The sequence below is a fragment of the Ictidomys tridecemlineatus genome, chromosome 6 (assembly GCF_052094955.1).
Source record: "Ictidomys tridecemlineatus isolate mIctTri1 chromosome 6, mIctTri1.hap1, whole genome shotgun sequence".
NCBI lineage: Eukaryota > Metazoa > Chordata > Mammalia > Rodentia > Sciuridae > Ictidomys > Ictidomys tridecemlineatus.
The window spans coordinates 50,942,207-51,014,295 of record NC_135482.1 but is presented as its reverse complement, the minus strand read 5'-3'; the positions used below and the strand labels follow the sequence as shown (position 1 = coordinate 51,014,295).

Genomic DNA, 72,089 nt, shown 5'->3' with positions numbered 1-72,089 from the left:
ACTGTGTTCCTTCCCAAAAGAGAAAAGAGTTCCTGCAATTTAATAATGATTCTCCAGAGATACTACTATGGAGGCCAAATTTGTAAAACAAAGAATCTTCAGTCGAGCAAAGAATTTAAAACCATATTCTAATTGATTTGTTTTATGAATTTTAGTTTGTAGACATTAGGTTTTCCTCCAAAGGAAGTAGTGTTCTATCTTATAGTTAAATAGATTTCTAAATTAATCCAAATCATCTGGACTATCTAATGGCAGTCCAAGTTTCTCCTGTCTCTGTTCTACATATCTGGGGTGGATATTGCTTAGATATCCATGAATTAAGAAAGGCAAAGTCTATGGCTGACCCTGTGTGCTACCTAGTTAAATGAACTATGGTTCCTGAAGGTAACTCACTCCAAGGTTGAACCTACAATAAATGGTTGTTTTTCACAACTATTCAATGAGTATAAAACACCAAATGGTATTTTATAAAACATGCTATCTAATACACACGCACACACACACACACACACACACACAGAGGCTTGCTTTTAATTAAAAATGATAATGAAGAAAACTCCTTTTCCCGAAATGGAATATAAAAGATCTTCAAAATTGAGAATTTTATTAAAATAATATTTGTAATTTCACACATTGTTATAGAGAAAAGTTTTTCTAACTTACCTTGATGGTACTTCCTGCACCCCTGTGAATATTTCTTTTTTCCTTATCCAGATGATCCAAATGGTTTAACTTAGAATTTTTTGCTTTATCGGGTTGCAAAAGCCATGCACATTCAGTAGAAACTATACTTTAAATTTTGTATTTGGATCTTCTCCCTGATATACAAACAGAGATACCGAGAAAAATACATAATGTGCAAGCCAATCCCTGCCTCCCTTTAGGACTGCATCTCTTAATGCTCTCCTCATTGCTTATGATACTCAAGTCATACTGATCTTTTTTTGTTCCTCAAACAGGTCATATCGGTTCAAAGAACAAAAGTCTAAGACTTTTGTACTTATTCCCTCTTTCTGGAACTCTCCACCTTCACATCTCCTTATGGTTGATTATTTTGATTATGATCATCAAAATAGGCAAATTTTATCCTTAGCGGGTCTTCTTACTTAAGTCAATTAACATAACACTATCATCCCCCACATCTTATAATGTCACCTTATTTTATTTGTTTTACGACTCATCCCTCTTTGAAATTCATCTTTGATTTATTTACCCTATGCCTCCCCCTGGCAATGTAAGGTCTATAAGAACAGGAGTACATCTGCCTCATTCATCACTGGACTTGATATTTAGTAGGTACTCAATATATTTTCACTGAGTAAAAGAAACAAAGGCATGAGTGCATTATTTTTGTTGCTGTTGCTATGACCACCTCTTGTGGTACATGTTATTAAATCTCACTCTGTTAGTGTCATTAGGTATGCTCAGGGATAAATTCCTCAAGTATTCTCAGGTACAAGTTCAGATTTGTCCAGTCTACTTCTTCAGGGAGAAGAAGCCACTTAATTACTCAAGGCCATGGTCATTTGGTATTAGTAATTATGTTGAAATTCAAAGTCCCTTGAACTGCATCCTGATCCCTCATGGTAAGTGTTCAGGTCCTATGAAAATTTAAGAAGAATGGAATCAGTAATAAGAAAGTTTTATTTCTATGAACATAAATTTATCAGACATTCTGTGACCTTAAAAGAGGTCTTGCAAACACTCTGACACTAGGCATGGTGGCGTAAGCCTGTAATCCCAGAGGCTCAGGAGGCTGAAGCAGGAGGATCACAAGTTCAAAGCCAGCCTTAGCAACCTAGCATGACCCTAAGCAACTCAACAAGACCCTGTCTCTAAATAAAATATAAAAAAGGGCTGAGGATATTGCTCAGAGTTAGTTAAGTGCCCTGGGTTCAATCCCTAGTACCAATTAATAAATAAATAACAAAGAGATTTCTTTACTTGGAACATTAAATTTCTAAAAAGTACTTGGCAAGAGCTCTTCATGAATGTTTATTTGGGATAATAAAACTGTTACTGTGGCATTTATTATGATCCTAGAAAAATAATACAGATTATATAAATTTAAGACTCAATTCAAGAATCTATTTTTAAAAGAGATTGATGAATTTACATTGGTCTTGACAAGATATGAAAGAATATTTTTATACAGAGAAAATTAGCATCAATGTGGCCCATGGGCTGTGACTCAAGAGCGAGTCTGATTGCAAACTGAGAAAAGCATTTGTGAAAATGGAAGGGAATTTGTCATGTTGTGATGCATAGCTAACATTGAGAAATGAGTAGGACTAATACTCAGATTGCAAAACTAAATGCCTCCAAACTTATCAACAATTGTTGAATCTGTTTTCCAGTATGAGGCATTAGAAGATGGGAGAGAGTACAGAATAAGGGATTCAGTGAGGAGACCTCAGCAAGGAGATAGAAACAAGTGGGGAGAGCCTCATAGTGCTGCTCAGGAAATCCATCACCCGAAGATCTGGGGGGCAGAGTGGACCAGAGACTGACATCTGACTCATACACTAGAGAATGAGAAAGGCTGGTGACCTGGTTTGGCAGAGCTGAGATGGTGCTGTTGAGCTGAGACAGGCCAATACTGCCAGCTTCCTTAGGGTAAAGGATGCAAACATGCTTCCAAAGGATGAAAAGAAAGCTGAGTAGGAGACACTGAGAATAGACTGTCTCAGATGTGCTGAGTAAAACCTCATGGAGAAGAAGACGGACTCAACAGCAAGACGCTGGAGGAGATTGCTTACAGAATTCAGAGAGGATTCTGTAATGACTCAGAATATGATGTCCTAAATGAGGTTCCTTGACATGCTGAGTATTTTTGAGCTTAAGGAAATAAGGACTTAATAATCACTCTGACCTTCACCCAGCTTCCTGTATCCCACTGGTTTCTCCCTGGAAGTGGGCCATAGAAGCTAGAATTTTTTCCCCCTGAAGCAAGCCATAAAAATCTAGAAAGATCGCTCATACCTATACTCATGGGATAGGTATTCTTCTTACACGTGAGAACAAACAAATGTCTTAGAGAGTCACGAAAAAGAACCTGGGTGGATCTTGCTGAAGTTCCCCCAGTTTATTACAATTAGATCATACCCCTTTTCCTCTAATCATGTTTCTCCACGATTATGCATTTCTTTCATCAGACTTAGCATAAGAATACACAGTTTTCCAAGGGCCTTTGAGTCTTTATTTTTGAAGGCTCCCATGTCATACAAAACTTGAGCAACATAATAAATTTGTTAAGCTTTTCTTTTGTTAATTTTTTTTTTTTAAATTTGGGATGTTAGCCATGACCTTTGTGTGAGTAAGGAATGGTACTCTGTCTTCCCTTCTACTGTTTGAAGTGACCCCTACAACAGAGATGCTTGCTTCTAGGGAAAGGGACCTGCAGACAAAGAGGGCTACAACAATTATCTACAGGAGAAAAACATCATCTTTAAACATCATCAAGTTTAAAAAAAAAACTTCAAATGCAGAACAAAAAAGCACTTAGTGTGCTATCAGTTCAATGGAGTCTGAAGTTTCCTGCTGCATTCTCTTCCTGTCCCCACAGGCCAGCTCTGGGGGAGGCACAGGGAGAAACAGAGAAGACAACCATGCCACTCACCTCTTCCCAAGGCAAATTTCCTGCCAGAACAAGAGGGAAGCAGAACTAAATTTAAATCAAGGTCACGTTCTTATATCTCTCTCAAACAGAACAGTGTATATTCACACTGAGTCTGTGTTTACCACATTATCAGTGTGGGGCTATTACCCAGAGGGATAGAAACATCATCAGCTTGCAAAGTTTTTGTCTAGGGTTGGGGAAGATGTCTTCCATTATTAAAATTTAAAGGAACAGTGAAAAATAAAAGCAATAAAAGTGCCATTGCATTTTCATTACACCACAAATCATACTCATCAGCATACTGATTACAGCTATCTGCAGTCTCACCTGATGCCAGTTAAAACTCCAGGTCCATGTACCAGGGAGAACAGTTTGTGTGGCAGTGATGCACCTGTCTGTAGAGCAGATGGCCATGGTTTGTGCCTGCTGCCACCACCAACCAGCTACATTACCTCAGGAAATTTGCTTTTCTTCCTCTTCCACAAAATGGGGGGTGCTAGTAATAGAGCCCTCTTTATATTGTGAGAAGTCACAAGGTACCATCATCACCAGACAGGAGAAGCCCTACTTTCACCCTCAGGGGTAAGTTTCCGTTACCCCCTCCCAATATTCTGACTTTTGCCTATTCCCAAAGCCAAGGGTCCCCCATCAGGATTATTTTGTTCTTTTTTTAATGACTATTTTGTTCTGAGTATAATTAATGGAATGTGAATTTCACTCAGATGTCCTTGCTTATGGTAAAATACATAAATGAGCTGTGGTATTTGAATATCTCTTGCATAATCCAAATTTCAAAACCCATTTTCCTTTTTTAGATTGTTTTACTAAATAAAAATAACATATACTCACAATGATCTTATTGTAATCTTGTTTCAATAAAAATATTATAGTTTAGAGTCTGCATACCCCCATTCCCAATGCCATCTGTGTCCCTGCAGCCACCGCCACGGAAGGACCAGCTGGATGATTAGGTGGCAGTCTTCAGTGAGTAAACATATTCTTCTGTTCTGTGATGTTCTTGGTCACACATGGGGTTTCTGAAGGCAGTGGCATAGCAGTGGAGATTACTGCATGGCACAGCATGACCTCTATGCAGACAAATTAACTATGGAAATTCATCACTATTCCACCAAGAAGCCTCCATAAGAGTGTTTAAACTGCACGTAGAAGTGAAATCCACAGAACATTTTACAAGTGTTCTGACCTGGGTGGGGTAAACCTCTTGTACTCTTTTCCAGTTGCTTCTGTGTTGCTGGATTGAAGAATTGCTGTTTCTTGTTAGGATATTCATTTCATCTCCCATCACCCCCAAGTTCATACTCAAAGCACTGAGAAATATCAAGTGCAGCGTACAGAAGTTGCTTCAGTTTGTATCATTTCTGTGTCCATTTGTAAAAATTCTTTCATATCCCCATGGAGTGTTTTTTAACTAAATTAACATGGCTTAAATGAACCCTGCTTCTGTGGAAGTCACACACAAGAACATGAGATTCCTTATTATACTCAATCTACCCAATGTGACCTTAAACAAATTTATAGAGAAACTTAAGAAGTGGGGTATTACAATAGTAAGAGAGCATGAAGCAAGTTATAACACTCCTCTTGTGAAGAAAGAAGGCATCCATGTTCTCAATTGGCCTTCTGATGATGGTACACCACTGTCCAACCAGATTGTTGATGACTGGTCCACTCTTGTAAAAATTGTTTCCTGAAGAGCCTGGTGGTTGTATTGCTGTTCAATGTGCTGCAGTTTGGGGAGCGCTCCAGGGATGCTGTGCTGGCTTTAGTTGAAGGCGGGATAAAATATAAAGATGTAGAACAATTCATAAGATAAAAGCAGCATGGAGCTTTCAACAGCAGACAACTTTTGTATTTGAAGAGTGTCCTGAAATGTGGCTGTGAAAAGGGGAAATATGGCGGAGAAGAGAAAGGAAGCAGGCCCAGCGGTGCCTCAGCACTAGATAGAAAGGCTTTCCGCTGAGAGGTAACAAAGGAACCTCATTGAAACAGAATGCCAAACCCTATAAAATATAAAAAAAAAAAATTCATAGAGCTACGTAAAGTCAGTGACAATATTTTAAGAGATGCATCAGCAGTTCCCACTGTTAGCCGAGCAGAGCAGGAAGTAAGGACAAAAAGAGATGCGAGGCTGGCAGATAAAGAAATTTTAAAAATAAAGAAAAACAAAGTTAGAGAAATCTATGGTTTACAGAGGAAGGCTGATTTTAATGGGCAAAGAATTGATAGGCTAAATGTCTCAGTGAAAACAAATCCAAAGCCTTTCACTGAGGAGAAAACTTTCTGTGGGGGTGGGGATCTCTCCCTAGGCATGCCCAAGAGTCCCCTGCTCCCAAAGCAGCCCTCGGCCACCACAGAACATGCTGGTAGGTAAGGAAAATGTTCCCAGGAGCCAAAAGATGAACACGGATGGGAGGTGTTATAGATGTGAGGTGGCTCCCGAAAAGTTCTCATGTGGCATTATGTGAGAGGGTTCAGAGGGGAATGATTAGGTTATGAGAGCCTTAAACTAATCAGTGAATCGATCCCTGATGGAATTAACTGAGTAGTAACTGGAGGCAAGTGGAGTGAGACTGGAGGAGCTGTGGCTTTGGGGTATATATTTGTATCTGGACAGTGGAGCCTCTCTCTCTCTCTCTCTCTCTCTCTCTCTCTCTCTCTCTCTCTCTCTCTCTGCTTTCTGATGGTCATGTGAGCTGCTTCCCTCTGCCACACACTCTTCCTCCATGATGTTCTTCCTCACCTCCAGGATTGGAGCCCCAAGGAATGGAGCCAGCCTTCTATAGACTAAGACCTCTGAAACCATGAACTTTCAAATAAACTTTTCTTCCCTAAAATTGGTCTGGTCTCATCTTTTAGTCACAGAAGCAAAACAACTGACTAACACAGGAGGATTAGGAACTTGAAATAAAAAGTTATCAAGATCTAATGAAAAATTCCCAGAGGGTACATGCACCAAAGACACCAAGGTGGACAGAAGGAAGAATTTACCTGGACCAATCAGCCTCTGGATTCCAAGAGAGAAAAATTCCACAATAGCTGGCACCCTGTAAGAATTGTTGCAAAGATGCTCACTGTGGCCACTCAAGCTCCTCACACTCCAGGACAGATTCCTGGATTCCACAGTTCATTATCGGTCCCTCCCGTCTGTCCCAATACTGGGAAAATGGAAGCTGAGAATTACTTCACCAGGCTGGTAGATAGGTGGGGAACACAAGGACAGTGGCCAAAAATATAGAGCGAAAAATACATAAAAAGACTGAAAATCCTAACCTGAAAATAGATTTGACCATTACAGTGGAAATAGGGCCTCTATCTCTCATTAAGATTTTTAAAATTTTTCTCTCTTTTTTCTCCACATTCCTATTTTTTTTTTACTTTTTAAATTTTAATGTTTTTAAACATAATTTTATTTTGTTGTATTATTCTATTCTTCACTTTTTTCATTATGCATGATTTTCTGTGTATGTGAATGTGCATGTATGGTTGTGTATGCTCTCACTGTGCAGATAGGTTTGAATATATGTGTGTGTGTAATATATATTAATATGACTTAACTTTATCTACACATTAATACCTCTCTGCTTATGTTCACTATTTAACCAATATTAGAATTAAGTGGAGTACAATTATACGAGGATTCAAGGTATTTCAATCTTACATTTGCTGTTCATTTATACCTAGGTTATCTCGGCCCTCCTATAATCCCTTCTTTACTCTCTTCCTTCACCAGTAACAGCAAAAATTTCCTATAACCTTCTCCCTACTCTCTCAAACCAGAAAACCATTGGGATAGAAGAGAACATGCATATACAAACTAAAGGCATATAGAACATATAGATAGTTCTAGAAAACTTCTCTCATATCAGAAATGAGATAGATATCCACACAGAGAAGGCTTACAAAACCCCAAATAGTTGTAGTCAGATAAGAAGCTAACCAACACATACCATAATCAAAATGCCTAACATAGAAATAAGGAAAGAATATTAAAAACTACAAGAGAAACATTAGGTCACATTTGGAGCCAAACAAATAAGATTTACTTCTGATTTCTCAATTTCTGAATTGAGAAATAAAGGAGGGCCTGGGATGAGATATTCCAAGCCCTACAAGAAAACAACTGTCAGCCAATGTTACTATACACACAAAAGCTCAGTTTCAAATTTAAGGGAGAAATTTAAAAAAAAAAACTTTCCATGGCAAGAATAACTAAAAGAATTCATGACCACCAAGTCAGTACTACAAAGAATATTCAAAGATAAATTGTACATAGAAGATATATATATATATATATATTCCCATGTATCCTATCAGATCATATTAGAATGAAACTAGAAATCAACATCAAGAAAAATAATAGAAACCATAAACAGATGGAGAATGTACAATACTCTCTTTAATAAAGAATGGATCAAAGAAGAAATGAGAGTAGAAATCAAGAAATTGTCAGAAACAAATGAGAACAGAGATAAAACATATCAAAATTTCTAGGACTGTATGAAATTGATTCTAAGAGGAAAATTTATAGTACTGAGTGCCTAAATTTAAAAAACAGTAATAAAAGCAATCCCAAATAAATAATCTTATGTTCCACCTCAAGGCCTTAGAAAAAGAAGGACAAACTAATTCCATAATCAGCATAAGACAAGAAATAATTAAGATCAGAGCTGAAATTAATAAAATTGATAATAAAAAATGCATAGGATCAATGCAATGGAAAGTTGGTTCTTTCAAAAGATAAATAAGATTGATAAGCACTTAGCCAAAGAAACACTTAACCAAGGAAAAGAAAAAAGAAAGAGATCAAAAGCAATAAAATTCAAGATGAAAAATGAAATATCATCAAAGACTCTTTTGAAACCCAGAGGATCATCAGAACCTATTTTGAAAATTTATTCTCAATAAACTGAAAAATCTAGAAGACGTTGACAAATATCTAGACATATGGCCTGCCCAGATTGAACCAGGAAGATATATAAAACATAAACAGACCAATATCAAGTATTAAAATTGAAACAGCAATTAAAAGCCTTCTGAACAAAGAAAAGCCCAGGACCAGAAGGATTCTCAGCTGAGTTCTTCCAGACCATTACACCAGTTTTTCCCCCCAAAAATTTATTTTATGAAATTGGAAGGAAGGGAACAATCCTAAATATATTCTATGAAGCCAGTATAACCCTGATTCCAAAACCAGACAAGGAACACATAAAATAAAGAAAACTACATAACGACATCCTGATGAACATAGATACAAAAGGCCTTCAATATAATCCAGTATTCATTCATGTTAAAAACACTCTAGAAGCTATGGATGAAAAAAATTTATATCAACAACATAAAGGCTATTTATGACAAACCAAAAACCAACATCATACTAAATGGAGCAAAAGTATTTTACCTTTACATTTTAACCATGGATATCCTGAAACCTTTCTCTGTAATTTTTTCTGCTATAGCTGTCAATGCTTCTAATGATGTGTTGTCTTGATTAGTTTGTGGTACTTTCTTCCCTTGTCTTTTCATGTGTCTTCCTTTCCAGATATGTGGATCTGGTGTGTTATTGTTTTTACCCTATAGATTTGTAGGGTTCCAAGATCCCTCCTTTGTGGGGAAGGACAATGTTAACAGATCCCAATATCAACAATACATCACCTATGAAGAATTTGTGGCTATTAAGACATTTACAGTTTAGTCTCAATGTCCAGAAATGTTGTATTCAATTATTATTTAAAATATAATCACAATGGAGTATTACTCTGCATTAAAAAATGACAAAATCATAGAATTTGGAGGGAAATGGATGGCATCAGAGCAGATTATGCTAAGTGAAGCTAGCCAATCTTTAAAAAACAAATGCCAAATGACTCCTTTGATATAAGGGGAGTAACCAAGGACAGGGTAGGGACGAAGAGCTTGAGAAGAAGATTAACATTAAACAGGGATGAGAGGTGGGAGGGAAAGGGAGTGAGAAGGGAAATCGCATGGAAATGGAAGGTGATCCTCAGGGTTATACAAAATTACATATAAGAGGAAAGGAGGGGTAAGACAAGATAATACAAGTGGAAGAAATGATTTACAGTAGAGGGGGTAGAGAGAGAAAAGGGGAGGGGAGGGGAGGGGAGAGGAGGGGGGATAGTAGAGAATAGGATAGACAGCAGAATACATCAGTCACTAGAACGGCAATATGTAAATCAATGGAAGGGTAACTGATGTGATACAGCAATCTGTATACGGGGTAAAATTGGGAGTTCATAACCACTTGAATCAAACTGTGAAATATGATATATTAAGAACTATGTAATGTTTTGAACGACCAACAATAAAAAAAATTAAAAAATAAAATAAATAAAATAAAATATAATCAGTAGTTTCATAAAAAGGTTTACAGTCTCTGGTGATGGATAATGAACTGGGGGTCAGGCATAGGATGAAATGTTGATGGGAGAAGATGTGAGGGTATAGAGTTAATATATCTTAGGAAATCTAGTGAAGAAAGTTAGTAGCAGGAGAATAGACAGGAGATAATTTGGGGTAGACAATTACGTGGGAAAACAGTAGAGTACATAAAACAAACACACATATGGTTTTAGAAAAATACAGGATGTTAAAATAGTATAATTTGGAGGGTGAAGGAAGAAGAAAGAGGAAAAAGGGGGAAAAGAAGAAAAAGAAAGAAAAAAAGGGCTTATGCAATTCCTCTATATTATATTATTCAGGTGACTCAGTCCTCAAAGTCCTATTTCATGCAAGTTTTTGGTTTTACACATGTTGGGGATGTGAGGGCCAGATGATAGAAGGGTAGAAGAGAAAGAAGAGAAAAAAAAAATACTCTTAGAGATCCGTTTCTTTCTCTTCTCATCCAGTAGGTGGAGTTGTCTCATCCAGTAGGTGTCTCTGCCCTCAGGATGGTGTAGGTAACCAGGGTGTGAAGCCTGGACCTGGTGTGGAGCATTTAGAAGCGGACAGTGCTGCCGTAGTCCAGCTGGGCTGCCTAAGTCCGGGTGGGCAAAATAACCGAAAGATGACAAGCAACTTGAAGCTTGAAGCAGGAACTACTTTATTGCGAGTGAACTCAGCAGGAACTGAGAACTCAAAGTAGAGAGCACCCAAGATAGCAGGAGCCGCTTCTCTGCCGGATGGCAGAGGTACATACCCAACTAATTACACACAGCTTAACTTAATTTACATCATCTAGACATAGCAGTCAGTCATTAAGGAATCCTCATCATCTTAATGGCTCACTGGCGTTGGCTCACAAACCACTCCTCTTGGCATAGTGCCAGGCGCCATCTTAACTTGGTTATGGCCCTCAACACAGTGCCACCCATCAGTCAGTCCCAGCAGGGAAATAGCGCCTCACAGGCCTTTGTTTGTGACCATTCGTCTGACTTGAGTCCCCCGAATAGTCTCCCTCTCTTGCCTAGAGATTTCCCAAATTCTGATCTCTCTGTTATGCTCCAGACTTTAGTCCCCTCTCTTATCTATCAGGTCCCAACTGCAGGACCTCTCACCCCCAGGCTCACACTAGCTGGGTGGTGCCCTGTTCACACTGCACTCCTGTCCAACTGAGTGCTGATCTTGTGTTCGGTGGCCACTGTGCTGACTTAACGCCATTGGGCAGAGGGGAGGAATTGGAAATCAGGTACCTGCTCAAATGGTGATCTGATCTGATCTGATAGCCACACCCACCACAAAATGGGAGGAAGATGTTCCAAGATGGAGTCCATCTGCTTTCAGTACCTGGGTGTCTGGTGTTATGGGGGGGGACTGGGCGATGGCTTTGTGCTGTGGATAGATAGCAGCTGAGTGACCTTCATGGGAGCAGCACATAGTCTGGAGTTCTGCAGAGGTGCCTATAGGTGTTTCTGCTAAGCCGCTTGTGAGCTGTGCGTGAACTATAACTGCGGGCTTTGGGTCCAGAGTTGGGAGACCTACCCGAGCCCAAGGCTCTGATTTCTGCACAGGTGGTCGTAGCGCTGGTGATTTCTGTGAAAATCCACTGGCCCCGGAGATCCGATCTGGGAACTGCCCCCACCTAATATGGCAAGAATGTTGAGCCAAGATGGCGGCTGCCTGCTTTCAGCAAGGGGTGTTTGGTGAGGTTGGGGGAGCCAGGCGATGGCATTGTGCTGTGGGTAGGTAGCAGCTGAGTGACCTGCATAGGAGCGGAGCGAAGTCTTAGCGGTCTGCAGATGTGTTGATAGGTGATTCTGCTAAGGCGCTCTCCAAGTCTTGCATGAACTGGAACTTCGGGCTTCGGGGCCTGCTTGAACACCGGGGTCCTACTGGAACACTGAGGCCTGGAGCCCTGCGCAGGGTTATGGCACTGCTGATTTCTCCAGAGAGCAGCTGTATAGGGGCCCTCTAACACTCTCAGAGATACAATATTCTGACTAGGTGAGATCTGGACCACAGAGCAACACAGAATGCTGCCTCCCTCTGGTCCTCCATCTTGAAGATCTCTAAATGGAGCAAAAGTAAAAGCATTTCCTCCAAAATAAGAAACAAGACAAAGCTGTCCACTCTCACCACTCCTCTTCAATGTAGTCCTCAAAACATTAGCCAGAGTGATCAGGCAAGATAAGGAAATCAAGAGATACAGACAGAAAAAGAAGCCAAAATATCTGTTTGACATGATCCAATATATAGAAGACCCAAAAAACTTCACCAGAAGATTTATAAAGCTTATAAAGTATCAAGATACATGACCAATGCCCCCAAAACCAACAGCATTCCTATACTCCAACAGTGATTCATCTGAGAAGAAAATAAGTAATCCTATTCACAATAAGCTCAAAAAAAGAAAAATACTTGCAAATTAATCTAACCAAGGAGGTAAAAGAGCTCTACAATGAAAATTATAGAACACTGAAGAAAGAAATTGAAGAAGACCTTAGAAGATGGAAAGATTTTCCATATTCCTGGATAGACAGAATTAATATTGTCTAAATGGCCATTCTACACAAAAGCAATTTGCAGATTCAGCACATTCCCCATCAAAATTCCAATGGCATTCTTCACAGAATTAGAAAAAAACAATCATTAAATTTATTCAAAAGAATAAGAGACCCAGAGGAGCCAAAGCAATACTAACCAAGAAAAGCAAAACAGGAAAAATCACAGTACATTATTGAAATTATACTATAGAGCTGTGAAAACACAAACAGCATGGTATTAGCATCAACATAGATTTGAAGACCAATGGAACAGAATAGAAGACAATGAGACAAAAACCACATACTTACAGTCATCTCATACTTGACAAAGTTGCCAAAATATGTTTTGGAGAAAGGTGATCTTTTTAACAAACAGTGCTGGGAAAATTAGATAGCTATAGGTAGAAAACTCAGGCTAGATTCCTATCTCTCACTCTGCCAAAAAAATCAAATTAAAATGGATCAAAGACTTAGGAATTAAACCAGAAAACTTGCAACTACTAGAAGAAAACATAGGAAATGATGAAGAGTATGAAGAGAGAGCAACAGAATGGGAGAAAATCTTGGCCAGCTACTCCTCAGTAGGGGATTAATATCCAAACATGTGAAGAACTCAAAAAACTTAAAAAAAAAAAAAAACAATCAACAAATGGGCAAAAGAACCTAACAGAATCTTCACAAAAGGAGAAACACAAATGGCCAACAATCATATGAAAAAAAGTTCAACATCTCTAGCAATCAGGGAAATGAAAATTGAAACTGCACTAAGATTTCATCTTACTCCAGTCAGAATGTCAGTGATCAAGAATACAAACAATAATAAATTCCAGAGAGGATGTAGGGGGAAAAGGAACACTTATACATTGCTTTATTGGGACTGAATACTAGCAGAACCGATCTGGAAAACAGTATGTAGAGTCCTCAAGAAACTAGGGATGGAACCATAAATATGATCCAGCTATCCACCCCTTGGTACCTATCCATAAGAACTAATTCAGCAATACAGCCATCTCTTTGTTTATAGCAACACAAGTCAAAATAACTAAATTATGGAATCAACCCAGGTGCCTGTCAAGATATGAATGGATTAAGAAAGTGTACCACAAATACACACAAAATGGAGTTCTATTCAGCCATGAAGAAGAAGGAAATTATGGAGTTTGCTGGTAACTGGATAGAAATGGAGAATATTATACTAAGTGAAATATGCCAGACTCAGAAACACTGAGGTCTTATATTCAGAAAGTAGAGTAAAATAAAGGAAAGGATGATTGAAAGATAGGCTATCATACAACAATTACTAATTGGGCATTATGTAAAATTGTGGATGTGTAACCGACGTGATTCTGCAATCTGCATTTGGGGTAAAATTGGGAGTTCATAACCCACTTCAATCTAATGTATGAAATATGATATGTCAAGAGCTTAGTAATGTTGTGAACAACCAATAAAAAAAATAAAATTTTTAAAAAAAAGGATATAAGGAAGAGCAGTGGTGTAGAGGAAGGAGACTGAGAGGCAGAATAGAAGGATGGAAAAGGGGAGGAAATGCAGAATGTCCCCAGACCCCCCCAAAAAAAAGGGGGTCTTGCATTTAATTCAATGTTTTCACTCTGAGGTGCAACTTAACAGGGAACGCTTGAACAAAGAATTACAGGGGGTTATTAAATATTTTTAGTAAAATGTTGCCTTTGTCTCGTGCAGACATAGAATATGCTCTTCAATTCAGTAAAGATCTTCTTTTTTAATACTTATTTTTTTAGTTGTAGTTAGGCACAATACCTTTATTTTATTTATTTATTTTTTATGTGGTGCTGAGGTTCAAACCCAAAGCCTCACGCATGCTAGGCAAGTACTCTACCACTGAGCCACAACCCCAGTACTAATTTAGTAAAGGATTTTTTTAAGGTAGAGATGCTTTGTTACTATAGCTAAAACAAAGCTTTATCATAAAATTTCTGAAATTCTTGTAATTTTTTTTCATAATTATCAGAAGTTGTTCAACTACTTATTTTTGTTCAATGATTTTTTTCCCTTTTCTTCCCAACCTCTTGCAAAAAATTTTAAAAAGTGGATTTCTGCCAATAAATTGAGCATACACATAAAATTTTAACAAGCTTTTTGAGCTGTGTAACAATATTTGGATACTTGATAATTCTGTTTTATTTTATAGTTGATTGGTGATGTATATTAATGTTAGTCTGACAATATATTTTTATTGTCTGGTAATGTGTTGTTATAGTTCTATGGAAAAAATAATTTAAGCAGTGTTCATCAACTTATAAAAAGTTTTAGTGAATGAGCTTATTCATCTAAATGAGTAATAAATATATTTATCATCACTGAAATGGTTTTGCTTAAAGCTAACTAATTTTGTGGAAGACAAAATGAATTGTACTTCACTCAACGCCATTTGATCTGAGTGTGTCCTATTTCTTTATAAATGAAGAAGTAAATGAATTCAGTATTTTAGTAAGCTTGCAGATCATCATTTCTGCATCATGAGCCCTGTTAATACTAAATGCATTTCATTACAAACTTTTCTTCTTAAGTGTCTTGATAACTTTGAACCAAATTATTATTGTGTACTGAGGAGGAAAAGTCTATGGTAGAAGCAGGTCTTGATTTTAAAAGCTCAGTTCTACTAAATATTGGTAGTTTTTTGCAGCTTAACTTCCATGCTTTGATTTTTCTCACCTGCAAATAACAATTACATATTTATAGATTTTGAAATTAACTCAAACCTAAATGTTTGGCACATGAGGGCTTAATAAGTGTTAAGTTTCTTTCAATGATCTGAAATACTTCCTTGACATAGTTCAGTCTAAAGGGACAGATGTCCTTGTGAGAGTCTGTAACAAGTCAGGATGGCGCCTGGCAAAATGCCAGAGGGAGTGGTTTGTGAAGTAAGGCTAGCGAGCCATTAAGTGTGGAGATTTCTTATTGGTTGACTGATGTATCTAGTTTATGCTAATTAAAATAAGGTGTGTGGAATGTATATATACCACTCCTGTCCTACAATAAACGGCTCCAATTCCTGCTATATCAATCTACACAAGTTGTTCGTCACCCCCCCTCCCCCTGTTATTTTGCTGCAGCCGGACTTTGGCATGTCCTTATCTTTTTTTTTTTTTTTTTGAGTATCAGTAATAAATGAAAATACTCAAAATTTGAGTTAAAAAGTAACATTTCACCTTATGTTTTAAAGAACTAACTTCCATCTCTTTATGTCAGTCTAGCACTTAATATATTCCATTCTTAAAATTTAGACAGGGCAAATGTTCTTTAAATCTTTGATCATTTGTGATTGAGGTGAATTATTTAATCAGAGCTCTTTTTATGCTGCCTTTAAAAATATACAGCCTATTCTTGATGAGAAAATGATTTTGTATAATTGATTACTAAATGACATGCCATTACCACACAGCTCCACAGAACAGAATAGCATTTGTATTTGTTGGGAGACAAGAATTGTCATCACGATTAATAAAAATCTTTTTAAGTTTGAAAAGTTGAATTAACTTTTCAAGGTAGGTACATAATTTTTTTGGGAAAGAAGATACTTAGGAATGTGTGTAGACTAAGGGGGAAAATTTAGTAAGTAAAGATAATAAAAAACTGGGGAAAAGAAAACAAATAGATGGTGGGAAGTAAGAAGAGATCCAGAGTTCACCGTACGTGTGCACAAAGACACAATTACCACTGTGTATTTGTGTTTCCTAGTTGAGCAGGAGTCCAGCTTTACTCACGTAGCTGAATAAAGAAAAGTACTGAAGAGTAGAACAGCAGAGGTCTTCTCAGCTCTGTGCAATAGATGACATCATTTCCTGCATAGCCAATTTTTCATTATCTGGATACCTAGCAAATAACCGAATTACTGGTTCATTCATGTAGGTTCATTCATAAAGTCTTTTACTAAGACTTTTCTTCTATCCCTGTTGTTCCTTCTATGCAAGATTTTGCATCTAATGAAAGGTTTAAGGTTGTCAATAAAAATTCAAGTGTCATATTTATTGGGACATTATAGCTATATACATTCTGGGCCTATGAAATGTAGGAAGCTGAATGCTGAGACCCAGGCCTTTCAAGTTGATATACCAAACTAAAGTGCTGTCACTTCATGTACAGATGATACTTGTTTTTTGTTTGGTTGTTTTTTCTTTTTTTTTCTTTTCTTTTCTTTTCTTTCTTTTTTTTTTTTTGGTGATTTTTCTCTAAGTGAAATACAACAGAATTCAATTTTTAAAAAACTTTATCATATCCAACATAGGCTTTATAATTTTCCAAATTTAGAATTAACGGAGGTAAAGTCTCAAGTCTATTTTGCTCAAATATATTACCAAATACTTTGAAAAATAAATTGTTAGGTAATTTACATGGGATATTTATTGTGAAATATACTTTCTAGATAAATGCTCTCTCACATGTTTGTTTTTGTGTTTCTCTAGTGTTTCAACGCAGAAACCATGAAGCTTAAATAAACAAACAAGGTTCAGAACCACAAACTGACAAGAAGTCAATTGAAAACAGAGCTACAATTCACGGTATATAAAAATCATCACATTTTATTAACAGAACACTCACCATCCGCCTTCATTCTTTTTCTGTATACTTTTTCTTTCTACTTACTTAAACTCTCTGGCCCACATGGGATTTATTAACAGAACTCCAGAGGACATGGGTTACAAGTGGTTTTCTAACTAAAGGCTGAGAGAGAGAAGCATGCCCTGATTTCCCAAGGATCCCATTCCTGCCAAAAGTTCTGAAAGCTATATGAAGCAGGAGTGTCAACCATTACTTTGGGATGTAGTAGGCAGCTTCAGGGACAAACCAGTGTTTGGACATGGAATTTACTCTCAAAGTACTCCAAGACTTGTTTTAGAAGTTATCTGCTTTTAAATGGGCTATAATCACTGTGGTAATTATATATTAAGTAAACGAACAGGGACCTCATTTGGAATTGCTAGCTGACAGCACATCTGGAGAAAGCCATGCTTTTTGCTCTGCATTTTGAATCATTAAGCTGACAACACGACTGACTGGCTGTGCGTGATCAGGACATGCAAATACAGCCACGAGAAAAGTCTGCTGAAGACGATCCAGAGATTTCTCTTATTAATGCAGAAATTGAAGCACAATAATTTTAGCTCCAAATATTCAACATACCACGCTAAATAAGAGTCATAATGTGAGAGGTATTGGAGGAATTCTACTCTGTGTTCTATCTCACAACTCAAAATATGATTATTATATTTCTGTGTCCCTAGATACAGGAAAAACATTAAACTGTCCTGCTGCATAATTTTATTAAATAAACATAATAAGGTGGTTTGTTTATGTAGAAAGCTCTTTACCCCCTAAAGTTAAAAGACTTAAATAATTTTACTGTTCTTATCTATGTCTTTGAGTCAAGAGTTAGTTAAAACATTAAAATTGTTTGAAAATAATTCAGCAGAATATCCTGTCTGTTGTGAATAACTTCTCCAAATCAAGAAGATTTCCTATATAAATATTACATTAAAACCACAGTCAAATAAAAATTTCATTGCCCCATCTTCGACATCAAGCTGAAATGACAGACCAGTAAAGGACAAATGCTTTATCTAAATTTAGTCCACAGCAAATATCATTGCCCTCAGGGAAAAAAAAAAAGCTGTCACTATATTTGAATTATTTCAAAACAGAATTTCAAAGGCTTATTGACCTTTATAAGCAAAGTATACATATACTCAGAAAACTGAACATACAGGGATCCCATAAGGAGAAGTCTATACGTTTATTACATTTATTAATCACAGCTTGGGAAAATATAACTACCATTTTCCAAAGCAAGTAGAGGTCAGAGCTGTAAATCAAGTTAATTTATACATCTTTGAATAAATAGAGGCTTAAGGCGATAGAAAACCTAGCATGTCCCCTTGTTTGTGTTTCCAACCCTGTCCTCACTCATGTCAAACTGAGCAATCACTTATGCTCTGCAATTTTCCCATCTGCAAAATGAGGGGAAAGACTCTGCTGTCCCAGGGGGATAGCATGCTGCTTCCTCTCCCATTCCTAAAACCAGGACTGAAATCAATGCTGTTCCCTCCTTGCTGTGATTTGTGATCCAAGAGGTTTTTGCAAGGGCACTACACCCTAAAATGTCTCTCCATTATCGTGGGTATCATTCCGAGGGGCTCCAAGCAAAGAAGTTGTCTGGAAGTTTCTCTCACAGCATCGCCTTCGCTGCTCTAATTTTATTGAGAAATAATCCAGGGGTGGAAAAAATGCCACAGCAGAAGTTCATAATCTCAACCAGAACATGGTAAAGTTTCCCAGCACGCAGGGAGTACACAGTGGAAGGAAAAGGAGACGGATTCTGGAAGCACATTGTTTTAATTTAACAATTTTGCCCCTGGTTCTTCCTGCTTGAAATTTAAGCCTAGAACTCCAGAATCCTGTATTCCCTTAGACTAAACTGTGCAAATGAAATAAACATTTATGAAGCCTCCCCTGTGTGCCACACCACTCGCCATGCCAGGCCCTGAGGATTTAAAAAAGAAAAGAAAAACTTACAACACAAAGTGAGTAAGATACTGTGTTTATCCATGAAGAGCTCAATATGATAAAACAGTGTGACCTTGTAACATTTAAGAAAGACAATTCTGGAACAGAACAGTAATGCCAAGAGTGGGCGGTGGGACTGGAAGGGAACATAATGGGCAAAACACATACAATCTTTCAGTTATGATTCCTAAAAAGAATTAATTTCTGGAACCCTGAGTACAGAATGGTGATAGTTAATAATAATCAACTAAGAATATATATAGGTATACAGTGCTGGGAATTCAAACCAGAGGTGCTCCACAAATGAGCTGTACCCCAAGTCCCTTTTATTTTTTAAGACAGGGTTTTGTTAAATTGCCCAGACCAGCCTTGAACACAGGGTCCTCCTTTCTCAGCCTCCAGAGTAGTTTAGATAATAGGCATGAGCCATCACACTCAGCAATAATAAGGTAGTGATTATATGCTTGAAATATGTTAAAAGAAATCTCAAGCATTCTCGCCCTAAACACACACGCACACACAGAGAGAGAGAATAAGAGGTGATAGATATATTAATTTGCTTGATTGTGATAATCATTTCACAATGTAAAGATGCCTCTAAATATCACATTGTACCTTAAACGTCTACCCTTTTTCAGCTATGACTTGATAAAACTTGGATATGAAGATATGAAGATGCATTCCCCACCTCAACTAAGATTTGGAAGACTGTTTGTTTGTTTGTTTGTTTAGAAAATTTGGGGAGCATTCTTTTCTTCCTATTTCTTCCCTTAGAAGTGCTATAGTTTCAAAGTGTGTAATTGTGCTACAAGATATAAAAATGTAGCTGGGTGTGGTGGTGCATGCCTATAATCCCAGCAGCTCAGGAGGCTGAGGCAGGAGGATTGAGAGTTAAAAGCCAGTCTCAGCAACAGTGAGGTACCAAGGAACTCAGTGAGACCCTTCTCTAAATAAAATACAAAATAGGGGGCTGGGGTTGTGGCTTAGAGGTAGAGTGCTTGCCTGGCATGCATGAGGCACTGGGTTCAATCCTCAGCACCACATAAAATCAAATAAAGATATTGTGTCCACCTATAACTAAAAAATAAATATTAAAAAATAGGGCTAGGGATGTGGTTTAGTGGTTGAGTGCCCCTGAGTTTTATCCCTGGTACCAAAAGAGAGAGAGAGAGAGAGAGAGAGAGAGAGAGAGAGAGAGAGATAAAAATGTGGTCTACCTCATTGCTATACAAAATTACATATAAGAGGTTGTGAGGGGAATGGGAAAATAAACAAGGAGAGAAATGAACTACAGTAGATGGGGTAGAGAGAGAACATGTGAGGGAAGGGGAGGGGGGATAGTAGAGGATAGGAAAGGTAGCAGAATACAACAATTACTAATAGGGCATTATGTAAAATTGTGGTTGTGTATCCGACGTGATTCTGCAATCTGCATTTGGGGTAAAATTGGGAGTTCATAACCCACTTCAATCTAATGCATGAAATATGATATGTCAAGAGCTTTGTAATGTTGTGAACAACCAATAAAAATTTAAAATAAAAATGTGGTCTATTCATGTTTAGTATTCAATAAATAGCACAGTATAGGAATAAGCAAAATGCACAGTATACACCTGCCACACCCCCTTTATGTAAGGACAAAGCCAGATTCCCAATCTATTGCATTAGACTTAACAGCTGTGGAAGAAGAACTCTTGCTATTTCTCTTGATATCTGGGTCTATGCTGAGGGGACACATCACACCTACCAGGTGAGTGTAGAAGTAAAGACTTAGTTGTCCATAGCCCAAACCCATTTTCTTTGCTTCTATCTCTCACCTTGCTAAGGCCAACACACTTTTAAGATATTATTGGCTATAGTATGCAATACATGTGTTGGCAGAACCTAGAAGTCTAATCTGGGTTATATAAAATCAGTGTGTAATTTTGACTTACATCTGCCAGACTTCATTTTAACAGTTTTTAATGCAGAAATAAATACCCAAGACTTGCTTTTGGAAAGAAACCAAAAGAATAGAATGAGGGGACTGCTTCTTCTAAAAAAATTTCACTTGTGAGAAATTAAGAGGAAGAAAAAGAACTAGAAAAGGTGGCAGACCCCAGCAACACCAAAACTGCTAGGAAGAAAGATTTCTTGAACAATTCACTCACAGATAAATTTGCTTTATCATCAGTACCTTTGGGTTATCAAAAAGATATTAATAATATACCTTGCAAAATGTCTTTTATATACAGATCCTTATCTGCCCAGAAACTGACTTAGGATGAGGCAGAAGTAAAGATAAAAATAATAAATAAGGCAGTCTTCTGGGATTTTCAGTTTCTCCTCATTCCTGCTTGATCAGAAACTTCACAGGGGCCCCTTTCCCAATGTTATTTCAGTGTAAGTATTTCCATGTTGAGTTCCAGCTGGAATCAGGCACTGTGGAGCCATGTGAAAACTCAAGAGCACACAAGATCAGCCTGTGGTTTCTAACCTTCAGACAGCTTGGGTCAGGGCTGAATTTGCTCAGAATTATTTACAAGTCCCTAAAGATCGAAAATGTCACTCTCTTAGCATCAAACTACTTTTCACATTTGCCCATCGTTTCATTCTGTCTTCTTTCTGCCCTGTTCATTAACCAGAACAAAATTAGTTTAGGGACTTAGACATATTTTAGGTACAAATTAAGAAAAGTAAAGATTAGATAAACTATTCTATGGAAATATCTGATGTTGGAGCCCCTTAGTACCTTGGATAATTTCAGGGAGGGAGAGAGTTAAATAGAAAGTCTAAGAATACTTTAAAATCAATTTTACAGAGAGTAAAATTGGGTTGAGGATTTACTGAAATTTTCAGAAAGTCATATTTTATTTAGGATGATTCATCACTACGAGATATATTTGTATCCCTCAACGTCTCAATAGGCTGGCTTCCAAAAGTTTGTTTTAAGTTGTTTTTCTGGATCTGAAAAGTTATTTCCCTTATAAACAATATTCTAAATTAGTAGTTCTTAAACTTTTTGTGTCACGAATCCCTTTGAGAATCTACTGAAGCCTGTGGTCACTCTCCCTAGAAAAATTCTCACATGTACGTATACTCCACTTTTTTATACAACCACTGAAGCCCTTTCTGGTTAAAAAAAACCTTCTGTTCCCAGATGTTGAAATCCACAACCATAGCATGAATCGTGTAGATCTTCTCACTCTAGTGTGGAAATGGAGCCACAATTGAGAACAGTATATTAAATACACTTGGAATTACATGTTGAGACACAGCACCATATCACCTCCACATTAATGTCCCTGGCAGCAGCCACAGTTAAGCTAGTGTGGCAGTGTGCAGTATTCCTACCTCATTAGGGTGCAAGCCATAATCTTTGGTTTCATGAGGTCGGGGAAGAGGGGTGTATATTTTGTAAGTGGTACAGATCCTTATCTCATTCCTCTTGGTTGCTCTTTGAAAAGTGATCTCTGAATCCATAAAAAGTGCTAGAGCTAAAGACATTTGTTCAGCATTTGATTAGTTATAAATCAGGGATGCCCATTGTATGGATCAAGCCATATACAATGTAGTGCATCAACTACAGAAACTTTTTTCCTTAGCTTTTTCCTTTCTTGGGAACCTGTGGGCCAGAAAAGATTTCTACTGGAAGAGCAATGATCTTCCAAGGTTTTCTGAAACTTTACAAAACATCTTCACAGATGACACAATCATTCCCCTTCCCCACTTTAGTATTTATTGTAATATTTAAAAACAAAATGAACAATCTACCATCTTCTTTTTTCTTATTCCAGAAAAGCTTTTGTTTCTATGGCTATTGTGTGGTTTTTATTTTTAATTTATTGTTTTATTATTATTATTCATTCTAATTTGTTATATATGACAGCAGAATGAATTACTATTCATATTACACATATAGAGCACAATTTTTCATATTGTGCTGGTTGTACACAAAGTGGAGTCACACCATTTGTGTCTTCATACATGTATTTAGGGTAATGACATCCATCTCATTCTACTGTCTTTCCTATCCCCATGCCCCTCCCTTCCCTTTTGCCCTATCTAGAGTTCATCTAATCCTCCCATGCTCCCCCCACAACCCCATTATGAATCAGCATCCTTATATCAGAGAAAACATTCGGCATTTGTTTTTTGGGATTGGCTAACTTCACTTGGCATTATATTCTCTAACTCCATCCATTTACCTGCAAATGCCATGATTTTATTCTCTTTTAACACTGAATACTATTCCATTGTGTATATATATTACATTTTTTTTATCCATTCATCAACTGAAGTGCATCTAGGTTGGTTTCACAGTTTAGCTATTGTGAATTGTGCTGCTATAAACATTGATGTGGCTATGTCACTCTAGTAAGCTGTTTTTAAGTCTTTGGATATAGACTGAGGAGTGGGATAGCTGGATCAAATGGTGGTTCCATTCCAAGTTTTCCAAGGAATCTCCTACTGTTTTCCATATTGGCTGCACCAATTTGCAGTCCCACCAGCAGTGTATGAGTGTGCCTTTTCCCCCACATCTTCACCTACACTTTTTATTTTTTGTATTCTTAATAGCTGCCATCTGACTGGAATGAGATGAAATCTTAGAATAGTTTTGATTTGCATTTCTTTAATTGCTAAAGATATTGAACTACCATCTTTCTAGAGTACTTTAAAAGAAGACTAATATATCATCATTACTTTATGGTGATCTTAGCCTATAGTACTTGAAGCAAAGGTAAGAAACATTTCTTAGCACCATGCCTATCAACCTTGTGTCTGTGGTCTTTGCAGGCTATCAATGGCAAGATCTGACTCTCAGGGACCAATTTTAAGGTTTCATTAGGCCACTAATGGCAGCTGTAAAAGCCTAGCACCCAAGGACAGCACAATGACATCCTCACTAACCTCTTAGAATCCCTTTTGCTCTATCTTTTGAAGAGATCAGAGAGTGATTTTTTTCAGCTCTCCAAAGAGGTCCCCCAGTATTTTGCAATGTAGACTCACAAACACACATTCTCCTAATGGAGTCCAGATTCAGAAAACTTGGTAACAACTTCAAATTCATCTCTCTCATAACTCCACATAGAATACAGAGTCAGAAAAATTAGCAAAGTGGTTCCAAAGAATAGTACCATGATAGATTAGGGTACAACTCATGCCCCTGAGTTTAGGACATGAGACAGTGCAATGCTGTACATGTGTAATGAGGAGAAGTTTTCTGCATGCCATGAGTTTTGCCACCCTCCTCTGTTCCTATCATCTGCCACGAGGAGAACACGTTCCAGGGATTGCTTGCTTTAATAGAAGGCGAATAAATGTGAAGCAAAGCCAAGCCCAGCTGACCTGCACCTGGTAAAAGGTCCACCAATATATCCACAGGCCTGTAAGCAAGAGAAAATGCTTACTACTTGAAGCCACTGAGTTTGGAGTTGTACAATAATGTTCTGACAATTGCTGACAGATTCACATATTAATTCACTTAATGCCCAAAACAGCTTATGAAGTAGGCTATGTTACTAATTTCACTTTTCAGAGCAATGCTTCCCAAAATGTGTACAATGGGTTCAGGCCAGCTTTATGGGTGTGAGAAATATGTAGACACACAAGCCACTGCACCAGAAAGATCCTGAACTCAGTTTTATTCTCTAGTATTGCTTCCTTCTCCACCTCCTCCTCCTCCTCCTCCTCCTCCTCCTTCTCCTTCTTTTCCTCTTCTTCTTTTAATAAACGAATAACTTTCTTTCATTAGTAGCAAAAAGAGTCAATAATCCTTTCAAGAAAGAGACTATTTTATTTCCTCCCAACTTGGATTCACAATAAACACAATCCACAAATATATTGGAACCTCACCAATAGTAATTCATCTGTCTTGTAGGAACAATCATCTCCATCTGGAAGACATAGTCCTGAGAAACACATTTTTCTATTAATTTCTGTAGAACTTCCTTTTGGTGTAATCTGAAACTTCCTGTTAAATCAGGTGTCCCTAGTCTCAACAAAACCTGAGTTATAAAATTGGCCCCACGACTGATTATTTTTCTTTTCAAATCCCAGCCATATACACCACCATTTCCTTTGTATTGAGTTCCAGAGACAATATCAAAATTGCCCTCTTTTTGCTTCATGGTGTGAGAGATCAGCACCCATAATAACTATATAGTTTCCTGTGGCATGTTCCATTCCATGAATATATGCAGTTCCTAGTCCCAGCTTGTTCTCCCGTGGTCTTAGAATTTTGTCTGGTCCACAGATCTTTTCCAACTGTTCAGCGACAGCCTTTGTTCCATCTGGGCTTCCATTATCTATGATTATAATTTCATAGTTGATTCCAGTCTTGGAGAAGCTTTTCACCAGCAGCCACACGATGAGCGGCAGGTTCTCACGCTCATTGTACTTACACGTGGGTAAGAGCACCGAGTACTTGTCCTGTCGTCCAGAGAGCCCCTCTGGCCTCTTGAAGTGCTTAATAACTATATCTTTAAACGTGTAAAGGTGAACTCCAAGGAAACGTGGAGTATGCACATGAGCAGAGAAGACAAAGATGAGGCAGGCATCCACCCTATTCTTACCACTTCACTGTGCATGGTGTTCATGAATACTATGAATACATGAATACAGAATTCTGGTAGATGCACAATGCACAGAAGGTGAGCAAAATGCAGAGTCAGGGCAGCAGTTCCCCACTTATCCACAGGGGATACATTCCAAGTACACTCCAGTGGATGCCTGGGACCAGGTATAGTACTAAACCCTGTATATGTTATGTTTCCTTTTTTTACATATATACCTATGATGAAGCTTTATTTATCAGGTAGACTAAGAGATTACTATAGAAATAACTAATAATAAAGAACAATTAGAGCACTATGAAGTAATTAAATTATGTACATGCTGTCTTTCTAAAACTATTTTATTGTACTTATCCTTCCCTTTGTGGTTAGGAGAGACAATACAATGCCCTTGAAATGAGATGAAGACAATGAGGATATAGCACTGGGACATAGCATTAGACTGCTATTGACCTTCTGATGACAAATCAGATGGTGCTCATCTACTTTGAGTGATGATAAATCATAGAGTCATGATGATGCAGAATGGTAGGGTATACAGCATGGATACGTTGAACAAAGGGATGATTACACCTCAGATAGGATGGATGGGACAGCATGAAATATCATCATACTACTCAGACTTGTGTACAATTTAAAACTCGAGTTTTTATTTTTATTTATGGAATTTTCTATTCAACATTTTCACATCACAACTGACTGCAGGCAACAGAAACTGTGGAAAGTGAAACCACTTGTACAAAGAGGGACTATTGCATGAGAAAATCATGGTATGTCTATAACTGAGCAAGTGAGAGCACTGGCAGCCTGAAAGACCTTGCTTTTTATTCAAACTAGAATTTGCTTTGAACACAAGAAGAATGTCCTAAGAAACACAAGGAGTTAGGAACCCTCTCGAATTGTGATTCATCTTATTTTCCTGAGTCGGCCAACTATTTATGCTGAAAATGTTGGCATGGAAAAAAAGGGGGGAGACCAGAAAACCCTTACTTCCTTGCTCTTTCACCTCTTCTGAACTCAAGGTATAAAACATTGATAGATTAAGCATGTATCCAAAGGGAAATAAAAAGTCAAATAAGTTTTGTGAGCATTTCCAGAGTTTGGAAAGAATGACACACATGTGCAGAAGCTACAAATTATGAATTGTACACTTTGGGTTATTGCATATATAAGTTAAATGCCCTAATATTTGTATTTTAAACTGACTCTGCACAAGGTAAAGATGAATGGTGAACTACAAGCTAATAATTTACCATTTTAATATTTTTTCTACTTAGAACAACATTAAGAAGCAAATAAACCTTCATGATTAATCAAAAGAGAGACCACAGATGAAAGGAAGAAGAAATCTATACTTTACACCTTTCTTAAGCACTTTTTTCTGTCTTCTGAACAAAGTAAGGCCCACGTTTTCACTTTGCCTTGGGTTTGCATGCTATGTTGCCAGTTCTTCATAGGGTAATGTTTCAACAGGATATAAAAAGAAGTGTTGTGAAGGGAAATTTTTTAAAGACTCTACAACTGCACTATCCAATACAAATCCACTAGTCACATATGACTATGCAAATTAAATAAAATTAAAAATTAAGTTCCTCAGTTATAGTCCAAGTGTTTAATAACCCCATATGACCAAAGGCTATTCTATTGGACACCACAAGTATAATTTCTACCATTACAGAACATTCCGTTGCATGCTGTACTATGGTTTAACTTAGAAAATGTAGGGATGTTAATTGGATTTCTTTAATCCAGGATTTTTGTGGAATTTAGATATGCTAATGTGAATCTCTGGAGGGGTTTACAGCCTGAAACATCTCCAAAGTTATTTAATCAAAGCATGCTTTTCTGCAAAGCACTGAACCAGAAGTCTAGCTTAAGACTTTGTACACACTGCCCCAGAAGTTCAGTGCTCTCATTAAAAAAAAAAAAGACAAATATTTGTTGAGGCTTTGAGATAGAAAAAAAAATGATACACGTTATAATGGATTAGAAAATGGTTTTAAACAGTAGGCATCTAATTTTATAGAATTGATGCTCTCTGAAACTAGCTCAGAAAATCCTCTTCTAGAGAGCAATTGAGATTACGTTGCCTATTAACTTCTTTGAGTTAATTTTTCATACTTAAAAGTATTAGTGCCATGAGCTACTGATTCACATACCAGCATGGATGAATTTTAAAAGCATTATGCTAGGTGATAGAAACCAGACACAAAATGCTACATAATGCATGCTGTCGTTTAGACAAGTCAAGAAAAGACAAAACTAGGCCATCAGACATCAGACCAGGGGTGGGGTAAGGGGGAAGGGACTGAATATAAGAGAGTATGAGGGAACTTTTGAAGTGATAGGACTATTTCATATCTGATATTTGTACTGATTACATGACTTTATATATTGATTAAAATATATCAAATTGTACCCCCCCCAAAAATGGTTACACTAATATAAATTACATATCGGTGAACCTGATCAATACATAAATAAGTTTCTGGAGTAATTGCTGCCTCCTTCTGCTGAATGCCACCTTGGAAGTGCAGAAGTTGGTGGGTCTTTCAATAATTATTTTTAAGTTTCTGAGGACAACAAAATATAATTAGGTTCCAGTGTGAAGAAAGAGTTTGGGGTGGGAAAAAATAGTGGTTGCAAATGTCAGAGGTCATAATGGAGGTGAAATCGGGGAGAAAGGGGATTTTGTTTTGTGAGTGCTCTCTTTTCTCCCTACACTGCACTGACTTGTGCCACCCTGAGCTTTCTCTTTTTAAACATGTGGACAAATCAGAACATATTGGGAGAGTTCTGGATAAAAACCACATGGTACTGGACTCTGCCTAGGATGGAGAATGGGTAACAACAGTGTACAGATAGATTGTCCAAGCTTTGCACATGTTCTCTCTCCACCTGCTAAGCTTTAAGCTAGAGGAGTTTGTAAAAGAGCAGCCAGGATCCAGAAACAGTGGAGCTTGAGACTGCATTCTCCACCCCATACCCTCACCCCTGCACACACCAATAGGAAGAACTCTTCAGCATTTCTGTTAGAAATATGCACTTCTTTTAGAAATATGAAAGTATACACAATGCTTTGTGGAAAGTTATAGTAGTTTCTTGTGAAATTAAACATACCTAACCTATAATCCAGCATGTCTACTTCTAGGTATTTATCTAAGAAAAATGAAAGCATATTCCACAAAAAAACTGTTTGTACAAGAATTTTCATAGCAGTTTTGTTCATAATCGCCTAAAACTAGGAATATTCTGAGAACGGATAAACAAAATGTAGTACATTTGTATAATGAAGTACTGATCTGCAATCAAAAGAAATGAACAATTGCTAAATGCAATAATTTGGATTACTCTCAAAGTAAAATGACATTATACTGCAAAAAAAGTACCTTTAGGGAAAAAATGTACTTACTGGTAGCTATTATACAACATTCTAGGGAAAATAAAATAAAGCTAATTTTAAAAAAAGATAAGGGGTTGTCTCTCCAGTGGTGGTGAGGAATTGACTGGCAGTGAACACAAGAGAAGCTTCTGGGTTAGACAGAAATATTCCCAGCCTCCAATAATAACAGTTCTACATTCAGGTCAACCTTTTTTAGCTCCCATATATGAGACAGAATATTAATGTGTCTGGTTTATTTCACTAATAAATACACATAATGCCTTTCTCTATCTCTTACCTTCTACAAAAATCAACTCAAAATTGAACAAAGACCTAAATGTAAGGCCTGAAACTATGAAACTACTTGAAAAAAACATATGGGAAATATTTTAACATCTCAGTATACATAATATTTTTTATAAGACCTCAAGCAACAAATGTAAAAATAGAGAAATGGAATTATTTCAAGTATTAACTTTTTTTGAAAATTATCTTTAACCATAAACTCCCTTTAAAGCCTTCCTTTAGCACTCTCTTTAAAGACTCTTACTATGCATGGTTGTTTTGTTGTAATAAGATTATTTGTACCCAAGCTTTCTCTACTACCTTGTATTTTGATAGAGATAAATACTCTTTGCATAGAATATGGTACTTTTTTATGGGTATAACTTTCCTAGTCCATTGTGTGTTGCTATAAGAAAATACTGGAGGTTGGGTACTTTATAAAGAAAAATGTTTACATGGCTCATAATTCTGGTGGCTGGAAGGTCCAAACAGTATGGCACTATCATTCTGGCTAGTCCCTGCTCTCTGAAGCAAAGAAATATAAAAAGGCCAAGCTCATTCGTTTTTTAACAACCTGCTCTTGAGAGAACTAGCAAGGTCACATGAGAGCTACTTTCTGAGAGCAGCACTCCCCCTGATTTAGTTACCTCTCACTTGGTCTCACCAACTTAGAGGTTCTACCACCTCTTCACATTGCCATGCAAGGGAACCAAGATTCCAGCATATGAAAATCTGGGGCACACAAACTCTATCCAGTCCATAGCAGTTGATGTGGTAGACATGATCATATTTTGCTTCTGAGGAGTGCAACATCCAGAAGTTCTGGTTCTGCAGAAGTGATATGGTTGGATTATGTATAAGAAGTCTGGGCTACAGACTGGAGAGTACTGAAAGTCTATCTTGGATCTCAGAAAAAAAAAAAGACCCTCAGCCAAAAAGGGAGCCCTGATTTGTATTAATTGTTTCATGATAGCTGGAGGGAACGCGGGTGAACAGGTTACCTATAGTACCTCATGAGAAAGGACATGCTAACAGTTGGCTTGCTGGCTTTCTTCCTATTGTCACTCATTAATCAATAACAATGAGGCTTTCAAACTCCTTTTCCTTGGAATATTAGCAAAATTCTTATTCAGATATTGATTTGCCTCTTTTTTTAATCACTGAATTTAAGTTACCTCTGGGATCCGAAAACTGGGATTTTAATATTTACTGCATCAATAACTACAAATAAACTGTCCCTTCTTTGACTCTTTAACAATCATGAGAACTGAGTTCTGTCACCTCTATTGGGATCAATTCTCCAAACTTTGAGTTTAAAATTATAATATTCATAATTACTATTTTTTCTTAATATTCGCTTTAATATTTGTGGTTTTGAGGTTTTGAGATTTTCTTTTAACAGTATTCAGAAAATTGCAATTTAACTAGGGACACTTGACAATAACTAAATTTGGTGAACTAAATTTGGAACCCTGAGCACGTTTTGCTGATAACATCTGGTTCACTTAATTTCTCCTCCATATGTTCTTTTTATTTAATAGTTCAGGAGTTCCTGTGCTCCCTAGAGAAGTCAGGCTAAGTATATAATGACTTTTATTAATATAGTCCCCAAAAGCCTAAAAATGTATTTTTGACCCATAATGGCTATAAATGAGAGCCTAAAATGTATTGTAGTTTCCTAAAATGTTATGTATCTTTTAGTCCAAAGGAGGGTAACTGCACTTGCGATATGAGAATTGCTTAGGGAAGTTCTTAGCAGGGTCACTGGAATTACTTCTTAGATAAAACATTTAATCTATTTTCTTCCAATTCAGCCAAGTAACTAATAAGCTTCCTTTCTGTGAAGTATAATGTCAGAAAACATAGACAATGCCAATATTTCAATTGCATATAAAACTAAATTTAGTCAATTTATTAAATATCTTTGGAATAGCAATTGTTCTGTGAATGATGCCCTGAAATGATGAATTAGAAGTTTTCATGCTACCTCAGCCTTATAAGGAAACCTCATGAAATGATTAATAAGGACATTCTTCATGTGTATTCCTACAGTTCAAGGGAAGAACACACTATACATACGCAGGACCTATGTTCAAATTCTGTTGTTAAGCTTTCTGATGTTAGGAGTTTGCTGGAATTTTCAAAGCTCTTTATTTCTTCATCTGGTAAAATATTAACAACCTCTCTTAAGGAGTTTTGTTGTTCTTTATATGTTTTGATGTTTGAGATCGGAAATATCAGAGATATTACATATAAAACCATGAAAGTCAGAAAAAAAGTTATAATTATTATAGAAATTTAATTTTCATATGATCCCATGGGATTTGAGACCTTTATGGTTTTTTCATGTTATAAGGTTTAAATCAGAGGCAATCATCTTTTTAATATCTGTGCTTCCCTTGAAGGAAAACAAGATCAATAAAACACAGATTGAGAATAAAAAGTAAATCTATGTCATAACAAATTATCATGGGAAGGATCTCAGGTTAGATCCAAGTTCTTAGTAAAAAAAAAAGTCAACCCTCTCAGAGAACTCAAGAATTCACAAAGTCCTTCCTAATCTCTACGACAGTGCTTAAACAAGCACTTGTGAGGGTTAACCCTTTTTAAAACGGCATCTGCTTGTGGGCATGAGGTGGGCAGAATAGAGAGCACATAAAATATAGGCCTTCCCTCACCCACTCTTCCAACCCTTTTTCCTGGGACAAGAAACACCTCCCTGGTTGCAGTTCTGAAAGTGGGTTGCTGTCCCTAGTAGACAGAGGACTGTATTTGGGGAATGAGCAATTAGATTTAGCCATCTGGTTGTGCTGGGCTTCTACATGATAGGTTCTTAGGAAGCACCAAAACAGCAAGGTTCAGCTTCTTTTAGAATCCTGAGACAATTAAGGATTCAAACTGCAACCGTCCCACCAGCTGGTTTGGGCACGTTGTTTCATTCATGCGTTCAGTTTGGACCATTCCTGGATCTTGATGGATGTGGAAGGAGGTAACTAGAGCCTTGGGAATTTTAGACTTCCCACTTTTTTGCTTTCTTATAGTTATTTCAGATTTTCAAAGACATTATTACATGTTCACCAGGCACAAGCACTTTAGACCCTGTTTATATTATTATCATCTAGTAAAATAAATTTTAACTTTGTCCAAAGTGGCAGCCACAAAGACTGCACTTGCTCAAGAAGGCTTCAGCCCCTGTGCACCTCTCCCTTGTTAACATTTTTTTCTCTTCCATCCAACCCCCCAGTCTCTTGGATGGTGCTTCTCACATTCAGGACAAGTCTTCCCCACTCACTTTAATGACCCACGTGCCAATCTTTTCTGAAAACACACTCACAGACACACCTAGAGTATGTTTTGCCAATTTTCTAGGCATCCCTTGATATAGTCCAAGAACTCATGTGTGAGACAATGCAAGAAGGTTTGGGGGAGAAATGTTTGGGTTGTGAGAGCCTTAACCCAGTCAGTGAGTTAATCACCTGATGGGATTGGGTGGTAATTGAAAGTGGGTAGGATGTGGCTGGAGGAGGTGGGCATTGGGGGCATGGCTTTGGGGTATATATTTGTATTTTGCAAGTGGAGATCTCTCTCTCTCTCTCTCTCTCTCTCTCTCTCTCTCTCTCTCTCTCTCTCTCTCTCTCTCTCCCCCCCCTCCCTCCCTCCCCCTCCTTCCTGATCATCATGCGAGCCTCCTCCTTCAACACACTCTTCTACCATGTTGTTCTGACTTACCTTGAGCCCTAAGGAATGGAGCCTTGCTGTCCATGGACTGAGACCACTGAAACCATGAGCCCCCAAATGAACTTTTCCTCCTAGAATTGTTCTAGTAGGATATTTTGGGTCACACTAGGAAAAAAAAACTGAAACAAAGGGTTGGAAAGAGATTGGGTAATGGGTACCAAAATGTAATCATATAGAAGAAATAAGTTGTAGTGTTCTATAACACAGTAGGGTGACTGTTGTTTTTGGTAATCTATTATGTGTTTTATGAAGAACCAAAAGAGAAAAGACCCAAAACGTGAATAAATGCTAAATATCTAAGGAGATTATTAGATATTGTATTCATGTAATATCACATTGTGCCTCATATGTATGTTCAATTATATTAACAATTAAATATCTTTCTACAGAAGCTTACACTTCTGGGCCAGGTCAGTGAGGCATCTATGGGTCTTCATCTACATTAGACAGATATTTAATAGGGCAAAGGGGGTGGTAGATATGGTGTTTACTTTGAATTGTATGCCATTGCAACTCATTGTAGGACAGTACCATAGGTCTGAAAAACTAATACATCACCCAGGATGATGTGGGAGTATGTGCTAGGCTCCCAACAGAAAACTGAAAAATTACTGTCTACCAAAAAAAGAAATAGGGTACTTGCAGAAATCAATAAAGAAGTCTGTTGGACAGTTTTTTTCCAACATGGCAATTTCAGAACAGTGGCTAAAAAGAGAGAATTATGAGATCTGGAGACCTCCAGAACCTGGATACAATCCTGGACATATAAAAAAATATGTTATGGGAGAAAGGTGCATTCTGGACCTACAGTGATAGTCTTGATTCAGCTGCAAGAGACTCCATTATGGTAAATCAGAACTCTGGAAGTCCAGCTCCAGCCTCAACTTACAGGGAAGACCTCCAGAGAAGAGTCAGGAGAGTCAGGAGCCTAACAGTGGCAGGCATTCAGAATGGTCTGGGTTTTTTTGTTAAGCCAGTGCGGTATCTGGCAGTTAAGTGTCAATTTTATTTTGCTTTCAATCAACTGAGACAACATGCCTACCAGCCTTCAGGAAGTCCTTAATTTGTGAATTCTTCATTATTCTTAGGAATAATAAGTACTGTTGCTGCAGGAAACTGGCTAACACCAGTGTTTAAAAAAATACTCTTAGCAACCAATCCCCATATGCCTTCTCCTCCTTCTTTCTCTTAGAAATAAAAATCTTTCTAATAAGTTCTGATTCAGAAGTCATCTGGCAGTGATCCCAAGTTTTTGTTTTTTAATTGCTACTTTTGCTTTGAGGTTAAGTGTTTTGTTAGAATTCAACAAATTCTTGCCACACCGAAATACGTTTTATAGAAACAAAAATCATAGTTTTAAAAATAACTAGGTAAAAATATTTTAACTATAAAAATCTTGATTGGCTTCACCTTCACCTGAGACCCTTCTAGCTAATCAAGTAACTCATGCTTTGAATATCCTAAAGCTAAGAGGATATACATATTTGTTGAAGCAGATATATGAAGGGAACTTTCCTGAGATGGGACATTCTAAGAAAACATGAATAACAGAGAAATATATCAAGTAGGGTATCATGATGCTTCATTTTACATTTAGATAGATATGTAGATATGATAGTGTGAACTACTGTATGATGCAGTATTCACTCCCCTTCCACTATGACAGAATATACTTCCAGCTGCTCTGATATGGGCTTAGCTATGAACTTTTGCCAATAGAATTCAGGCAGAAGTAACAGAGTATAAGCTCTGAGACTAAAGCTTAAGAGAGAGAAAAAAAGGCATTGTGTGTTTTCATGTATTCATTTTATATTTGGTTTGTTTTTTGTTTGTCTCATGTAGCTACTGGATGAGAGACATATAGAGCAAACCTAGACCCTTGCCATGGACTAAAACCAAGTCCCCAAAATTTTAGCCTCCATCAGCTACAGAAACTCAGGTGATGGAGGCTAAAATAAACCCATGTTATTAAAAATAAGAGAATACTGTGGGTTTATTTTGTTGTTGTTGCTGCTGTATTGTTTTGTTTGGTTCTTTGTTTTTGTTTACGATTGTTTATTTTATTGTTTTTGCTTTGTCTCATGAAGAGTTTAACAGCATTATTGTGGCAATAACTGACACACATAACATACATATTCATGTAATTGGTAAAATAAAAAATGAATTTTCATGATATAAAAAACTAATGTTCTAAATTTTTCAGTTTGGTGGACTTTACTAATAATTGGCAATTATTGTTAAAAAGTAATTGCTTATACTTAGATAACAGAAAAAATGCTCAGAATAAATTTCTGGGCTAAAAGTATAACAACAGAAAAAGATAAAATTCCAAGATCTGAAAAAATACTGCTAGGGAATTAGGAAGATAGAAAATGTTTATAGGTCTCTATAGGAAATGAGTCATCAGTTTGTGCTTAAGATATATTACAAGGTCCATTGTCCAAAAGCAAAAATTCAATCTTAGCCACTTTATTTCCAAAATTTTCTACTCATTTATAAAGTCAAACAATTTGAAGATTAAAAAGGATCCTGGAAAACATTTATATGCAATCTTTTATTTTATAAATAATGAAACTGAAGTTGAAATAAGAATCAAATCATTCCATACCAGCTAATTTACTAATAGATTCATAAGTATATCTCCTAATCACAGTTTGATCTTCTATTATATCATATTATCTCATTATTTATCAATTTATAAGGAAATACTTTGTTAACAATGCTTTTTGTATTTTATTTATGTGGAAGTTTTTTGTTTTGATGTATTCTGTATATAATTAAGACAAAATAGCTGTAAGGTAGGTTTTACATGGGTTTGGATGAAATAAGTTACGTTATAATGATCTGCAAACCATCAGTGGTCCTTAAATTTGGCCACACATGAAGATGAACAAGAGAGTTTTACAATATGCTGATACCTAGTTCAATGTCTAGAGGTTCTAAATTAAATATATTGGTAAATGGGATTATTAAAAGCTTCTGTAAAAGCACTATAAATTAGGGGTCTTGTTCTTTGTCTATTTTAGCCTTTATTCTTATTGAATACAGACCTTTATGCTATTTTTATCAACTGGATATATTACATGCTATAAAATGCCCTCTATATCACTTTACAATAACCCACGGTTAGGATATATGCTGTGTTCATTTAATATTTTTTAACTAAGCAACTATTTATTAAGGAGAAAAAAATCACTTTTCACTTATGTATAGCTGAAGTAAATACAGATCTAGTCAAACAAAAATTACCATTGCATTTTAAATGTCTTTTTTTTGCTACACTGTAGATATTAAACAAAATACAATATATAAGGTATAGAGATACAAATAAAATATAATAATTTGTTTATATAATTTATCTAAAAATAACATTACAAAATATTATGCTGAACTATGCTCCATCCAGCTTTATTTTGAGCACAAGTCTGTTTCCTCAAGTACCATCAGTTCTTAAAATAATGAATGAGATTAAAATTCCCTTTGAAGAGAGACAATTTTTTAAAAAGTTCCAAATTTCTTGATTCATTTCTGAATGTCCAATAGTTGGCTCATTTGAAGTTTGAATTAACCCTGAAAACTACTCAGATCCAATTTCAGAATGTGATGGTGGACAAATGAACTCCAGGGCATGAAGAGTGCAGAGAACTCTTAAGTTCTTCCCAGAAGCACAGACAACTGATGAACAGACAAGGTAGCACAAAGTTCTAAGTGGAGGAAAATGAAGAGATCTTCTTTCAGAATTTTGGTGAGGTGCAGAAGGTCCCAGGCTCCCAGCCACTTCGGTGTTTGGGAAACCTTGTAATAGGGTGACTCCTAAGTTATCTTCTGGTGACTGATCAGAAGATCTCCACTTGCATTGAGTGTCTGCATCTCTCTATATTTTCTTCTTTTACTAGAGAAGTTATTTCTTCCTTTAGGATTAAGTTGGTCCTCTTCAACTTTCCCTGTGTGTCCATCAGGCTCCGTATTTTTGATGACTCTTTCTTTAAGGCTGGTATCTTCTAAAGATGACTCAATATCAAAATTACTTTGGATCAGAGCTAAATGTCAAAAAAAAATGATGCTTCGTTGGAATTAGTGCAATGAATGTGTGTACAACCTGCATTTGCTTTCCTCAAAAAGTGATCTTCTAAACTAGTGCACAAGTCTGAACAAATATAAGAGACTCACCAAAAATCCAATGAAAGAAACCCACATCACTGACTCCTTTTGGAGGCTACTATAGACAAGGCTAGGCCTCGTGTCATCTGGAAGTAGCTCTGCTACCACTTCTAGTGAATTCCCCATCATTAACTGAAAGCCAAGGTCTATGATTATTCACATTACCTCTGTGGCACTGATGTCCCCCACAGAGTTCCACTGGGTAGCTATAGCTACAACAGACTACAACACATTGCTGAGAACCCCATAGTGTTCCACCCGGAACCTACCTGCACACATATGACAAATTTTAAACAGGACATCAATGAAGCTGATTCAAGTGAAGAATGAATAATTTTTTTAATGTACTTTTTGCCTTAGTGGCTTTACTTTTCTCTATTTTTAGTTTGTTTTTTTTTTCAATTATGAAACACTTTAAAGTTCAATATACACATTGGTATTCACATATCTTAAGTATATTATTTGTCAACTTGTGGCAGGTTACACCCATGAAACTAACACCCCAGTCTAGGTCACTACTTGTTTTCATGATAGAAATTTCCCTTGTGCCTATTACATCTTTCATATCCTCAATCCCCAACCCTAGAGGCTGCCACCATCCTAATCACTGTCAGTAATTCTAATTGTTCTTGGACTTTCCATAGATGGAATCACACACAAGGTGATCTTTTGTATCTGACTTCTTTCACTCATGTAGTATTGTTTGAGTTTCATCCATGTTGGTGAATGGAACAGTATTTCACTGCTTAATATTCTATTTTGTCATTTTATTAACTTTCTATGATTTGTATATCCATTCTCCCACTGATGGAATTTTAATCTCCAACTGTCTTAAATAGACCTAGGAATGAGGATTTTAGCTATGCAAGAAATTGCCAAATATATATATATATATATATATATATATATATATATATATATATATATGTAGTTGGACCACTTTATATTCCTATGTATGAGCATGTTACATTTGTTTACATCTTTACTAACATTTGTTTTGTTCCAGTCTTTATAAAAATGTTACCCATTTCTAATACAAGTATACATTGGAATTAGTGCAATGAATGTGTGTACACACATTCCAGTGTTTTTAATTTGTTTTTTCATGTGACTATTCACCATTGTGTAAACTTTATTCTGTTATTTATTTATTCTTTTTAATTTTAATTTGTTATTCATGACAGCAGAATACATTACATTTCATATTACACTTATAGAGCACAATTTTTCATTTCTCTGGTTGTTCACAAAGTAGATTCACACCATTCATATCTTCATATATGTACTTAGGATAATGATGTCCATCTCATTCCACTGTCTTTCCTACCCCTATGTCCCCTCCCTTCCCTTTCCTCCCCTTTTTCCTTATCTAGAGTTCATCTAATCCTCCCATGCTCTCCCCCAACCTCATTATAAATCAGCATCCTTAAATCAAAGAAAACATTTGGCATTTGGTTTTTTTGTGTGGATTGACCAATTTCACTTAGCATTATATTCTCCAGCTCCATCCATTTACCTGAAAATGCCATGATTTTATTCTCCTTTAATGCTGATAATATTTCATTGTGTGTATGCACCATATTTTCTTTGTTCATTCATCAACTGAAGGGCATCTAAGTTAGTTCTACAGTTTAGCTATTGTGAATTGTGCTGCTATAAATATTGATGTGGCTGTGTATCTCTAGTACGTTGTTTTTAAATCCTTTGGGCATAAAGTGAGGAATGGGATAGCTGGGTCAAATGGTGATTCCATTCCAAGTTTTCCAAGGAATCTCCATACTGCTTTCCATATTGGCTACACCAATTTGAAGTCCCACCAGCAGTGTATGAGTGTGCCTTTTTCCCCATATTCTCGCCAACACTTATTGTTTGTATTCTTAATAGCTGGCATTCTGACTGGAATGAGATAAAATCTTAGAGTAATTTTGATTTGCATTTCTCTATTTGCTGGAGATGTTGAACATTTTTTTATAATTGTTGATTGATTGTATATCATCTTCTGAGAAGTATCTGTCCAGTTCCTTGGCCCATTTATTGATTGGATAATTTGTTTCTTTGGTGTTAAGAGTTTTGAGTTCTTTATATATCCTAGAGATTAGTGTTCTATCTGATGTGTGTGTGGTAAAAATTTGTTCCCAAAATTTGGGCTCTCTACTTACCTCACCGATTGGTCCTGTTGCTGAGAAGAAGCTTTTTAGTTTGACTTATTGACTTATTGATTCTTTATTTTAATTCTTACACTGTAGAAGTCTTATTAAGGACATCAGGGCCTAATCTGACTTGATGGAGATTTGGGCCTACTTTTTCTTCTATTAGACGCAGCATCTCTGCTTTAATTCCTAGGTTCTTGATCCACTTTGCGTAGAGTTTTGTGCATGGTGAGAGGTGAGTGTTGAATTTCATTTCGTTGCAATGGATTTCCAGTTTCCTGGCACCATTTGTTGAAGAGGCTATCTTTTCTCTATTGTATGTTTTTGGTGCCTAAGATAACTGTAGCTATGTGGTTTGTCTCTGCGTCCTCTACTCTTTACCATTGGGCTACCAGTCTATTTTGGTGCCAATACTATTGGCACCAATTACTATTGCTCTGTATTATAGTTTAAGGCCTGCTATAGTGATGCCACTTGCTTCACTCTTCTTGCTAAGGGTTGATTTAGCTATTCTGGATCTCTTATTTTTTCAGATGAATTTCATAACTGCTTCTTCTATTTCTATGAGGAATGTCATTGGGATTTTGATTGGAGTTGCATTACACCTGCATAGTGCTTTGGTAAAGTATAGTCATTTGACAATATTAATTCTGCCTATCCAAGAACAAGGTAGAGCTTTCCATCTTCTGAGGTCTTCTTTAATTTCTTTCTTTAGCATTCTGTAGTTTTGTTGTAGAGGTTTCATGAAGATGATTCTCAAGTAGTTTTTTTTTTTAGGCTATTTTAAATGGGGTAGTTTTCCTTGTTTTCCTTTCATAAGATTTGTCACTCATATACAGAAATGCCTTTGATTTATGTGTTTGATTTTATATCCTACTACTTTGCTGAATTCATTTATTAGTTCTAGAAGTTTTCTGGTGGAAGTTTTTGGGTCTTCCAGGAATAGAATCATATCATCAGCAAATTGTGCCAATTTGAGTTCTTTTCCTATGTGTATCCTTTTAATTTCTTTCATCTGTCTAATTACTTTGGCCAGTGTTTCAAGAACCATGTTAAATAGAAGTGGTGAAAGAAGGCATCCCTGTCTTGTTCCAGTTTTTAGAGGGAATGCTTTCAATTTTTCTCCATGTACAATGATGTTTGCCTAGGACTTAGCATAGATAGTGTTTACAATGTTGAGAAATGTTCCTGTTATTCCTAGTTTTTCTAGGGTTTTGAACATGAAGGGGTGCTGTATTTTGTTCAATACTTTCTCTGCATATATTGAGGTGATCATATGATTCATATCTTTCAGTCTATTGATGTGATGAATTACATATATTGTTTTCTGTATGTTGAACCAACCTTGCATCCCCAGCATGAACCCCATTTGATCATGGTGCACTATATTTTTGATATGTTTTTGTATTTGATTTGCCAAAGTTTTATTGAGAATTTTTGCATCTAGGTTCATTAGAGATATTCTTTGATGTGTCTTTGTCTGGTTTTGGAATCAAGATGATATTGGCGTCATAGAATGAGTTTGGAAGTGCTCTCTCTTTTTCTATTTCATGAAATAATTTGATAAATATTGGTATTAGCTCTTTGTTAACGTTTTGTAGAACTTGGCTGTGTATCCATCTGGTTCTGAGCTTTTCTTCATTGGTAAGCAACTCATGGTGTCTTCTATTTCCTTGTTTGAAATTGATCTGTTTAAATTGTGTATATCATTCTGATTCAATTTGGGCAAATGCATATGACTCCAAAAATTTGCCAATGCATTCAATATTTTCTATTTTATTGGAGCACAAGTTTTCAAAATAATTTCTAATTATATTCTGTATTTCTGTAGTGTCTGTTGTGATATTTCCTTTTTAATCATGTATGTTAGCAAGTTGAGTTTTCTCTCTCCTTCTCCTCATTAGTATGGCCAAGGGTGTGTTAATTTTATTTACTTTTTCAAAGAACCAACTTTTTGTTTCATCAATTTTTTCAATTGTTTTTTTTTCAATTTCATTGATTTCAGCTCTGATTTTAATTATTTCCTGTCATCTACTGCTTTTGGTGTTGATTTGTTCTTCTTTTTCTAGGGCTTTGAGATGTAATGTTAGGTCATTTATTTGTTGACTTTTTCTTCTTTTAAAGAATGAACTCCATGCAATCAACTTTCCTCTTAGAACTGCCTACATAGTATCCTAGCAATTTTGATACATTGTATCAGTGTTCTCATTTACCTCTTAAGCATTTTTATCTCCTCTTTGATGTCTTCTGCAACCCATTGTTCATTCAGTAGCATGTTATTTAGTCTCCAAATGTTGAAGTAGCTTTTATTTTTTTATTTTATCATTGATTTCTAATTCCATTCCATTATGATCTGATAGAATGCATGGTAGTATCTCTACTTTTTTGTGTTTGCTAAGAGTTGTTTTGTAGCATCATATATGGTCTATTTTAGAGAAGGATCCATGTGCTGCTGAGAATAAAGTGTATTTGCTTATTGAAAGATGAAATATTCTATATAGGTCCATTAACTCTGTTATTGATTGTATTATTGAGTTCTATAGTTTCTTTGTTCAGCTTTTGTTTGGAAGATCTATCCAGTGATAAAGGGATATGTTAAAGTTACCCAAAATTATTGTGTTGTGCTCTATTGGATTCTTAAAATTTAGAAGAGTTTGTTTGATGAATGTAACTGCTCCATTGTTTGAGGTATATATATTTATAATCATTGTGTTTTATTGTGTATGGTTCCCTTGAGCAGTATAAATTATCCTTCTTTATTCATTTTGATTAACTTTAACTTAAACTCTGCTGTATTTGCTATGAGGATGGAAACCCTTGTTTGCTTCCACAGTCCATGTGAGTGTTATGATTGTACCCCACCTTTCACCTTCAGTCTGTGGATGTCTTCTCCTATGAGATGAGTCTCTTGGAGGAAGCATATTGTTGGGTCTTTTTTTTTTTAATCCAGTGTATGTCTTTTGATTGGTGAGTTTAAGCATTAACATTCAGGGTTATTATTGAGACATGATCTATTATTGAGCCGTTTTTGTTTATTTTTGGTATTTAGCTTGACTTGGTTTCTCCTTTGATTAGTTTTTTCTTAGTGTTATACCTCTCTCTGCTGATTTTCATTGTTGTTTTCCATTTCCTCTTCATGGAATATTTTGCTGAGGATGTTTGTAGTGGAGGCTTTCTAGTTGTAAATTCTTTTAAGATTTGTTTATCATGGAAGGTTTTTATTTCATCATCAAATCTAAATCTTAGTTTTGCTGGATATAAGATTGTTGGTTGGCACCCATTTTCTTTCAGAGCTTGGTTTATATTGTTCCAGGATCTCCTGGCTTTGAAGGTCTAGCTGAGGTACGAATTGGTCTCCTCTATATGTGGTATCCTCTCTCTTGCAGCCTTTAAGATTCTATTCTTACTCTGTATGCTAGGCATTTTCATTATAATGTGACTTGGTGAAGATCTGTTAATTTTGTACATTTGGTGTACTGTAAGCCCCTTGTATTTGATTTTCCAATTCATTCTTGATGTTTGGGAAATTTCCTGATATTATATCATGGAAGAGTTTGTGCATTCTTTTGGTTTGAAACTCTGTAACTCTGTACCTTCCTCTATCCTGATAACTCATAGCTTTTGTCTTTTGATGCTATCCCATAATTCTTGAATGTTCTGATCATCGTTTTTTACCATCTTTACTGTGTGGTCAACTTTACTTTCCAGATTCTATACTTTGTCTTCATTATCTGACATTCTGACTTCCAAATGATCTAGTCTGTTGTTGATGCTTTCTATTGAGTTTTTTATTTGGTTTATTGTTTCCTTCATTTCAAGGATTTCTGATTTTTTTTCAGAATCTCTCTTTCTTAAAGTAATCTTTTGCTACCTGTATTTGTTCCCTTATCTCTTTGTTGATGTGATCAATGGATGCCTGTATTTGTGCCCTTATCTCTTTATTGCACTCATCTCTTTAATGGTTGCCTGTATTTACTGTCTTATCTCTTTGCTAAAGTGATCAATTTTTGCCTGTATCTGCTCATTTAGGTCATTCTTTAATTCACAGATCATTTTAATTATGAACATCGTGAACTCCTTCTCTGACATTTCATCAACTGCGCTATTCATGGGTTCCGTTATTGTAGAATCCTGGTTTGTTTGGGTAACTTTCCTCCCTTGTTTTTTCATGTTGTCTATGTGTCTTCCTTTCTTGCAATGTGGATCTGAGATATTACAGTTTCTTCCCTGTATTCTTGTAGTACCTGTGCAGCTTGTCTGTACCTCACCTTGATGTGGGGCTTCCAAACAATTTGGGGCACCTCCACTGCTATCTCAAGTTACCTCCGCTATTGCCACCACCGACTTTAGTTGCAGTAGCATCCATTGTGTGACACTGGCAGGGTCTGGAAGCCCAATACCAAGGTGAGGTACAAATAATCTTCATGGGATTATAAAGTAGAAACTGTAATCCCTTGATCCACACTGCTTTGGACTTCACTTCCACCTTTCTAACTCTGGTGAGTGTCCCCTCCCTAACAGCCAGCTCACTTTATGTTCTCCTAATTTCTAAAGAAATCTCAGTTCTGGGCTAGGACTAAATACAAATCACATCATAATTTTTGTCTAATTTTATGTGTGTGTTTTATGGGTTGAATTGTGTCTTTCCCCAAAATTCTTATGTTAAACTCTTAACTTCTGGTACCTCAGAATACAACCTTATTTGGAAATAGTATTGTTGCAGATATAATGAGTTAAGGCAGGTCACTCTGAAGTAAGGTGGGTTCCTTCTTCAATACGGCTGCTGTTCTTACAAAAAGGGGAAATTTGGAGAGAGACGAGCACATAGGGAGAGTCCCTTATAAAGGTGAAGACAGAAATGTACAAACTGAGGAGTCCTGAGATTGCTGACAACCCTGCAGAAGCTAGGAAAGAGGCCTGAAGCAGGTCCTTCCCTCACAACTCACAGAGAAAACCAGCCTGGACAATTTGATTTTGGATTTCTGGCATTTAGACCATGAAACAATACAGTTATTCCTCAGTGTTTATGCAGGATTTGTTGCAGGACCCCTGTGGATCTCAAAATCTACAGATGTTCAAGTCCCTCATATAACACAGTACAGTGTTTGCATACAGCTCACTCACATTATGTCATATACTTTAAATCACCTCTAAAAATTTTATAATATCTAATACAATGTAAACAGTTGTTTTACTGTATTATTTAGAGAATTATGATTTTTTAAAAAGTCGGTACATGTTCAGTACAGACACAATTTTTTTCAAACATTCCCAGTCTAAATTTGGTTGGATCAAAAGATACAGAACCCATAGATACAGAGGACCAACTGTACTTCCTGCTGTTTAGGCCATCCAGTTTGTGGTACTTGATTATTACAGTCCTAGCAAACCAATACAATGTGAAATGAGGATGAGTATGGCACTGATACCTGCCCTCACTGTGAATTTCTTGACCACTTGAGGATCACTTCCTCCAGGGTACTGCAAGCTTGGGTGGAGTCCTGCACCCCATTCCTCTCCAACTTCACCTTCTGTCTTGCTGTATCTGCTGGTAGTTCTAGAGAGCACTGGAAAATCTTAAAATATACCAGGACTCCATTTCCAAAGTTACTGCTATAATCAATCTAGTGTGGGCCTGAGAATGAGTTTCTTGTCAGTGCATCCAAGGGGTTCCAAGGTCAGTCAGAGGGAGGAGCTCTGCTCTGGGAGCACAAATCAATTATTGAATTTCCTTTCAATCTAGATTTTAGACATGGGTTTGTTTTCATTTTATTAAAATAGTTTTCATTAAAAAATTTGTTGGCGTAACTAAAAGGTAAGTCGTACAAAACTGTTAATTTTATTCCCTCAAAGAAATAACTACAACAGAGATTAAGCAGCAACTATTAAGCTCTTCTCATGTTCTGGCATTGTTCTTGATGAGGTCATGCAGTATTGAGTAAGGCAGCTACAGATCCTGGCCTCAGAAGGCTTAAATCATGGTGGGTAAAGAAACAGAAAATACTGTTAGTAGTGACACTATAAAGAAATAAAATACTGTAAAGGGGAAGGGTGGCTGAAGGTTTGAGAGGTAACTTCACAAGGAGGATCTGGGATTGTCTCAGATTTGCTGGCTAATATCCTGCAAAGAAAGAGACCTTAGTATTATATCTCCCCAGGAAATGAATTCTGCAAAATGTCTGAGTGATCTTAGAAATTGTCCCCCACGGCTTCCAGATAAAAGACCAGGCTGGCCAACATCTTGACTTTACCACCCTGTAAGACCCAGAACAGAGGAAACCATAAAACTCACCTGGACTTTCAACACAAAAACTGAAAGATCACACATTTGTGTTGTTCTTAAGTAGCTAAATATGCAATATTTCATATGGTAGAGATTGTCACGACCCCCCTTGCCCGCAAGGAAGACGCGACTCAGGAATCTTCTTTCAGCAGTTTATTCAGGCCCCTGATATTCTTCTAATGATTCTTCTACTACCCGGAATAATAATTGGATGCCCCTCCCAGCCTTAATAAAGCACCTCGAACCCCAATGCAAAGCTGCCACGTGTACCCTTCTCACAGGGTGCTAGAAAATGACACGCCAACTTTCTCTGATAAGGAGCTGGGAACACGCCAACTCTCTTTGATATGGAGTTGTCCTTCACAGACCACAACGGAGCCAGCGCCATCATGTAATGGCGACCACAGTCCGCAGGAACGGCTCACCACAGCTCCCCCTTTTTGTTTCACTAAGACAATACAGGTGAGAGTAGAGGTCCTATCCCACTGTGCAAAAGTGGCTGCATAGTATGGGCCAGCCCCAGGGGGCGCCTTCCCCAGACCTGACACCATATCAGCCGACGCCTTTTTTCGTGGGGCGGGGCGGAGACACGTCAAACCCGCATGCAATAGGACATGCTCCCCTTGAGGTCCCTCTTCTCAATGGATCACTCAAGTGCAGTGCCTTGCCTCGCATCCTGTATCGTGACGATGGTGAGTAAGAGGGAATAGCTGAGGTTGAACTGTGGCCATGCAGAGGTACAACTACAAACAAGTTGGCAGCACCCTGAAAGAAAGGCACGGACTTTAAAGTGATAGATAAAGACCAGTGTGGAAACCCTTCTGCGTGCAATGGCAACAAGACCCGCAGAGTGCAAGGGCTTTCCAGCACTAAGAGAAAGACAAAAGAAGGACATGTCGTACCCAGTGCAATGTTATAATAACTTGGGGTGCAACGACCATGTCGAAGGCACTAGTGTAGAAACCCATCTGCGTGCAATGGTAGCAAGACCGGCAGAGTGCAAGGGCTTTCTGACACTAAGAGAATAACGAGGAAAGACATGTCAATCCCAGTGCAATGTTATAATAACTTGGGGTGCAATGACCATGTCAAAAGTTTAGTGCTTAAGATGCGCAAGCCAGACCTGTGGCGAGTTGCCAGTTTCTAAAGCAGCAAGAGCTTGTATGATCATAGCCTTATCTTGAGCACTACGAGCCTTAAGGCGACAGAGAAACCACAAACAGAGGAACATACCAAAACAACACAGTGCACCAAAAATGCCTACTCCCACCCACTCTTTAAAAAAGGAAAAAGCAGAAGATATCCAATTGGTGAATTGACCCAGAGTCACGGGATCGACACGGGTACTATTCAAGACAGCTATCTGGGTTAGTTGAGACTGGATCATGTCTTCCGCTTCCATGGACCAATTTCCGGCCAGATATCCACCAATGATGTGGGAAGCATTCCTGGAATCATTAAATCTGACAGAGGTTATACATAAATGTGCACGTTGGTCAATGCAGCCTAAAAGTACTAGGTCAGCCAATTCTTCTACCTGAGCTTGAAGAAAATCTATTCTCTGGTTGGTAGCTAAAATCCCTGACAAAATATGTTGATTAATCGCATTTTGCGATTCAAGTATAGTGGACGTTTGTTGAACAACTTGATTAATAGTGGCAGCAGTTTGTACTTGACTGGCCATGGCTACTCCGGCCGTAACTGCTGCAGCAGCAGATGCCGCCACGGCTGTCACTATAGCTGCCGTGATTCCAAAATCTCTGCGGACTCTAAGTAGCTCTACAATAGGAAATTTATCTGGATCCGCAGTGACTGGGATTGGGACAAAAGTTGGAATTTTTATAATCACTGTTACAGTCCAAGAACCATTCCAACACTCAGATAAGAAACAGGTAATAATAGAACAATCCAGCATCCCCGATGAGGTGTGATTAGCTAAAAGGAACAGGAACGGGGATTGGATACAGACCATTGCAGGAGGCAATGTGGCATAATGTAACAGAGAGTTGAACGAAACAGATGTAAGCCTATTACCTCGTTCACTCTCCTTAGTAGTGCCAGAAACATTAGCCAGCCAACTTTTGGCTCCTAGTAATTGAGCCAATGCGGAAATATCGGCTGAAGCCCCCTTCTCATTGGAAATGAGCCATTGAAACCAGGACCAACCTGTTCCTGTAGAGGAGTTGGCATTGTTGTTAAAGTTATAAACATATCTCTTCAGAGGGGGGGAAAAGGAGAAACCTTTAGCAACTTGATGTTTCTCCCAAGAATGATCCTGACAAGGCGTAAATGTCGGGGGAAAACCAAAATTAGGGGTACAGTAAGGAGAGGCCTTGAAATGAGTGGCATAGCAAGTACTATTAGAAGAAGGAGGCATTGGGATTAATACCTCGGAGATAATAGCTAAAGTAGTTATGTTTAAAACAGAGCTAGTTGCGGGGGTCCCTGAGCCTGATTGCTTCCCTGAAACTACTTGGCTCAATACAGCACTGAGAATACTCCCTGAGACTCGACTGGACCGCAATGGGTCCTCCCAGTTAGTCAAATTTTTGGTCTTAAGGCTAATACAATTAGTGTTCCCAAGGCTGAAACAAAAAACTCCTGTGAGATTAACTTGAGACTGATTAAAAATATTTTCTATGTCCCCTCTAGGAGAGGTACAAGGAGCAGACATCTCACATGAGGTAGAAAAAGGAGTGGGGAGGACACTAGAATTACTATGAACTGGCATTGGCATTGGCCATGCCCGTGCCACTGCCCACCACTGCATTGGTGCCATCTGTACCGTTGGCACCAGCATCAGAGCCAGAGCACTCATCAGAATGAAGCTCCTCATCATGGGACTGTTGTGGCACCTCCTGCTGCTGGTTAGTAGATCTCGAGACTCTTCTTGTCAGGCGTTCAGGGATCCACAGCGGCTCCGTGCGATCCTGGGGAAAAACACATACAGATCCTCGTGCCCATGTCAGCACGGGGTCAGGGCCGTTCCATTGGCCTGTAAGAACATCCTTCCACTTAACATAGCCAGTCACAGAGGGCTGAGGGGACACATGTCTATCGGCCGCAGAGCGGCCATGAATATCCAAATTCAAAAAATTAATGGTTAAAAGAGCTAAGGACAGGCGTTCTTTAGGAGTGTGGTCAACTCCTATTCCCCCTTTTTGTTTTTCTAAGGTTTCTTTTAAGGTGCGGTGGGCACGTTCAACAATGCCTTGCCCTTGAGGATTGTAAGGCAACCCATGAGCAAGTTGTACTCCCATAGTAGAACAAAAAGATGTAAACTGTCTGCCAGTATAAGCAGGTCCATTATCAGTCTTAAGGGATGCAGGTGCACCCCATGCTGCCCATGCCTCTAAGCAATGAGTAATAACATTACGTGCCTTTTCTCCCGATAAAGCAGAAGCATGAATAATTCCAGAGCATGTGTCAACAGAAACATGTACATATTTGAGGTTACCAAAGTCAGGCACGTGAGTTACGTCCATTTGCCATACGACCAATGGCTTCAATCCTCGTGGGTTTACACCATAAGTAGGAGGATGAAGAAATGTGACACAATGGGGACATTGTAATACTATCTGACGAGCATCTGCTCTGGAGATGGAAAAACGTCTGCGCAGTGTTATAGCATTGACATGAAAGTTGTGATGAAACAATTTAGCTTCTTCTAAGGAGGAGGCCAAGCATACCAACTGGCTTCTAGTTGCCGAGTCAGCACAGGCATTACCCTGTGATAACGGGCCAGGAAGAGAGGTGTGAGCCCGAATGTGCATTGGATAGAAAGGGGCAGTATGGCTACGGATAAGCTGTTGAAGCTGATTAAAGTAAGCAGACACAGTATGGGTGTCACTAATAGCTCCTACAGCCTCCAAAATTTTGAGCGCCTGCACCACATAGATGGAGTCCGAAATGAGATTGAAAGGAAAAGAACACTGTTTAAAAACTTCAGTGACAATTTGCAGTTCTACCCATTGTGGATTTCCAGGAGCAAATTGATGCTGGACAGGGGGAGAGTCATTAATCACATAAGCTCCCATTCCAGACTTAGAGCCATCAGTAAAAATATTAACAGCCCCCGGAATTGGAGTGGGTGAAGTTACTTTAGGGAAAATGATAGGATGCTCTTTAACAAAATGGAGTAATGGATGAGAAGGGTAATGATTATCAATATCCCCTTGAAACAAGCAACATAGAATAGCCCAGTTGTCTAGAGTAGCACACAAAACATTAAGTTGAACTTTAGAATAGGGTATGATAAGAGAAGAAGGTGCTTGTCCAAAAAATTGAATGCTCTGTTGAATCCCTCTAAGTGCTAACGCTGCAACAGCATCAGGATAGTATTCTAAAGATTTTCCTGGGGATACATGTGGGTGGATCCATAGTAAAGGCCCATCTTGCCACAGTACTCCAGTAGGCTGCCGCATAGTGGCAAGCACACAAAACTGGAAAGGTTTATCACTCTGGAGCCTGCATAGAGTAGCATGTTGTATAGCTTCTTCTACTTTTATAAGGGCCGCTCTGGCCTCTTTAGTGAGGGTACGAGGGGAAGTAAGATCTGGATCACCCTTAAGAATAGCATACAAAGACTGGAGCACGATATTAGGAATATGTAAATAACCTCTGATCCAATTAATATCTCCCAACAGTTTTTGAAAATCATTTAGAGTTTGGAGATCTTGAGTTCTTATAGTAACTTTTTGTGGTTTTAACATGTCATTTCCAATCGTCGCTCCCAAATACTGAATAGAATCCCCTGTTTGAACCTTCTCAGGTGCAATATGTAATCCATACTGAGCTAACAACTTCACCAAGTCTTTATAGGCCTCATAAACTGACTGTTGTAATTTGGCTGCCAATAATACATCATCCATATAATGAATAATCTTAATGGAAGGATATTGTTGTCTGAGAGGTGCGAGTGCCTTCCCTACATACATCTGACAGATCGTAGGACTGTTAGACATTCCCTGTGGTAAAACAACCCACTCAAACCTTTGATCTGGTTCCTCGTGATTACACGAGGGAAGGGTGAAGGCAAAACGCTGTGAGTCCTTAGGATGCAAAGGAATAGAAAAGAAACAGTCTTTAATGTCAATAGCAATGATATGCCAGCCCTGAGGAACAGAGGAAAGCAGCAGCAGCCCTCTTTGTTTGGGCGTGGAAACTTCGTCCTGAAACACCCCCGCCATACGGAGGCGGATCGGGAGGCTGTCTGTTCTTGAGCCCTTGCTTATCTCTGTTCCCTGTACCTAAACTCCCTAACTGCCGGGACAGCGTCTCCAGCTCCTCCTCTTCATTATCTTCTACCTCTGACCCACTTTCGCATGGGGGCGTGCGCAGCACACTGAGATCTGGATACAGTCTCCTCCCGTTCTCCACGCCCCGCACACTCCCCTCTTCCTGAGACACTTCACTCTCTGTTGTTTCTGATTTTTCCTCATGCAATTGTTCTAAAACCTCCTGCCCTTTAACAAGCGCTTCTTGGCATCGGCCATCCGTAAGACAACTACGGACCATCTTCCAGAGGGGTATCACCCCGCCCTCTAGCATGCCCTGCTCACGAGCAAAGTCAAGGTCTTTGCCTAATTTATCCCAGCTGGGTGTAGTGAGGCTGCCTGAAAATGCAAACCACGGTGCAGCTGTATCTACCCTCTGTAAAAATTTCTCTAAGGTACTGCGTTTCACCTCCAGTCCCTTGGAACGTAAAAGGCCATCGAGGGCCAGAAGGAGTGGACTTGAAGTCACAGCTCCCATAACGCAACACAAGAAAACACAGAAATCGAAAGTGAAAGTACACAAAACAAAACGAACATACACAGAAAACAAAAACGAAAATACAGAGTGCAATTGCTATGAGATGTAACGCCCTCTCTTTTTACAGAGGAGCAGGTACCTTTTAATGCTCCCTCTTTATGTATAGAGGAGCCTCCGCTTTTTAACAGCGGGTCCCACCTTACCTGGGACTTACCGGCGCGCCTCCCTGACTGCTGAAAGTTCTGGTTCCTGGGTGTTTCTTTGTTTCTTTTCTCCCGGGTTTCGGCACCACTTGTCACGACCCCCCTTGCCCGCAAGGAAGACGCGACTCAGGAATCTTCTTTCAGCAGTTTATTCAGGCCCCTGATATTCTTCTAATAATTCTTCTACTACCCGGAATAATAATTGGATGCCCCTCCCAGCCTTAATAAAGCACCTCGAACCCCAATGCAAAGCTGCCACGTGTACCCTTCTCACAGGGTGCTAGAAAATGACACGCCAACTTTCTCTGATAAGGAGCTGGGAACACGCCAACTCTCTTTGATATGGAGTTGTCCTTCACAGACCACAACGGAGCCAGCGCCATCATGTAATGGCGACCACAGTCCGCAGGAACGGCTCACCACAAGAGATAAAAAACAAATATAGCCAGGCATTAGGTTGGTTCTTTGTTTGATATTTGTTTCTAGTTTTTTGTGAGTACAAACTGAGTTAGCTACAGTACACATTTACTTAGGATGGATGGTCAACATGTCAGATATTAAACCAAATTCGTCTTTCTTCAGCAGCAAAAGAATAAACACAAAAGCAACAAAATTATGTTCCTCCATTAGATCATCTTTTGCCTGTATTTACAATAAGCAATTTTTATAAACTCTGTCTTTTTACCCATAAATTTGTATTTATGCTTGACTTTGCATCACATCAGTTTGTATAGGAACTTAAGACAATGGCAAGAAAAATGTTGAGTAAATACTAAGTGGGTATTATCATAAAAGGGATGCAGGCATTGTCTGATAACACTGGTAGAAATGCCATGGGCTGTACCTTTCTTTCTCCTTTGAAACCAAATTGGAATAAAGTACCAGACTTCAGGCAAGAAAACGTAAAAATAAAAGATCACAATATTTGTAATATACATAAACATAATTATATATATATATTTGTATACATATGTAAAATTAGCAAAGGAAAGTTGAAAATAATTATTTTCTGACTCCTAAAGGCCATGAGTTTTCATGAAGAAAACAATCTTGGAAAGTCAGTTTGTCAGTAGGATACCTTTTAGGCTGGAATTTCCAATGTCCTTGAATTCTCAAGATTACTTGGGCTACAAGAGAATATTTGAATTTTTAAAATAGAGATTTAGAGGCACATAAATTGCATTCTTTTGTTCAACAAGTATTTATCGAGCACCTACCGGGTGCCAGGTGCTTATGTAAATATTAGGAACATGATGGTGAACAAAAAAAAAATCTTGAAGCTTATAAATAAGTTAATTAATAAATACTTAAGATAATTTCAGTAGTAATTATGGCTATGAAGAAAAATGAAGCAAGGTACTGGGCTGGAAAGTGACGGGAAGGTGAGTAGGCTGAGTGAAAAACTGGGTTCTCAGAAAAATTAATATTTGACAAAAGCCATCAATGCAGAGGAAGCATCCAAACTAGACCTTGTTCTGAGCCTTCCAGGTAGTAGCTCCAGCTGCAGAGGTCCTCAGATAGGAATGAGCTTGGCATTTCCAAAGGACATTTGTGCTGAAGATGGGAAATGGAAAGAAGCCTGGGAGTTTGGTACATAAAGCAAAGAAAGTGGGAACCAGCCTTCTGTACCTTGAGGACCATGGTAAGATGTTTTTATTTTATTATGTCATGGGAATTTATTAAGCAGGAACAGTCATAATCTGAGTATTTCTTGCAAAATATCATTCTAACTTCTAGGTGGAGAATGGAGTGTAGGAGGATTGTAAGAGAGTCGTTATAAGAAAATAGAATGTTATAATAATTCTAGTAAGAGATTCTTATGGTGCCCTGAACTAAGGTGATTGTGGTGTATGATGTCAAATTAATATATGTGCTGCCTTAACATCTGGTAAAATCCATAAGGCTTCAACTTGTGTAAACATAAGTGTTTCTTTCCCTCTACCCACATGGATAACATGACTTCAGTTAATAGTAGCTTGGTGGGACTCATCAAGACCATTCATCACACAAACTGTTATTAAAAAATCTGCCCTGGAATGAAGGAGATTTCTATGTTCCCACATTTAAATGCTACATTTAAATGATCTTCCTGGCTTAACATTTAGACCTATACATAGAAACCTATGCATTTAGAGCTATGCATAGACTCTGCTTGGAGTTCAGAGCTGAATTTTCATTCTCTAAGTACAGGAAAGCTAATGGGAGGAAGGAATAGCAATGTGATAGAGAGAGATCAAAACATTTATCTGGATGTTTTAGTTTCTATGTATGATTGTTTGTTTAAAATTTCTTCCTACTTGAAAAGCAAGACTTATTGTCAAAAATATCTACAATGCATGAAGTAAAAATTAATCTCCCTCAAGTCCCATTTCCCAAAGGGAGACACTATTAACATTTGGCAAATATTTTCACAAATGTTCCTCTGTACATTTACATGTAAGTATGCATGTTCACATATAGATAAAGACAGGAAGAAAGAGTTTTTGTAAGAGTGGGATCATGCTGCACATACTACAGCATAGCTTTCTGTCTTAATACACAATAAACATGATTCCACATTATGTTTATGGTTATTATTACATGAAAATCTACTTCATCTTTCAATGTTTTCAATACACAGAATAGCATTCCATAAATTGGATATATTGTAATTGATTTTTAAAACTCCAGATCAATAAACATTTAGATTTCTTCAAATGTTTAGATATCAGGATTCCAAGCAATGCTATGAGCACACATGTATATATAAGGAATTCGTTTATTATGAGGAAATTTTAAGATGTGCATTAAAATGGGGGAAATGGTGACCAGTTTGGGTAGTACAGTTTTCAAATTGATGCATAGTACTGTAAAAGCACATATATAACACTATTGAATTTATTTTAAAAAATATTTTGATAAATGTTACTTAATCAAATTAGGGATTTTTTCATTAAAAGAGAAGAATGATTTTTAGGTATAATAAGAGCCTCAATTTTAGAAAAGAAAATTAATCATGTCCCTTAAATGATCAGGACAGAAAATCAGACTGTAATTTTATAAAGGTTTTCATCAAGTATTGAAATGAAAAGCCATGGTAATTAAGCTAGACATGAATCTTTGCTAATATTTCAGCTAGAGAGAATGTTACTACTCCCATATTTTGCAAAGTCATCGCTCCACTAAACAGGAAATGCAGACAGCTACTAAGGACTTGAGTTTTATACTGGAATTCCAGACTTTTGAGCAGGCCAGGAGGAGACCTGGAAAGGTGGGAGAAATCAGGTGGTGGGTGCTGCTTCTATCTTTGCATTTAAAATGTAGAAGAACACACTGGCCCAGCAATCCTCTTGTAAAATTGATCCTGCAGAAACACTTGCACAAACATGCAATTGATAGATGAAAGTACCATATTCTTATTTCATATTCTTATTTCTCAGAGAATTATTCTTAAAGTAACACCATATTTTGTCCACCATATAATAATAGCTTGATATTTTAGATAGAGTAAGCTTCTTTTATTTTTTGTTGATTGATTGACTGATTTTTTCCTTGTTGATGGACAACACCTTTAATTATTTACTTTTATGTGGTGCTTAGGCTTGAACCCAGTGCCTCACACATGCTAGGTGAGCACTCTACCACCTAGCCACAACCCCAGTCCCAAGTAATCTTCTTCCCTCCCAACTGTCCAGTAAGTCAGGCAGGGCCGAGAGTAATTGGTCTCAGAAATGAGAAAGTTGAGGCTTGGAAGCTTTAAGAAAGTAAACTAGGACACATGAGTTACATTGTCAGAATTTATCAAGGACAAAGGCATTCCAAGGTACAGTGAAAAGTTATTAGAATTGGAGCTGAACTTGAACTGATTCTAGGAGATAATCTTGAAAGGTTTGGAATTGGGAGTTTCCTGTCAACCTTATTGCTTTTCTTTACTTAATCCGTAAATATGACAGTCTATTTTATTTACTTTCCTTAGCCAGCAGTGTTTAAAAATTGTTTGATTGAAAGCTCCGGTTAGACTTATGATTTCATTCCACTACACACATGGTGACTAAAATAAAGATATATGTAAGTTCATTACTAGTGAACACATCAGTCCAGTTAACAAGGTCAGTCCATGGCAATAGCTCATCTTCTTATTGATCTATGTGTTATGCATCCATCAAAGGTTATTTGTTTTAATTCATTTAATCCTTACAATAACTCTTCGAGATGAGTTTGTTACTATCTCTTTTTCATGAGATGAGGAAATGAAGTACAGAGCCATTAGTTGATTTATTCAAAGTCATGTGTCAAGGAAACATCAGAGCTAGATTATAAACCGAGTTAGTCTGACTCCAGCATCTATGCTCTTAGCCATGGGGCCATACTGCAATATCAGAATGGCAGTTTCCCACTATCCTATGTCATTGTCAAATGCTTCCCAAAGTCAAAAATATATTTGTCAAGTTTCAGACAATTTCCTCAAGACCCCCACTCTCAGTTGGTCTTGACCCAAAGGGACTGTCACATAAACTGGTTTTTGTTGACTTTCCAGTGAGCCAAGAAAAACAATGGAAAGAATTTATTCAATATTATTAGATTAATATTCTTAAATCTGAGAGGTATACAATAAACCACTCATCCTTACTCACTGGTTCAAATTTCAGCTAAATGTGGCCTTTATGACAACATTCTTCTTTTATTTATCCAAGTGGGGTTCACTTACATAGTTGTAGGAAACTTTTGTTCTTTTTCTCTTGAGGCTTAATAGGCTTATCTATGTTTCTATTAGCAAAAGTCATGTTTTAAAGGCCCTTTGCCTTTGCAATATTGAATATTTTAACAAACTGAAAGTTAATCTTGGCACTGCCACTAAAATAGAACTAAAATTTCTCAGATATATTGGAGTCATGGCATACAATCTGAAGTCATAGGGCCTAGGTTCAAATTCCAGTTCGGCCACTGGCCAGTTATATGCTTCTGGGAAAATGACTTAATTGTTTTATGCCATAACTACCTTAGCTAAAAAGTCGAAGTTTTGAGGAAACCTATCTCACATGAGTTGAGAATTTACTGCTTATGATGCTGGACACTAGTCAAAATACTCTATGTATGTTATACATTCAATCTTGTAGGGGTTTTTGGTTCTTTTTTTCGTGGGGGGGGGGGGGTGTCAGGGATTGAACTCATGGGCATTCAACCACTGAGCCACATCCCCAGCCCTATTTTGTATTTTATTTAGAAATGGGATCTCACTGAGTTGCTTAGAGCCTCATTAAGTTGCTGAGGCTGGCTTTGAATTCACGACCCTCCTGTCTCAGCCTCCCAAACCACTGGGATTATAGGCTGCACCACCATGCCCGGCTCACTCATTCAATCTTAACAACAACCCCAAGATAAGTTCTAACATATTCTCAATTTAAAGGGGGAGGAAACGAAGGCACAGCATTGTTAAGAATCTTGTCTAAAGAAAAAATATAAACTAGCGACAGTGGGTCCTGGCTCTAAACTGAGCCACTCTGGCTGCAAATTCAGTCTTGGCTGCTGTCTCACCCTGCCTTTGTGTCAATGAGCTTAAAACAGGAACACACTTTCCAATCCACTTGCTACCAGCCAACACTCTTGGCTAACATTCTTTCACTCTGACCTTCTGTCTGTAAGCAGCCAAACCAGTCCTGTTTCGTCATTCACATGGCCAGGAATTCTATCCACATAGGCCATGATTAAGCTCATTCAAACACCAGCTTAACTGTGTTCCTTCATTTCCCATTAGGTCCAGGTTCACACCACTAGGTGCTCCATAAGAGCTCAAGGTAGCATAAAACTCTGCATCAGAAACCCATGTCGTGACAGTGTTAGAATCATTGTGAAAGTCTTCTTTTGTCTGAGGGGAAAAAAATGGGTAACAGAAACCTTTAAGAGAAAAACTAAGAAGCAAAATTTAACAATAAAAATTCTCCATCTCAAAGATCTTTAAAAAACTAATCATTTATGATTAATCTTAGATAAAAAACAAACTAGAAACTTATACTGCTATTTTATACATAGAATACTTTATTTTCATAGCTCTTAAGCCTTTAAAACAAAATAAGAAAGAAGACTAACTTAAAGTACATTATTTTAACAGGGGTTCCTTTCATGTAACAGGGGTTCATGCTTTGAATATTAACCTTGCTACTGGACCAATGGTAGAATATTGTAAAACTAATATTTTTTTCCCTCTTCCCCTCCCAAACCACAAGGGAAGCAAAATTAACCATTTTCCTGTCCTAAGCTGAGTTATCTGTTGTTCTGCTCACTGCCCACAAGAATAAAAAAACTCTGGACCTGAAGGAAAAACAGCTCTCTCAGGGATATAAGTTCAACATGAATTATACCTACTGATAATGATACTTGGGGGAAAAAGCCCTTGTATGCCTCTGTTTTTTTTTTCCTTGGTACTGAGTCTTGAACCCAGGGGTGCTTAACCACTGAGCCATGACCTCAGCCCTTTTTTATATTTTATTTAAAGACAGGGTCTCGCTGGCTTGCTGAGGCTGGCCTTGAACTTGCAATCCTCCTGTCTCAGCCTCCCAAGATGCTGGGATTACAGGTGAGAGCCCCGGCACCCAGCTGTATGCTCCCTTTTAAAGCCCCGTGTTTACCTTGGCAGTTAAAATGGCAGTCTCTGAGGTAGAAGTCTGCTGCATTCTCATTTGTTAGCAAATCAATGAAACTTCTTTTTTCCTTTTTTAAAAGCCTTTTCCTCATTATTGGATTGGCACTTTGTCTTACCTAATTATATCAGCAATGACCCTATTTCTAAGTGAGGTCACTTTCTGAGGTCCTAGTTAAGACTTCAACATATGAACTTGGCAGGGACACAATTCAAGCCATAACAATACACAACAAATGCACTTAGCAAATGTTTGTAAGTGTTTACTATAGGCCAAGATGTGTTCTCAGGGGAGAAAAAAAATCAAAATCAAAACTCCATACTCCTTTTCCCAGCCTACAGATTTAGCCTTATTTCCCACGACTCCCCCACAAATATCTGGGACTATGTCCAAACGGTAATATTCACTATTTCCTAAAAAGCTGTATTTATTCATCATATTAATTTCCTACTAGTGGCATAACAAATTACCACTTAGAGTCTTGAACAGAAAAATTTATAATCTTATAATTCTGGAAATCAGAAGTTAGAATTGTGTCTGACAGGCTAAAATTAAGTTGTAGGCAGAGCAGCTTTCTTCCTTCCAGAGATTGAAGGAAGAATCTACTTCCTTACCTAGTCCAGCTTCTGGAGGCTACCTGCACTCCTCCATCTTCAAGGTGCCTTCAAGGCCTCTACCTAGCAGCCTCAAGTCTCTCTGATGCACCTTGGCTTCTGTCATGGCATTTCTTTCTGTGACTCTGACCCTCCTGCGTCCCCTTCAGAATAGCCCTGCTATTATATTGGGTTCATCTGGATATCCTGGATAATCTTCCTATTCCAAGAACCTTAACTCACATCTGCAAAGTACATTGCACCATACAAGATAAAATATTTGGAGAACTAGCACATGGATGCCTTTGGGAGAACATGTTTTGTATTCCAAACTCATGTTACTATTGCCACCTGAGATATCAAATCATTATCACCTCCTTTTAAGAATCTTATTCATGTATCAAAATTCAGATCAATAATGCTCTTTTTAAAGAGATTTTCTGATTCCCTAGGTAGAAATTCTTTCATCCTCCTTTGAACTCCTAGATTTTTTTTGTCCATAAGCCCCTCCTCGACTATCTAATAGATCAGAGCTTTTTCTGCTTCTGTCTTTTCTCCTCTAGTAGCAGCAAGCTCCAGGATGTAGGAAATACATTTTACTCATTTGTGGATCTCCAGGGTCTCTCTCAGTTGTTTATAATTATTAATGGGAGTTGTTCAAGTGTTTTGATTTAGCAATCAACTATTGCTGAGAATGTAGGGTCTGAATGGAGTCAGACTGATCCCTTTGACAGGCAAGAAGAAACCTCATACATTGGGTCCAATTATAGCTTCCTTCAACTCCTTCACTATTTTCTATCATTTAAAGAGAGGCAGTGGGTTGAGATAAAGAGCATGGTCTTTACCATCAGAGTGACTATATACTGCATGATTCCATCTGTTTAAAATTTAGAGATGGCAAAGCCATGGTGAAAGAAATCAGACGAGAGGTTGCTGATGAAGGAGAAAGGGGACTGACTTCAAAGAGACATGAGGGAAATTTGGGGAGTCATAGAGTTTCTCAATTATAATAGTTACATTAAACTATTATACTGTAGGCATATGAAAATACTCATTATATTTTGCAAGCTTATTATGTGCAAATTATACTTCAAAAATGCAAATTTTAAAATATTGAGCAGATTAGAAACAGCAGAGAAAAAGAAAGTGAAAGCTTAGACCAAGATGGATGAAATGAACTGAGCAGGAAAAACCTAGAAAGCAAATCTTAATTTAAAAAAAACTTTTTCTAAAATAAAAAGTGGGAGAAGTAAAGCCATGAGAAGTCAGAAGAGTTTACTGGGAAAATACATTTATATAAAATAAGCAACCTACTGGGTGGTGAAAGAATGAAAGGGAAGTAACAACAAATGAAGTCAAATGAACAAGATGCTTCCTTTTGTTCTCATTAATAGTTTAAATTCAGCAAATCACCACATCCAAGTCAATAATATAAGAGCAATTAAAATGAAAAATATTCCAGAGTTGATGGAATTATTGGAAATGAGGAAGTACAAAGGAATTACCAGGATGGGCAGAGGTGTGTTCTGAGTCAGATTTTGAGAGAAGCAATTGATCACTTTGGCAGGAGCAATACTTGAGATGGGAAAGAAGATTGTATTAGGGTTCTCTAGAGGAACAAAATCAACAGAAAGTATGATTATAAAAAGGGGATTTATTAGGTTTGCTTACTTGACCAGAAGCTGGATAGTCCACGATGGCTGTCTGTAGGCTGGAGAACTGGAAGAACCAGTAGCTGCTCATTTCAAGAGGCAGAAGCCTCAAGACAAGAGGGATCAACAGTGCTACCCTAGTCCAAAACAGAAGGCTTCTGGAAACTCCCTGGGGAATCACTGGCAGAGTCCACTTTGGAAAAGTGAAGAAGAAAGAGTCTGATATCCTCAGATGATTGAAGTAGCAATTATCTGCTGCTTGCATCTGCTACTGCTTCCTTGTTCTTCCAACTTTTATTGCAGCCTAGCTATGATCCTTTTGGACAGTGCTGTCTATGCTTACGGAGGATCTCCACTTCAGTTGGCTATCCCATATGTCAATCATTCCTAGACACCCCCTCATTGACACACTCATAAGCCTCTTAATCACCTGTATCTCTTAGTCCAATCAAGTCAGCAATTCAAATTGACCATTACAAATGTCATGAGCAAATTCCTGAAATTGGGTAATAATAAGTATGAGCAAATGTTCTTAATTTTCCTATTACTATATGTTTCTTAGCATCACCTTCAAATAACACCTGAAGTCTAACACAAGTTACCACTCATCCTTGGGAACCTCTCTGTCAGCTCATCCCAAACTTGAGTGCTCCCACTTCATGGAACTCTTTCCTTTTATGGTTCATAAATTAGCATCCTGCTTTGTTTCTCAGCTATTCCAGTGCAGATAGTAAGCATCGACTATGACAAAAATTTGATTTATTAAATTCTCACACTTAACTCTCAAAGAAATAATGACAAGTTAACCCTTCAGTTAAAGCATTTCCTCTTCAAGTAAACTGTCCATTTAATACCACAGTAAAACACCAGAATGCATCACAGTTGAATGTTTCCTCCTTGGAAAATCATTCTTCTGTCCTCTCTGCCTCCTCTAGGACTTGTGTTGCTGGATACTCTACCATGGAACTAGAAATCAACTGAAGCTTATTTGTTTGCTGAGGGCATTTTCTTAGTACAGGCCTGGAATATGGGATCATCAGGAATAAAAGCATATTTGTACATACATGAGGTGGGAGGTGAATTGGGATAAATCGAACATAAAAGGTTTGAGCCTTTCTGCCATTCTTCTATCTGCTAATGCCCCTCAAAATTATAAAATCTACCTGTGAAGTAGATCCAGCTGAACTGCAGTTCCTGGTGTGGCCTCCACAGGTACCTACAAAATATATCCTTGTCTCCGTGTTTAGTGGTCACTGGTTGCTATCATGCCAAGACTTCACAAGTTGAACTTTCTTTAACCTTGAAATCCATGGAGTAGAAGTGTTCTAAGTAAGTCTAACCTCAGCTAACCTCATTACTTTTGATGTTTCTCTTTGATCTGATTTTCCTCATTTTTCATTATTTATTCCCATTTATTAGATCCAAGTTTCCCAGGAGTTATTGGTTTAAAAGATCTATTGGAACAACATTTAATGATGCTGTTCTCTGGAGTTATTTTACCAAAATACCAGCTTGTTTCTTTGGATTAGACCAATTAGGCTACAATACGATAGACTTATTCTGCCCATGTATTTTCTTACTTCTGTCTTAATCATTTCTATTGCCAAATAGTTTACCAGGGTTTATTTGCTAGTTTTTACAGGAGGAACACACTGAGAAATTTTTCTCAGTAAGGGATTTTTTTTACATCTCATTTTGTTCAGGAAATCAGAATTCTCTGCTGGGTTCAGAGTTTAATGATTCATTAGTATAATCTACTCCCACAAATATAATTAGTAAATGGTATTGTGAGTTCTCTATAAAATGTAAACCATAAGAGTGAATCTGTATTTAAAGACAAGATGTTTTACTTTATTATTCATTTCTCTTTAGTGACTTTGATACAAAATCACTCATCATTATTTGAGGTTATTTTATTCTATTTATCACTAATTAGTTCCCCACTCATAACATCTGGAAATTATATCCAATGTCAAATCAAAAGTATATATTTATATTTACATATTCCTTTGATAAATAATCTTTTCAATCCTTTAGACTAGAATAATGTATGTATTTCTCATGGCTTTATTAGCATTAATAGATACCTATATGTTTAGATGAAAAAAAAATGGGAGTTGGAAGAAGAGAAATAGATTGACATCCCCTAAATGTTCTCCTCATGATTAAGAATAGCTTTAGTGTTTCTGTATTCATGCAACTAAGGATAGGATGGAAAAATTCAAAATAAACGCTGACAAAAAAAAATAAAACTCACTCTGTTGAGGGCCACAGACAAGTCAAGATGGCGCCTGGCACTTTACCAGGAGTAGTGGTTCGAGCCATTAAGATGATGGAGATTCCTTTATGACTGACTGCTGTATCTAGATGATAATTAAGTTAAGCTGTGTGTAATTATTAAGATGACAATGATTCCTTAATGACTGATTGATGTATCTAGATGATGTTAATTGAAACAAGCTGTGTATAATGAGTTAGGTATAAATACCTCTGCTGTCCTACAATAAAGCAGCTCCCACTGTTTCAACCTTCACAAGTTGCTTGTCACCCCCCACCCGGTTATTTTGCCCAGCCAGACTTCGGCATCACTCAAACATGTAGTTTGAAGCATTTTTTTAAGCTTCTCCATGAAAATAGGAAGATTTTCTACCCTGGATGCACAGGTAAAAGAGGCTTTTTATCATTAGACCATTGAGTACACTGTCTTACTTAAGATTCACTATATTAAGTACATAATTTTGAAGCTAACATAGTACATAGAGTTTAGAGATCATTAATTTATTCTTTGTTTTTAGAGAGAATGTGGTGGTGAATATTTATTGTCAACTTTAGGGGAGCAAGGGATGCCTAGAGAATTGGTAAAACAAACTTCTGAGTGAGTCTGTTTCCAGAGAACTCTGGTGTGCAGGTCAGTGAACTGAGTGGAGAGGGCTTGCCCTGGGTGTGGGTGACACTGGCCAACAGGCTGGGGCTGGATGGAAGAAAAAAGTGGAAGGAGGGGAAACTCACACTCGAGCCTTTGCTGACCCTCAAGCAGGTACTTTTTTCTGCTGCTGTTGCCCATAGACATCAGACTCCAGATTTTTCAGGCTTTGAACATGAGCTTGTGTCAGTCTTTCTGGGGGGCTTTTGGGCCTTTAACCCCATTCTGAGATGACAGAGGCTGCATCATTAGCCTTTTTCTCATTCTGAGACTTCTAGCTTCTTACACTAAGAGGCTACCAATTTCCCTGGCTGTCCAGCCTGCAGATGGCCGCTGGGGGACTTCTCAGTCTCTATGTAGACAATCTAACAAATCCATGAATATATTCTGCTTGTTCTGTTTCTCTGGATACCGCTACTAATACAAATAGAAACTGAGGACCAGGAACATTTAGACACAGATATATAAAGGCAAAGTCAAGGTAAAAAAAAAATAGATTCTGATTCCTAATTTATTACTTTTTTTCTACAGCCCTACTATCTGCTCAATAACCAGCTTTTTGTCTGTAGTTCATGTTTCAACCACATAAAATCGTACCAAAATAACCTGAAATAAATTTCTTAACAGTCCCACCCCAAAGCCATAAACTCAAAGGCTTATTAAAAAGAAATATGTTAGCAGATTGTTGAATAATAGAGGTAGTAAAGTCTAAAACATGATTTCAATCTATGAATGCATTATTCACTAGCAGTTTGATCTCTGGCCATTGATTTAACTTCTAGGAACATCAGTTGGTTTATCTGTAAAGTGAAGTGAAATTATGGAACATTTTTGCCTCCTCCTTCCTACTGATATTGTGCCATTTATAAGCCAAGCATCATGATGAGCACTTTACATGCATTATTATCTAATTTCTTTATAAACTTTATTTATTTTTTGTATTTTAAAAGGAAACATTATCTCTACCATAAGTGGAAAATTAATATCACTTGAAATAAAAAGAAAGTCACCACAAAAATAAAGACAAGTATGAAAGCAACAATACTATTAAGTTCTAGTTGGACATAATTGCTTGCCAAAAACTATGCTTGAGGCTGCCATCTTTTGATTAGAAAGGGAGATTAACAAATATTAGACAGGTGTGAAAGATTCAGCATTGGCCAAACAAGAGTTCCTGCTAAAACACACACACACACACACAGGAGTTCCTGCTTCCTATAAGCAGTGGTATTAAGGATGGGTGCAAAATGAAATGTCTTTATCACCACTGATTCAGGGACTTCATGCCTTGCCTTGAGAAGCCCTGAAATTATCTTGCTTGCTTTCAGTGGAGCATGTCCAACACTTTCTTTGGAGGGTGTGTATTGGATAGGGTGCTTGCTAGAGAATAAGTGAGATTCAAATTTGAGCCCCAACTGTCACTGAATGGATCATGACCTTAGGAAACCCTGGTGTCTCTGAGCCTCAGTTTCTCATCAGCAGGATAAAGACAATAGAAACTGATTTTAGAAGTTTGCCTTGAGCTTGGACAGAGTGCATCCTGTTAAACTTTATTTATATAGAAGAAAAAGCTTCTTCACACAGTGTGCTGTAAGGATGAATTAATATAACACATGTGATACAAAATACGTGGTGCTCAGTATGTTAAGTGTTTCTCTTTTTCTTTTCTAAATAATATATACATTATTTTTCTTGACTTCAATCAACAACTATTGAACATCTACTGTATACCCATTGCTGTGATGTGTACCATAAGTATTAACTGAGCAATGGCTTCTCATCTCAAGAAGCTTAAAATTAATGATATAAAATTAATAACCTGAACCAATTAAAGAACAAATTTGTCAAAAATGTAAGTAGTTATCATAGTTAGCATATACTTAACTAGTATTAAATTAGTATTAACTGGTTTACTAATTGCTAACTAGTGATTGATTAGCATTTAGTGTTAAACTGGTATTACCTGGTAATTAATATTTTTGAGGCATTGTTCTAATCCATTTATATATTTTTACTTTATTTTCAAAATGCCCCAAGAAGAGGGTTCTTTTATTATGCCCATTTTAAAGATGAGACACAGAAAGGTTAAATAAATTTCCTAAGGTCACCCAGCCAGTAGGAAAAGAGACAAGATCCAAACTCAGGTAACCAGCTCCAGGGGCCATACTAGACACTGAAAATGCAATCAGGGATCAGATAAAGAAGTCAGATGAAGGCAACTTAAAAAAAAAAAAATGTTCAAAATGAAACTTCAGTAGACAGTAAAGTGCCTGGAATTTTAAGTGAACTGAGAGCAGGAGTTAGTACATTCTGTGAAAAAGAAATAGCATAAAGAAAGAATTAGAAGCAAGATTGAGAAATCTTGACATTTCTTCATTCACACTGGCAATAGCAATATTTTGTAGAACATTAATTATGGGCCAGGAACTTTGATAAGTGCTTTACATGAATCATTTCAATTTTTCCATAAAATAATTTACATGGAGATAGGTACTCTTACTTTCCCTATTGTTCACATGAGGAAATCAAAGTACAGAGTATGAAGTAACTTCCTAGGGCTCAGAAATAAGATACAAACTCCTACCATTATTATATCCCCAGCAAACTTTGGGGGGGTTATCAGTGATAAAATAGGAATGACAGTCCTTGGAAAAAGATTATCACAATCTTTCGTGATACCATCTCCACCTATTTTTATCTGGATAGAAAGTAAACTGTTGCAGCCGTGATGTTAGCCACAGAAGATGCTTAGATCCGTATTGTCTCCAAATACCAAGGAAAAACTTCAACAGAAGTTATTAACTGGCCTAAAAACATATGTTCTCAATCACCCAATGGCAGCCTTACAAAAATGCAACAGGGTGTCCCTTCATTCTGGATCAGATTCAGTTGCCCAATCTTAACTGCCCAATTTAAAATAACCAGTGTTCAACTAGAGAATGAAGATTTTCAAAAGGGACTAGATATTCCCCTTGATGTAACCCAGATATCTTCTAGAGCATATGGGTGGCAGAAATGTTTAAAAATTATTTTTTCAAAGTGTTCAGAGAAAGCCTTCTGAAACCACCTGGTGAAAAGCATTCATTCTCTGTTCCTTCAGTTCTTGTTTACTCTGAAATTTCATTTAGTATTTACAAAAAAATAATCTGTTTTGAGCATGTAGACTCAGGCTCCGGAAGACACTGCAAGCACATTAAAGGTAGAGACTATGAGTTCTTCCCCATTGGAGCACAAACTGGACCATTCCTTCAGGATTCTGTAAACAGTTAATCAAATATAAACCCCCTCCACAAAATTGTCCATATTTTTGCTCATCTTCAAAATTAATTCTTCACTAGGTGGGCCCTAAGCCATCTGAACGAAGTATACTCCTAAAAAAGGAATATATGTGATTCATTTGAGATTTCTACCATGTGAAAGAAGAAAGAATTTCAATTGCACTATTAAAGTTTTCTCTTTTACTGATTGCTCTGAGTGTGAAGTCACTCAAAATGATTCTAAATACCAAAATTTATATAGTGTATGTTTCACAATTAACTACATTACACAATTATTATAAGCCTTTGTTTTCAAGAAAGGATGACAATCAATATAGGAAACCACCTTGAAGATGTCTTTAGTATATTTATATATTGTCCACCCACATAACAGCAAAAGTATGATACTACACTTTCAAAAGGTACACACTTCCTTTTAGATGGATCAGGCAAAATGAGACACAGAGAAATCAGAACAAGTTGCTACAGAGAGATCACTAAGATATTCTTTTTTCTCTTGAATTTTGATTGTCAATTTGCATGCTTAGAGTAAAATATGAGGTCATCTCTGTTTACTGCAATAACTAAACAAAGGAACCATATTCTTTTCTAAATGAAATTAAAATTCAACTTGATTGATAATGGCTTAGAGCATTAAAAGTTACATATATACATACACACACACATACACACACACACACACACACACACACATAGGTATGAGATTTGATTTTGCACTTGGATAATGGACCTTTGTATTGTTTCTCCTTACTCCAAGTGTGTATGAATTGTCCACACCACTGAATTAAGAATTCTTGAAGGTGTATCTTCTTCCTAGGAAGAGAGATAGAGAGATGCACTCATCTGGCCCTTTCTGCCCAGGCATGCTCCCAGCTATTCCATCTCAAGGGTCTTTCCATCTTTTCTCAGCCTCTTCTGAGAATGGAGCTTGGATCACTTTCTGCTTCCGAATTCTGCAAACAAATCTGGCTGTTCTAGCTTCTCCTAAGTTTGGGTTTCACTGCCCTGGAGTCGAGAGGAGCAGAGGAGTTAGTTCATGGCTCCATTCTCTGACACTCTGCAGCATCTATCCTTTCCTCCCCCTCTCTTTCTCCTGACTCAGGCAACTTTAATCTCAGTTGGGAAGTTCCCCTCATCCATCTCAAGGTCTTCCAAGTTTCTTGCTTATACTTTGGGTCCTTGCTGCTGCCTTTACAAGCAATACTTTTAAAACTTAAACCTAAACAAAACCCCTTTTTTTCTGATTTTTCCCTGGCCCCTCTTTCCTACTATATTAAATCTAGTTTAGCTTAGTGCAGCCTGAATTGGTGGAGGAATGGAAAGAAAGAAAAAGAAATATCAGTAAAGGATTACTCTGTATGTTTGTCAGGAAAATGAAATCCTTATGAACAAGAAAGGCTTCCCTGAAATGGGTAGAGGTTCACACTAAGGAGGTTGGAACGTGAACATGACTTGAAAGTAGATATAAGAGAATGCTGAGATGTTCCCTCTAGTGGTCTCTGTGTGACAGGGGCTCATTCCATTTTTGCTCTTTTCCCCTGAGTTATAGAACCATATCAAGTTTATAATTTAAAATTACTCCCCTTAAGCCCTATTCTCCTGTAACCACCATTGTCTTTTCAATGGAGCCTTGTCACCTGGAGCCGAAAAGAACAAAACTATCAGGAGAAAGAAGAAGGCCAAGTGGCCCACTTCTTACCTGTAGGAGGCCTATGGAAACAGCAACATTATAAACAACATGAATGGCAGCCTACTGTCTTCATAGATTTTTCTGCACTGTAACAAAATACCACAGACCGAGAGAATTATACATAAGGAAAGTTCACTCAGCTTCTGGTTCTGGAGGCTATAAAGCCAAGGGTATGGCATTGGTGTATGGTGAGGGCCTTCTTGCTGTGTCATAATATCATGGAGGGCATCACATATTGAGAGAGAGAACTAATGGGCTAACGTGTCTCTGTTATAAAACCACTAATCCCATATGGGGCTCCCCTCTTCGTTTCATCTTCTTCTAATCATCCCCTGAAGGCCCCACCTCCAAATCCCATCAACATTAATTTCTAATGCATTAATATTGGAGGGGGTCATTCAAACCATAGTACCTGTGTGGAGCTGATCTGTGAAGAGGAGCACATGGTAAAGAGAAGTGGCAGTGAGGAGGGTGGCCTAAGGCCAGGCCCAAGATACCCTCCCCTGACCTGTACCAGAGGACATGGACCTGGAGTTGGTTCAATGGTGTGAGGATGGGGGACGTATGGTTACAAGGGATAAACACGTAACAATAGAAAAGATGGGGAGGGTGTACTCAGCCGATTGCTGTAACTCTTCTCCATCTACCTCCCTGGCCACTTCTGCTCGTCTATGAAGACTCAGGTCATCTCCTCAATCCTTAAGTAGGACTTAATGCTTCCTTTTCTGGGATTCCAAAAGGCTTAGCTTATTTCTCCACTGTAGTGTGTCACCTTTCTGGAGCTCTTTGGAAGAGAATTGCCTTCACTCTAGGATCTGGTATTTAATGGATGCTTAATACCAACTATTAGTGAGAGAGATTAGACCCCAAATCTCTGAGAACTAGGAATCTATAGATAAAATAATCCCATAATCATACTATAGCCATACCAATATATTACAGCTGACCTTTGAACAAGATGGGGCCGGGTCACCAACCCCCCCCACACACACACACACATAGTTGAGCATCCACATATAATTTAGACTCTCCAAAACTTTACCAAGAGCCTTCTGTTGATATAAGTCTTACTAATAACATAAACGTTTGATTAACACATGTTTTGGAGGTTGCATGTATTATATATGGTGAAAAATATGTGACAACTCTGAAAGATCATCTTTTACTGTGAAACAGTTTTCTGGAGAGGGAGCTATTCATGCTGAGATGATTAAGGTCACACACATTTGAAGCAGTTACTTAGAAAGTTTGTATTCACCTCAGTAGCAACAGGAGATGGCAACAAAATTGTTACAGTGGTACAGTCTTGCCACAGCCAATTTTATGCAATTATCATTTAATACCATATCATTACATTTCTCTCAACAGCAAATGATACCATGTATGGTCTATCAGTGTGTGTATCTTGATAAATTTTAATTGTTATAAAAGTATGTTTTATAGCATTAAATGATCAAAGAGAGTGTTATCTACAGATATTTTATAGCTTCATAATATTTTTCTTTAATTTTTTTCTTATTTCTAGGCTACGTAGTTCACAGCTTTTTGTTTTTGTTGTTTTGTTTTGCTTTTTGGTGTTGGGGATTGAACACAGGGCCTTGCTCATGCTAAGCACACACTCTCTACTAACTAATCCCCAGCCTGAAAGTTTTCCCAATTTGACACAAATCTAAAGAAAAAAAAAAACTATAACTATATCCACACAGTTCAAAACTATGTTGGCCAAGGCTCAGATTTATTTATAATTTGCTTGCAATATTTAAATTTGTTGACTCTCAAAAACTGCCTGAAGTTAATTCAATAATGTTGGGTCCATTTATTTTAATCTAAATCTTCAATTGTTCTAATATTTCCCAATATAAAAGAACCTCCCTTCAGAGGAAAACTTCTTAGCCAGGATAGGTTAGATTATACTCTGAGGCAAATAATTCCACATAATCTCTTACCCACTTTCTACACGTCCCTGGAGGCCTGCAGTACATCTCCTCACCCTAACACCCTCACTGATAGAGTGCTTTGTGGGAGGCCAACCTTACAGGTGACTGAGTTACACTCCCCAGCTGGGTGCTGAGGCGCTCAGTCACAGAAATGGATGTATCTTGCTACAGCCCCATGGGTGAAGCTATGCTCACCTGTTGTTTTGTAATATAACCCCTTGCCCTGTTTAGGATAGAATCTTCCATGGAAGTTCCTTGTGTGTGTCCCCTCCTCTTACTGTGCCCTTGGGTGTGGCCTACCCAGGTGTCAGTCAACCTGCTGACAGTGGACATCATGAAGATAGACTCAGCCCCCTGAAACCTGACCCCTTGCCTCATTTGAATAGCTTCTCCTCAATAAAAGGGGTCAACATCAACGTGTACTCTCGCTCTGCTCTCTCTCTTTCTGCAGACCCTTAAGGTCAGAGGAGCCGTCACAGCGACCCCAAAGAAAAAGGTATTTGTGTCTCTTGTGTGGTTATTTCATGCAGCCCAGTTAGCCCAGTTGTGACCCCTGAGCCTTTTAGTCGCGAGAACAGAAACCCGGCAGTGCTTGCCATCTCTTATGAATTCATTCACTTTAATATGAAAGAGACTCAAATAAAATCACCAGAAATGAACCTAGGAAATTGATTACACAATTGGTAGCTTTGCAGTATGGAGATTCCTTAGAAAACTTAGAATGGAACCATGATTTGACCCAGCTAACCCACTCCTCGGTCTATTCCCAAAGGCCTTAAAATCACGCTACAGTGATGCAGCCATCTCAGTGTTTATAGCACCTCAATTCACAGCAGCTGAACTGTGGAAACAATCTAAATACGCTTCATATAGATTAATGGATAAAGAAACTATGGTATATATACACAATGGAATATTACTCAGCCTTAAAGAAAAATGAAATCATGGCATTTATGGGTAAATGGATGAAGTTGGAGAATGTCATGCTAAGGAAAGTAAGTCAATACCAAAAAACTAAAGGGCAAATGTTTTCTCTGATAAATGGATCCTGATCCATAATGTGGAGAAGGGGACAAGGGAAGAATGGAGGGACTTTGGATTGAGCAGAGGTGAGGGAGGGGATAGCAGGGGAGATGGTGGAATGAGATGGACATTATTACTCCTAAGTATGGGTATGAATGCATGAATGGTATGACTCTACATCATGTACAACCAGAGAAATGAAAATGCTCCATTTGTGTATATAAAATTAATTAATAAAATTTTTTTTAAAAAAAATAGTGAAACAATCAAGAATATTCATGATAAGAGGGGAGAAAAAAAGAATTGATTGCTTTGCTAGCACAATGGCACTTAGGGCCAAATTGCTAGCACAATGGCATTAATTCTCAGGCTTCTACCTCTAGTACTTGAGAGATCCAGAGCTAAGAGTAATTTTAAGAAATGTAGAGATTGTTAGTTGTTGCAAAGTACAATTTACATGCTGCAAGAAGAAAGTGATAAGCTCAAGTCAGCCACCTGGCAACTGAGGGTACAGTGTGACATCAAGAAGTCCTCCATGGACACAGGTACAAGAGAAGACATCTGCAGCTGGATAAACAGTGCTGAAAATCAGATCCAAGAGTCAGTTGTGGGAAGAGCTGAATTACTAAACTCCCCATTGGTTTCTTGTTTCTACATAACAAATTATTATAAACTTAATGATTTTAAAAAATTATTACCTCAAAAAAATATTGTTCAGAAGTCTGACACTGTTCTCCCTGGGCT

The 72,089-nt window shown here is 37.6% G+C and overlaps 1 pseudogene; it reads right to left on the bottom strand.

Annotated features, from left to right (window-relative positions):
- Positions 1-24,827: 24,827 nt before the first annotated feature.
- Positions 24,828-60,585, bottom strand: LOC144365048 (dolichol-phosphate mannosyltransferase subunit 1 pseudogene; annotated as a pseudogene).
- Positions 60,586-72,089: the final 11,504 nt, after the last annotated feature.